Here is a 72089-nt window from a genome sequence, read left to right as displayed (position 1 = left end):
TAATTGAATAAATCAGCTCATAACACAATTTTTCTTAAAAAATTGAATTAAAGAATATCATAACATGAAGACATATGCTGGGAAAGGTACTTAGAGACAGGTATTCTAAGATCTTTGCATTGTATGTTACATTAAAGGATTAGGAAATACAAGAAAAGCCTCTTGGGGATAAAGATAAATTTTAAGCAAAAGAACATTAATAGAAATCAGAGTGACAAAAATATTTTAAGTGCTTATTATGTGAGACACTATACAAGGCACCACACAAGCATTGTAATGGTTTGTCTTTATGACCAGTATATTAGTCTTTGAGACAGGGTGCCTAAAGGAATATGGCTAGTAAGTCATTCAGCTGTTCTAAAACTCTTTTTTTAAAACCTTAAAATTAATGTCACAAAAACCTTCCAGGCAGTGTGCAAAGATTAAATAAGATTACATGTATTTATGTATTATGCCTAGCATGGTGCAAAATAGAGAGAATGTTATTTGAACATTTTTTATTTTTGATATTGATTCCTTCATCCACAACACACCAGCAACTACTCAATTTGGACTGTCTCCATGCATGCCCGTGTGTGTCAAAAATAGTTGAATTTTGATTAGTTAGTTCATGGTAGAAGGAGAGTTTAAGTACATTACATGATGGCATCTCAGATCCCCATTATATAACCATTGACATTCCTAATGACTACTTATATATGTTACATCATTTCCTTATGAAGCAGACATTTCACTTGGTGAGAGAGAAGTACTCTCTAGCATATCTAGTTCCTTCTCTGGGTTCCTGTCTGGGTTTTTTTGTTTGTTTGTTTGTTTTGTTTTCTTTTGTTTTATCACCACCCTGTGACTCCTTGAATCCATGCTATCTGGCTTCTGCCACTCTGTAGATAGTCATCAGTAGATTTACAGTGGCTCTTTGGTCACCAAATCAAATGGACACTTCTCAGCTCTCATCTTGCTTACATTATCAGCAGCATTGGATTGCCAATCTTTTCTTTTATCACCTACTTTCTTTCTTTGGGCTCTGTGAGGCCACACTCTCATCTAACTCCTCAGTCATTGCAGTTCTGTTTGTTATTCATCCTTTTCTGAGAGTCTGATAAATCTAGTCTTATTCAGGACTTATCCTAGGCCCACTTCTTTTGAAAAACCCTCCTTATACAATCTCACCTTTTAAAAATGGCTTGAGGGGCGCCTGGGTGACTTAGTAAAGTATACAACTCTTGACTTCAGCTCAGGTCATGATCTCACTATCCTGAGATTGAGACCCACATCAGGCTCCATGTTTAGTGTGGCGTCTTCTTGGGATTCTCTCTCTCCCTCTCCCTCTGACCCTCCCTTACTTATAAATAGATATAGATACATAGATAGATAGATGATAGATAGATAGATAGATAGATAGATAGATAGATAGATAGATAAAATCTTTTTAAAAAATGACTTGAAATAAGTATGTCTGGAATATATACCACGAGAAGAGTAGCTTGGCAGTCATAAGCCAGGGTAATTCTTGGCCTTAAAATTCCTGGTTTATGGTTTCACTCATTTCCATTTCAAGAGCTATACCTTCCAGAGTCATGTAACAAGAGAATGTGAATCAGTTATCATCTCTAATGCATGTAGGCACTCATCAGAAAATCATGCATTTTGCATTAAGATGCACAATTGAACCACTCAACTTGTGATTCTTAGTTTAAAAATACTAGAAAATGAATACAATGGTATGCTGCATAGCAGAGTGGCAAACATGTGTTGTTTAATTAAAGTCCAAATTTTTATTCCCGTTTTCTGGAATTCAAATGATTATAAATAATTTTCTACTGAACATTTGTTCCTTAATATTTTTTTTTTTTATTTATTTATGATAGTCACAGAGAGAGAGAGAGAGAGAGGCAGAGACATAGGCAGAGGGAGAAGCGGGCTCCATGCACCGGGAGCCCGATGTGGGTTTCGATCCCGGGTCTCCAGGATCGCGCCCTGGGCCAAAGGCAGGCGCCAAACCGCTGCGCCACCCAGGGATCCCTGTTCCTTAATATTTAGGGACAGACATGTTGATATCAGCATCTTCAGGAAGAACTTGTTCTATTTGCTTCCAAACATGGTCTTCCTTCTGTATTCTCCATGTTATTCATCTGTCCATAACCAGAACCCAGACCTTAGCATTTGTCTTTTCTCTCCAGTCATCATTCCCTTTTCCACTCAATGGCTGATCCAGTTGATTTTTACTCTATGTAACTATTCATCGATTTGCTTATATCTACCTTAAAGTGCCATTTCTGTAACATGAAACTCCATACTATTTGCCAGACTTATAGCAATAGTCTCTGAACTCCTTCTCTGCTCCTCCTCCCTTGCCCTTTCCTGTCTCCATCACTGTCAGAGAACTTTCTAAAGCCCAAAGCCAAGCATGTTGGGATTCTGCTCACATGTTTCCACAGATTCTCATTTGCCTTTAGGATTAAGGCTAAGATCCTTAAAATGTCTTGCATAGGTGTCCATGATCTCTGTGATCCTCTCCCTTCTGATCATTTGCATTTATCACAATATTTGCACTTAGTGCTCTTGTTTATGTGAGCTTCAGATCTGCTAACATCATGCTCTCTTGCCTCTGAGTGCAATCATGGTTTTCCTTGGCCAGAAACATCTTTCCATTACTCACTCTCCTCTCTTCTGCTCACCTAATATCTATTAATGATTTAGATTCTGTATTAGAATTCTCCAGAGAAACAAAATATTTTGTTTTTGTTTTGTTTTTTAAATAAAGAAAGTTATTATAAAGAATCTGCCCATATGAGTACGGAGCCTAAGAAGTCTCAAGATCTGCAATCAGCAAGCTGAAAACCAGGAGACCAGACAGTATAGTGTAGCTGTAGTCAAGTCCAAAGACCTGAAAACCATGAAAGCCAGTGGTATGTTTGATTGCCAGCAGGCTCAAGACCCAAAAAGAGGCCATTATTTCAGTTTGAATCCAAAGACAGGAAAAAAACAATGTCCTAATTGAAGGCAGTCAGGCAAGAAGAGTCCTGTGTTACTCCAGGAAAGGTCAGTCTTTTCACTGATTCAGGCCTTCTTCAATGGATTGGATGGGGCCCACCCACATCAAGGAGGGCAATCTACTTTTCTCAGTCTGTTGATTTGAATGGTAATCTCATTCAGAAACACCTTCAAAGATGCTTTTAGAATAATGTTTGATCAAATATCTTGGCACCCCGTAGACCAGTCAAATTAACACATAAAATGAACATGACAGGTCCTAAATTATAAATTCTTTCTTCCATTCTTTCTTCTTGACCTCTTGAAACCAACTTAGCTATCTCTCTGTATGTTTCTAAAGCATCCTTTTAATCTCTTTTATTAAATCACTTGAATTGTCTTTTTTTTTTTTTTTTTTTTTCAGTAAATTCTGAGTATCATGAGTGTGCTCATTCTTGTATCCTGGACGCTCACCACAGTGTCTGGTACACAGAGTCACTAATAAATGCTTGTTGAATATATGAATGAATTAATGAGTATTTTATAATACCTATAATTAAACTGAACTACTGAAATGGAGAGGACTGCTTTCTGTCAATGATTAGATTAATAGGTAATGTCATCTGTCTTCTTCCTATGTAAAGTTGAAAAATAAAATATTTATCATTCAAGCTGTAATAATTTAAGGACAGCATTGACCTTAAATTTTTGCTTAATTGACAATGTGTCTTATATCAATTAACAGTAGTACAGGGATAATATTAGGCTAAATTTATAAATGAACATTATATTGTCAATAAGATAAATTTTAATTCAAATAATGCTTAGATTTTACTCTAAAAAAAATGGCAATGAAGCAGTCACCTAGGACTGCACTAATGAAGAAAATATAATTGTTAAATAGGCAATTTAAAATAGCCATAAAATTCATAGCACATGCAATTGGATTAATTTTCTATGGCTGCCATAACAAATTACCATAAAGTAGGTGTCTTAGAATCACATAAAATTATTATCCAGTAGTTCATGAGGTCAGATGTCAGAAATTGAGTTGCTGATAAGGCTGGTTCTTTCTGGAGTTTCTGAGGAAAAAGCTACCCCATGACTCTGTCTTGGCTTCTTGTGGTACGAGTCAATCCTTGGCATCCTTTGGCTTATAGATAACTTCACTCTTATCTCTGCCTTCATCTTCACATCTCTTTTTCTATATTCTTTTGTTCTCACCTCTTATAAGGGCACTACTCATTAGGCTAAGGGCCTGCTCTAAATCCAGAATGATTTAATTTCAAGATTCATAACTAATTACATCTGCAAAGACTCTTTTTGCACATAAGGTCACAATCCAATGACCTAGGTCAGCATGAATTTTGGGGGCACAACTTTCAACAAACTATAGCAATAATTTTTGATGGTTCATAATTTTGAATTTTCTTTTTTTTTATTTTTTTTATTTTTTATTTATTTATGATAGTCACAGAGAGAGAGAAAGAGAGGCAGAGACACAAGCAGAGGGAGAAGCAGGCTCCATGCACCGGGAGCCCGACGTGGGATTCGATCCCGGGTCTCCAGGATCGCGCCCTGGGCCAAAGGCAGGCGCCAAACCGCTGCGCCACCCAGGGATCCCTAATTTTGAATTTTCTATGTATAAGATTTATGAATGTCCTGAAATACCATTAGAAATAGTTATATGGGGAACCCGGTGGCTCAGCGGTTTAGTGCTGCCTTCAGCCCAGGGCTAGTGATCCTGAAACCCGGGATGGAGTCCCACATCAGGTTCCCTACATGAAGTCTGCTTCTCCCTCTGCCTATGTCTCTGCCTCTCTCTCTCTCTGTGTCTCTCATGAATAAATAAATAAAATTTAAAAAATAATAATAATCTTAAAAAAAGAGATATATTTTCTAATAAAGTTCAAATAGTGTAAATTCCTCAATGGATGTAATAGTAAACAGACTTTTTTTTTCTAAAATAATGTAATTTTGTGGAATAATTATGAATATTTTTATAACATGAATAAACTATTGACCACATACAAAGTCCACATTTAGAAATATGCAATTAAATAGAAATTATCAATTATAGAAATAGTTTTACATTCAAGAAGAGTACGAGTCCTTTAATTCTAATATTATCAGGATTATTACTGACATAAAAATTAGTGAACATTTATATTTACTAATAACAATCTTATCTATTGAATTGGCTATATAGGCATATGTGAACTTCACCTCTACTTCCAAAGGAATAAATAGCCAATCATCAGTTTTTAAAACTATCATATGTGTGTATAAAATAATACATTTCCCAATATATGTGTATCTGTGCTGTTCTGGGTACAGTAGTGAACATAGATATTGCTTCTCACCATGAGTAGAAGATACGGAAATGCTAAGTGATTTCTTCTAGAAATTATAGAGCTGGGAGACTTCATTTATTTCAGTCTTTGAATAAGCCCCACTGCTTCTGTTATGAATTTTACATCTCATGTGTAGGCATTTGCAAAAATCATTCAATATGTTTTCTTATTTATGTTCACTGGAATGAAGTGTTGGAAAATATCTACGGTATTTTCAACATAGACTTCTTCACATTTCAAGCCTTTACATCACCTGAGAAAACTGATTTTTAGTTCTAATAAACAATAATTGGAAAAGACAAAAAAAAAGAAAAGGAAACAATTTCTTTTGATTTATAAATGACATAGCTAAGCCTAATGAAATATTATAAAATGTGGTACTAATGCTATATATATTACTTGATATTCTTCAAGGTATTTAAATTAAAATAATTCAAATCTAATTAACACATTAAGTATTTAAAATTTTCCTTTTTCACTGTTAATCAAAGATGATTCTCAGAAGTAGACTGAAAGCAGTTTGCTTATTTTGCAAAATAAGCAAAAATAAATCCACACATATACACATAATAGAACTCTAAGCTGCCGGGAAGAAGGGAAAAGTCTAAAAAATATTAGAAGGAAGAGAGATGAATTACAAAGAATCAAGAATCATTTGATATCTGATTTCTCATTGGCAATAAAAGATTTATGGATAATGAAACAAAACATTCAAATGGTTGCCAGAAAATAAACCTTCAAGGTCAACTCTGATGCTTCTCAAAGAGAGGTAGGGTGACATTAAGACATTGCTCAAAAGCAAAGACTTGGGGAATTTACCATTACACATTCTTGCTTGGAAAATTATTATCATAGTTTGTAAAAAGAAGAAAATTGATCTAGATGCAAAGATAAAATGTCAAAGGAACAGAAATCAACAGTATCATTAAACCATATTGGTTGATCTAAACACATTTTAAGTCACATCAGGAATTTCAGCTGGGACAGTGCCAATCCTCTTGGAAGCATTTGCAAATGTGTGAGAGCTTTGTTAGCTGTCAGAATAATAATATTTAATGCCTGTGATGCATGGGACACTTGAACTCTATTGTCCTATCCTAAATGGATGTAATGACCTCCTTGAGAAATACTGCTGTAATAATAATTATAATACACACAAGTACAACAATTTACCTTAGAAGTATGAATTGAAAGTGAAATCTCAAAAAGCAATAATACAAGAGTCAGTAAGATGTAGAGTTATAGGTCATTTCTGCTCATGCTAAGCATGAGGAATATAAAAGACCACATATCCATATGTTTCACAGAAAATTCTGAATTTTATATCCTAAGCTAATGTGGAGGGATCCAGGAGGGAAGTCGAAAATGGGGTAAAAAAGAAAACCAGGACAAAGATAAACCAGATCGTAGCCTGCTTGGTTCTCCATGTTCAGGAGAATTAGAGAAGCAGATATATAATAAACTTTGATAGTAAGTAAACAAGTTTAAGTGAGGATGGATTCTGGGGGCTGATAACATAATATTTGTTATTTTCTTCTTTTATTTCTTTATATCTTAATGTGTGCACAGGTAAGCTGTACAAAGAGACTTAAATAATATTAAAATGTAATGTGGAATCACATAATGGTACCAAAATAATACACTTAAAATTTCCAATATTGGTTATGAAAGGAAATGAACAAAAGTATTCGATAATATTTAATAATCTAGAGATAAAATGTATGTCACAGAAATTATAACATTTTGTTTAGGGACATAAACGCACAACCTCATGAATAGAGATAAATTCTACATTTCTGAATTAACACTTGGAAGTTGTCCAGCCTTCCCAAATACAGTATGAGTTTTGTTCAGAATCCCAAAAGACTTGATGGGATGAGCACTGGGTGTTATTCTGTATGTTGGCAAATTGAAGACCAATAAAAAATAAATTTATTATTACAAAAAATAAATAAATAAAATAAATAAATAAATAAATAATACATGTATGCTAACAACAACAAAAAAAAGAATCCCAAAAGAATTTCAAGGAAGAGTTATACAATGTGATTTTAAAGTTCTATCTGTTTAATCTTTCTTTCTTTGGATATTGTGTTGGACATAGGACTTCCCTCACAAATTACCACAAACTTAGTGGCCTATAGCAACAGAAATGTATTCTCTCACAGTTCCACAAATACAGAAGTACAAAATTGAGGTGTCCGCAGGGCTGTGGTCCCCTTGACGTCTTCCTTGCCTCTTCCAGCCTCTAGAGGTTACAGGTACTCCCTGGCTCATGGTGGTATCACTCTGGGCTCTGCTTGGTTTCTAGATGGCCTTCTTTGTCCATGCATGCCTTCTTCTGCTATGACATTGAATTTAGGGTCCACTCGCCTAATACAGATGATATCATCTCGTGATCTTTAAATATATCTGCAAAGACACCCTTGTCCAAGTAAGGTCACAGTCACAGATTCTGAGGTGTGGATATTTCTTTTTGGGGGCCACCATTCTACCTACTACAGATATGAAGCCCCTTATCTCACAATAGTCACAACTCCTCTGCTTATTTAAGTTCAACTGACCAGGCCTTCCAAAACTAGCAGGGATTATATAACCCAGGGCTGACCAGTCACATGATTCCACCCTTCTAGTCACAATGATTGGTTTATGTGGCTTAAACCAACCCATATTTAAAGCTGCATTCCTATGTCACAAATGCAAAAGGAGCTAATGCCTGAAAGGATTTAAAAAATAGCTTTAAAAATCAGTCAATTATTTTTAGTGTACAAGCCGAGTTCCAAAACTAATTGCTAGTTAAAATGAATAGCAAGTTTTGCCAGTTTTATAATATAGTCATGGTCCATCATTACTAATAATATGCTAAAAATCCATAGCTAACTTTTTAAAAAATATTTTTATTTATTTATGAGAGAGAGAGAGAGAGAGAGAGAGAGAGAGAGGCAGAGACACAGGCAGAGGGAGAAGCAGGCTCCATGCTGGGAGCCTGATTTGGGACTTAATCCCAGGTCTCCAGGATCAGGCCCTGGGCTGAAGGCGGTGCTAAACCGCTGAGCCACCCGGGCTGCCCTATAGCTAACTTTTATATAGAAATGAGTATCATAAAGGTTGTAAAATTTGCAAATTGTTCTCTGCTTCAGGCAATAGTCTTCAATATTTAATTTTTAAATAAATGCATTATTTATTTAAGTACAGAAACAATCTTAGAAAAATAAGAGTTTGAACAAAAGGGAAAAATTAAACTAAATCAATATCACTACAGTAAAATGATCCATAGTATATGATTCGCTGAAAGCCATGGCATTTAACTTCACATTAGAATTCGTATAAGTACAATTAAAGATAGAGCAGAGCAAATAGATTATATAAAAGGCAATAACACAAAATAAGTCATTTGCCTTTAAGGTTTTTAGGTGACTTATAGACTTGAATCACATTGAATTCACAAGGAAAAAAATCTGTCTAGGTAAATGAAAAACGAGTCTATCTGAATAGTTAGTAGAATTAAAATATATCTGAAGCCTAAGGAAATGTCATTGAGTAAAATAACAGTAATCGCCTGTGGAATACAGCCCATCTGACTCTGAAATGGATTTTTAGTAAGCTTTGTCTCATCATTTCAAGAGGAGTTAGTAAGCAATGGAAGAAACGGGGAAGCTGGACAGCATACATGCTTGCCTCACTGCTCCTTTGAGTCACCCATCAAGGAAAGTTACCTGTCATTGCAGTGGGAGCATGGATTAATGTGTAACTTACTGTAGCCTGACATTCCCATCCATCTTCAACTGTCCTGCAAGCATGAGGCATGCTGAATGGAAGATCACTTAGAAATAATGCAACTCACTCATGCCACGAAGAACTTCTTATCCACATCACATTTGACCAACACCACAGGGCTCTTTTGGATTCCAGATGGGGGAAAAATTAAATAAGCCAGAGGGTGACAGAATGGGAGGCAAGAAAATTACAGACCATATTTGATTTTGTGAGCTTTTCCTGATGTTTCCATTTGGACATTAAGTAATACTTACTAGAATCATGTTGACATTTGCCACTTCACCCATTGGTGTGGTTAAGAAAAAATAATTTATAAGAATAAAACTTCAAATTGAAGAGGAATTCATTTTTAAAAAATATTTTTTCCTCCTTATTTGTTTCTTTTCTTTACTGGTGAGTCTAGGTAGCAGGGAATGATAGGCTAGAACTGTTTATATTTGATGCTGTTTATCATCATTTTAAAAAAGATACTCAAGTTTTTGTTTGGTTTTATTTTTTTTAAGTTTTTATTTATTTATTCATGAGAGACATAGAAAGAGAGGCAGAGACATAGGTAGAGGGAGAAGCAGTCTCCCTTGCAGGGAGCCTAATGCCAGACTCGATCCTAGGGCCGTGGTATCATGACCTGAGCCAAAGGCACTCAACCACTGAGTCACTCAGGTGCCCTATTTGGTTTTATTTTTAGATAGCAAGAATTGATTTGCTGCATCAGGTTCTTGAGGCAGACACTACACTGGAGGTGGAAACAGAGTTCTAGGCTCACTTTCCATCTCCGAGCTTTAGAGCTGTGTATGAGACTTGGGCTCCTGATGTTCCTGGAATGTTTCAAAATCCAAAGAGGCCACAGCATTTCTGGAACTATGGGAAAGTAAGTACACAAACGTGCTCAACATGGTTTTGCTGGATTGTGTCATCCCCAGGATGATTCTCACTGCAATCAGCTTATTCCAAAAGGATTCATTTCATTAAGACTGTGTCGATTACCTGTATTAGGCACAGTGGGGATAACAACAACAAAAGCAAAAAACAGAACATAGTGGTCCTGCTTTTGAAGAAGCATGAGACTGTTTGGCATTATGGAATTTGGGGCCTCCAGCCAGAGCCTTCTAGGGGATCCTCTTCAACATACTAACTTTCTAGATGAGACATTAGAATTTGAGAGTAGAATTTGAGAGATACTGAAGTCCATACCCAGCATCGCATGATAAATGTGCTAACACTAGAGAGTAAGTTCCTAAATCTCATCAATTCTCTTCAACGTACTCTGCAGATAACAGAGTAATAACAAGAGTGGGGCGGGTGAAGAACAGGGAAGCATGCAGAAGCATAAATTACACCTCCACAGCCTGCGGAAGAATTCTTGGAGCTGAGAGTTATGTATCAAAGGGAGACATGACATGAATTGTCCAAGAGAAGATGGAAAATAATTCATAGCATGAGATAGTTATAGACTTTAGTACAGGCATGGAAACAAAAGCCATCTATTTAGGAAATAGTAGAGAGATCTGTAACTATGGCAAGGTTTTAACCTAAGGACAAGAGATAGGTTGATAATGGAGAGGAGGCAAGCTAAGCTGTATTTGAAAAGACTTGGAGCTTAACAGGATAGGTCTTAATACAATTTAATCAATTGAAATAAAAATAAATAGCATTAAGAGCTCTTAAGCTCATAAAATTGATTCTACTTTTGGGAAACCAGTTAAACACAAGAACGCTTTGGGGCTAACTTTATTGAATGTAAGTTATGGACAAATGGATGATGACATTTTAGTAAATATGCTGCCCGTCACACACTGAGTGTGTTTGCTTTGTACTTTAAAACTCAATGGCAAATTTTAAGTCAAGCGTTTTCTGGTGCTTATGCACAGTGTATCTGCCAATTTACCACGAACTGGTCTGTAGTTTGGAGTGTTTCCGTGTGTCACATAGCACTCGCATAATTAAAATAACATTTAAAAGGATACATATAAAATGTTTTGACATTTAAAAATGTTCTGGACAATTCATATACAAAAATGATATTTATTCCTATTGACAATTTTTGACAGATCCAATATGGTCATAGGGTAACAGGCAAAATACAAAACTATTATTTGTGGCTTTTGGAATCACATTGAACAAGGAAAGTTTATAAAATAAATATAAATTATAGTGACAGAATACTAGTGGGTACTCATTAATTGCATGTTAAAAATAAACATAAAAAAGCATAGGGTTCGAATATCCTAAATGCAGAGGATGTGGATTTTACAACAAAGAACGTGTATAAATGGAGAAGAAATTTTCATATTTGAATTTCTAAACATGCTAAATTACAACATAATTCATTTTTTCTTAGGGTACATGTTATAATAGCTAAAGAGTTTTTTCAGAAATTATTGATAAATATTCCATTTTGTTTGCCTTTTTTCATTCATATTATCCAATAGTACATGGTGCCTCTAAAAAGAAGAAGTAGGGCTAAAATTATTCTGCATAAATCGAATCTTACAACATAAAGCTATGGGGTTCCTACTCATGGCAATTCAGGTAAAATAGAGAAATTCTTTTTTTTTCTTTACTTCATATTATATTGAAATCTCAAAATTAATCTTGTTTAATTTATTTATGATTTATTTATTTGAGAGTGAGAGACAGAGAATGGGGGGAGGGGCAGAGGGAGAGAATTTTTCAAGCAGAAAGATTCTGGGGCCCCACCTGGGGCCCAGGATCCTGAGATCATGACTTGAGCTGCAACCCGGAGTTGGATGCTCAACCGACTGAGAAACCCAGGCGCCCCAGTCTCTCCTGTTTTAAAAATAATTGCAGTAAGTAGCTAAAACTGGCTAGATGTTTTCTTCCCCCATATTTTGCTTTACGAAGATAATTTTCAAAGTACAGCTTGTATACTGCCTAACATAATAATAAAAACCAATAATGTACACAACTATACAAGAAGATACTGTATGGCTAGAGAAAGGCAGATCTATACTTGAGATTGCCAAAAAGGAGAACAAAGAATAGTGATTTCCTTACATGGTTTACACAAAGTATCACCTAGAGAAAGAGAAGGGACAAAGGCAATTTGAAAGACAGTTTAATCCATTTCAATGTACGATTGCATATCTGTCTTTTAAAATGTTTTAGTAAGTGAAGGCATAAGAATAACATGGACAATGGACAAAAAACCAATTTCTTTGGAATAAAAGAGTAATTTCTTTGTATTTATTAGAGACTCAGATTTGAAAGAGTATAGGGCAAACAGGATATAGCATTTGAAATTAAAAACGCTTTATATGATCCTTGCTGCTGCCCTTTGTAAGTTATACTATATACTAATATTTGGCACTAAAAAGCAAAGTTAACATATACATTTGGTACTTTCATTATAGGGATGTTTTTATTGGTTATTACTTTAGCTGTTATCTGTAAACAAGGGAGCATGGTGGAGTCAGTGATTTTTATCTGAAACAATAAATACCTCCTCAGAATGGTATCTTTTCCTTCTTAACCACATAAATTTCTTTCTGCTCTAGAACTCTGACTTGATTGATGTCCAGTATAGAATACTTCACCACCTTCTCTCTTACCCTGTCTTAAGACTGTGTATTTCTGAGAAATGAGAGCCTTCTTGATTCTTTTACAAACAAAAAACAGAAAACCAATCCAGACACTTGTAACCTCATCTGGAAACATATTCACACTAAAATTTCTTCACAGAACTTATGATTGATGCAAACAGCTAGGACTGTGTGTTGTTTACAATGCTGGAGTACCATTCTTCTATTGTGACTTCACTCTTACTTACATGATCATTGGAAGAGTGGAAGTTTTATAATTTTTCTCTATAGTTCCCCAGACATTTATAAAACTTTATCTGATATCACATGTAAAATATCTAATGTATTTTTTGAGATTTATTTATTTGAGAGAGAGAGAGAAAGAGAGGGAGATGGAGAGAGAATCTTAAGCAGATCCCATGTGGGGCATGGAGCCTGACTCATGTTTTGATCTTACCACCCTGACTTCATGACCTGAGCCAAAATCAAGAGTCAGATGCTCAACTGACTAAACCACCCCAGGTGCCCCTCTAATGTATTTTTTTGCTTACATATCTCACTACAACCACTTTCCTTGCTTATAACTTCTAAAAACAGGTAATGTGAGGAAAAGGGCAGTGCTTTTAATATGTGCATTTATATTTTACATACACACATACAAATATTCATGTACATGTACACACAACAGAGAGAAAGATACAGAGAGAAAGACAATCTGCTAGATCATATCTCTATATAAAGCCCAAAGCAAAAGTGAATTTTCTTAGATAATTGAAAAAAAAAAGACATTCAGCAAGAGGTTAGTTGTTCCTGTTGCAGCCTTCCAAATGAGAAACTTATGAAAGCATGAATACTAAGGCAGCAAGGACATTGGAGCTTCAACCCTGATGTACTGGATGAGCATGATGACAGAGCCAGTTTATTTTTTCCCAACTAGTTGAAAAAACAGGCCCTTCAGATGCAAATTGTCGGTCGAGCCATCTCCTGGTTGTCTAATGTGCTCTGAGATAAAGTCTGAGGTTTTATCATAATTCTTAGGAGGTGCTCTGGGATGAGCAAGTGGAATGATGTACCTATTAAGACAGATGTGGCTGACAAACATGCTCTCCACTTCAATCCAAATATTTCCGTTAGATACATATATCTGCTAAAGAAACTTAGTGCTATATGCATGCAATGAAGGATAAAAGCACCAAGTGGTAGGCCTCAGTGATGTTCTTAGAGAGACAAAACATTTCACGTGGCATTTAAATCTTCATTAGATGTGCCATTTTTTGTACAACCCAGTGTTACATTAACAGAATCAACAGTTTGCTAAACAGAGACACTGTGCCCCATGCAGGATTCACGCATCCAAACTTACTTATTAATGTCTTTGAAAATGAAATTCAGAGAGTATTTGTGCTCAGATAATTGTTGGACCAGAAGAATTTCTCACACATTCACTAAGATATAATATATCCCTCTAATGCACCTAATACTAAATCATGCAATTGTTTTTGCAACAGTCAAATATTTTCCCACTCTATTTTTGCCTATCGTAAAATTTCAATTTTGAAATTATCATGAGACATTATTTCCAATTGCTTTGTTCTGTAGTTGTTCAACTGTTTTATCTTGTGAGAACCTTAATTTTCAGAATTCACTGATCCTTTTCAGTATTTTATCAAAAAATGAATTGTGACAGAAGAGCAGAGGTATAATTATATTCATGCTGACAGAGTAATAGTGCCAGTTATTTTCAGTGAGGGGGCATGAAGAGTCCCTCCTGTTGACTGTAGCTACTGTTATTGCTGAGAAGGCCTATTCTACTATAGAAGCAGAAGTATAAAACAAATATATGAACTCTTACTGGGACACTCAAAAATCCCCCATTCTACCATTGGCACCTCATGCAGTGTTTACTGGCTGGGTGTCAGAGTAGCTTAATCCCAACACACCAGACATCCAATTTAGGGTCCTGAAGTCATGGTGACATCGAACAGTAGAAGTACTTTCCCAATGGTGGAATCAATGCATTACATAAAAATCAACATTGAATAACATTATGGAGGAAAGAAATCATTGCCCCCTTTGCTAATCTTCACTGTCAGCATTCATATTTTTCTAGAGATCAAGGTAAAGACCCAAATTCTACTCCTTCTCTAGGAATTTATTTTTTTTTATTTTTTAAAAGATTTTATTTATTTATCATGAGAGACATAGAGAGAGAAGCAGAGACACAGGCAGAGGGAAAGCAGGCTCCATGCAGGGAGCCCGATGTGGGACATGATCCTGGGTTTCCAGGATCCCACCCCGGGCTTAAGGCAGCGCTAAACCGCTGAGCCACCAGGGCTGCCCCTTCTCTAGGTGTTTAAAGCCAGCAATTTATAAAAGTTGCCTTTTGTATAAATGGTCAAATTTTAATATTCCTTCTCTGGAGTATGCCTTTGAAATTTCTATTTGTATTAAATGTGTTAAGAAAATATCTCTCCCTTAAGAGGTTCACATTTTTATTTACAAAGTAAATTATATAACAAAATAAATACCTAGTTTTTCAGATATTTGAAAATCTAACAATGAGGAATATTTAAGTCAACCCAAGTTACTGTTTCTAAAAATCAAAACCTTTGTAGTTTACAAACTATTTTCAACCACTACCAGTCTCTTCAGACAATTACCTTTCTGCCCTAAGTAACTGTTTTGGTTGTTTATTTTTATAATTAAAATAATTGAGTGTGTAAAATTTGCCCAATTTATAATTTAAATTATGAAAATGTATTAAGTAAATATTATTTTCCTTTGCTAAAGAAATATGAAGCCGACACCCTCAGTTCTTCAGAGAAATGTGGGTTAAATTTCCTATATTTTTTCTTTCTAATAAACAGGAAAATTCTATAATATTAAATATTATCAACTTCATAGCTCAATATTTCTCTGTCATCCACTATTATATAAGTGATTCCATGTGAATTTGGTAATCTTTTAACATTAATATGAATAATTTTGTTGTTTATGCTTTAAAGTAAAATTAGGAAATAATTTTTCTTTTCTGAGTGTTTCAATTATGTTATGAAATTTTTCCATCCCTGGATGATTTCACTATGTTCTTAAAAAAATTCTGCAGAAGTGGCTTATCTCATCAAATATAACTGTTTCAATATTGTTTCCACCTAAATAAATGTTCACCATAATATATTTCAGATTGCAGAGCTGCTGTGTTCACTATTTCAAATTATACTACTGTTATCATAAAACATACTAATTAAATATATATTTTATTAGATCTTCAAAATTCGAATTGATTCAGGGTATTTGTAGTGAATGGTAGAGCTGTTAGTGTAGTAATTAAGAAATATGTCATTTTATCTATGTCAGTATCTACTATGGAGCAAATTCATTATGTATAATTTTTTGGTAAAACAAATAAATGTGGAAAGCAGAAATATGGAAGACATAGTCAGATGCACATGTAGAATTAGAGTAGTATTTAATATTCAGAGATTTTTTGCTTAGTGTTAAAATTCTATTTGTCTCACAATTTGATAAAGAATAAAAAGGAGTAAATTATTTTATAAAGGACAAAAAATTATTTTCCATGACATACTCTACCACAATCAGCCTCTAATAATCTCTCATTAATTTGTGTTGCTGTTTGGATATATAGGATAATGTATTATTTAGAGAAAAATGGGCATAAAATACAAGGTAGTCACCCTCTTTCTAGACATTTTGAGCAACTGTCTCCCTCTTTTTGACTTTGGCCATTTGAATAAATTACTAATGACAGGACATATAGTATGATACAAAGTTTTTGTAACACGGTGTAGAAAATCACCTTGATGTGGTGATACCTTTAGCTACTGTACCAATCAAATTATCCTGGATATTGGGACTGAAATCTCATGTACCAGATTAAATGCTTATATCATGATTTATTTAGTCCATTTTAAATGGAGTCAAACATGAAGTAAAAGAGATAGGTAAGTTAAGACTCAAGGCACAGGCAGAGGTCATGGGATTCTCAGTCTACATGGGCCATCTCTCACATGGTGGTCATGTTAGGCAGACTAGAGCTGACATCTAAGCAAGGGTGCTCGAGAAGATGAAATGTGCCTTGGGCTGATGATACACACTTGGTCTGTAGGAGAAAGAAAGGGCCCACCTGGCCAGAGTTCTGCGTTTCTAATTAGCTACTGTAAAGTTATGGCTTTTATCTGAATATCTTGGGGAAGTGTATGTAAGACCTGATTAAACCATACGTGATGTTTCTAAAGAGCAATAGACTAAAGATGACAGAGCTGGCAGCCCAGAGGTGGCATGACAATGGTTTTATCTTCCCATTTTTTTCCATCTTTAAATAAAAGTCTTATCTATTGGATCTTATTTTCTATTGATTCTATCTTTAGTGTGTCTTACAGATTATTTTATTATTAATATATTATTATGAATTATGTCAAGGATAATGCCAACTCATTATACAAGCTTAATAGTTCCTATGAGCCCCACCCGTATGTCAAAAACTTATAACTTAATGTCATCCTTAGACTTAATGTTGCTTATGAATTTCATAAGTAATTCATATCTTTCTTATCTTTTATGGCAAAATAGACTACTTTCAAATAAATCAGTAAACTTTTGTCATTGCTTATTAAATATATCTTTCAGATTGAAAGAATGTATATCTATATCTATCTATATATCTATACCTATATTGATATCTATATCATCTATATCTATATCTATCTATATCTATCTATCTGTCTATCTACTTATCTAAACTATTGAGTTTTGGGACATCTGGGTGGCTCAGCAGTTGAGCATCTGCCTTCGGCTTGGAGCATGATCCTGGGGTCCTGGGATCAAGTCCTGCATGCGACTCCTTGCCGGGAGCCTGCTTATCCCTCTGCCTGTGTCTCTGCCTCGCTCTCTGTGTCTCTCATGGATAAAAAAAAAAAAAAAAAAGAAAAAAAATCTTAAAAAAAAACTTGAGTTTTATCTTAATTGGGAGAATACAAAAACTATTTATTGAAAAGGAACAAGAGTAGGCCTGCAGGTTGTTAACAGATGACAGAGAGAATGAGATAAACCCTCATGCGTCATTTACTTTTTTCTTCTAGTTCAATATCTGGCACTTAATATGCACTGAATAAATACTGGTTGAATAAATAAATAAGATTGAATTTGTGAAGCAAAAGATGATCAGATTGGAAAGATTTTCCTAATATATCTAAGTAAGTTTATTTCATGGCTATGGCATACTATCCCAGTTCTTATAGAAAAGGTACAGATGCCTTTATTGATGGCATTATACATTAATATGTTATAATATTCACAAAACAAAGATAAAATCACACATACCATAGTGAGTGTGTTTGTTAATAATTTAACCAAAAAAAATCTAGAATGGATTAAAGTAATTGTTTGAGGGCTTAGAGATGTAGAGTGATATTCTTGAGCCAGCACTGTTTAATGGAAATCAATTTATGCCCCCTTTCAGAGCATCTCCTAACTGCTAGAATGGTAATGACAGGAGGTGAGCAGCAACAGTAGGCATAAGTTGCTCCAGTTTCAGTAAGTTATTTGATTTAAGGTTCTCTGATATTCATGTGGGCAAGAAGGAAAAATATGGACTAAGTTATAATCCATATTGAATATAAAATTCTTTTTTTAAAAGATTTCATTTATTTATTCATGAGAGACACACAGAGACAGGCAGAGACACAGGCAGAGGCAGAAGCAAGCTCCCTACGGGGAGCCCCATGCAAGACTCAATCCCAGGACCCTGGGATCATGACCTGAGCCGAAGGCAGATGCTCAATCACTGAGCCACTCAGGTGTCCCTGAATATAAAATTCTATAGTGAACTAGAATACAGTACACTTTGGTTGATTTGTAATATAGTGTAATATAGGCTAGATATTCACAAAAAATGTTGAGAAGAAACAATATTTGGAGATATCGAAATCCAACAATTTTATTACGTTACTTGAATAGGACAGAGAATATGTATCACAATTACAGATGGCATCAGCTCAGTGAGTTAGGGGATAACTTGCCTTGGCCAAATGACAACCACAATGTTCACAGCCTGTCATTCTGTTAGAGGAAGGACTTTGAAATGTGTTAAAGATTTTGGGGAAGAACACCAGGAAGGTTAGAGCACGTGTACTCTAAATTGCTAAAGTGAGCAAGAGGGAAGAGCAGATATTGTGACACTGTCTTTAACACTGGTCTTGGTTTCCCTTTTTTTTTTTTTTTTTTAGGTCTTGGATTTTATCCTCCCTGCCAATATCTATCTTTTCATTTGTTTATTTAGACCTTTTACATTTATAGTGATTATAGTGATCAATAAATACCATTCTTGTAACTGTTTTGAATTCATTGTATTTGCTGGTTGTTCCCACCCACCTTTCTGGTTTTAATGAACTATTCCATATGATTTCATTCAATCTCTTCATTTAGCATATAATTTATGCTTCTTTGAAAACATATTTAGTTGTGTCCCTAGAATTTACAAAATACATTGTAAAATAATCCAAATCCACTTTGAAATAACATCACACTGCTTCATTTATAGTTCCTGAATGCTAAAATAGCATATTCCCATTTCTCCCTCTGACATTATTCATTTCATTTTCCCATCAAGTGTACACATCAAGATATGTTGTCACTATTTTTTTTACAAAGGAATTATCTTTTTAATTAATTAAAATATTTTTAAAAGGGATTTCATTTTGTCTTCATTTATTCCTTCTCTAATGTTCTTCTTTATGCAGATTCAAGTTTCTAACCTTAACTTTTTCTCCTACCTGAAGAATCTTCATTTTTTGCTAACAATAATCCCTCCAATTTTTGTTTGTTTGGAAGTCTTTATTCTCCTTTATTTTGGAAGGATACTTCCTTTTGATATAGGATTCTAGATTGGTACTTTTTTTCTTTCAACACTTAAAAAATTTCACTCTACTCTTTGGTTACTTGGTTTCTGAAGAAAAATCCAATGTGATTGCTATTTTTGTTTCCCTATAGGGTTTTTCCCCCTTCTCTCTAATTTCTTCTAATAGTCTTTCTTCATCTTTGGTTTTCTGCGGCTTGAATATAATATATGTAAGTATCATTTTTTTATATATATTTATACTGCTTGGTGTGCTCTGAACTTCCTGGACCTAAGATTTGGTGTATGTCATTAATTTTGGCAAGTTCTCAGCAATTATTACTTTAATAATTTCTTTTACTTTATCCTCTCTTTCTTCCCTGTGGGTATTTCAGTTATGCATATTTTATAAATTCATTTCAGCTTGGGAAATTTTTATTGACTTATTTTCAAGTTAACTGGTTCTTTCCTCAGCCATGCTAATCATCATCTTCTGATGATCTGGTTCAAGGCATTCTTTATTTCTGTTACATTGTTTTGTTTTGTTTTTTAATTTTTAGCATTTCCTTTTGCTTTTTTCTTGGAGTTTCCATTTCTCTGCTTAATTATGCATACGGTTTTGCAGGTTGTCATTAGAGCCCTGGACATGCTTATTATTGTTATTTTAAATTCTCTCGCTGATATTGTCAACATCTGAGTCATACCTGACTTTCATTCTGATGGTTGCCTTGCTTTTTCACACTGTTATGTATGTATGTATCCACAAATGGAGATCTGTGTATTTATTTATGTATCTGGTCATTTGGCATGTCTTGAAATTTTTTTGAAAGCCAGCCATATTTTTTTTGGATAATAGTTATTGAAGTAAACATTTATTTTGTGTGAGGATTTATGTTAATACAGGTAGAAGTTGGATTGTGTACTAAGTACACTTGGTGTAGCTTAGTACCAGGAGACTTCAAACTCCTCTTGTGCTCTGGTTTTGGTGACCCTCAATGCTTTCATTCTTTTTCCATAATACTGCTTTCCAGACATAGAGTGGTTCTTGCAGCTCTTTCAACTATGACTTTTATTAATCTGAGCCTTGCTGGTGTGGCGGTAGGATGTGAACTGAGAAGCATTCTATATCTTTTAATTAAGTCTCAGTTTTTTGTGGGCTTGTGTCTTAAGGCTCCGGTTTTTATATACGTTTCTATTTTTCTTCCCAAAAGCCTCCACCCCAAGATTGCTAGAACTCATACAGCAATTTGGTAGCGTGGCAGGATACAAAATCAATGCCCAGAAATCAATGGCATTTCTATACACTAACAATGAGACTGAAGAAAGAGAAATTAAGGAGTCAGTCCCATTTACAATTGCACCCAAAAGCATAAGATACCTAGGAATAAACCTAACCAAAGAGGTAAAAGATCTATACCCTAAAAACTATAGAACACTTCTGAAAGAAATTGAGGAAGACACAAAGAGATGGAAAAATATTCCATGCTCATGGATTGGCAGAATTAATATTGTAAAAATGTCAATGTTACCCAGGGCAATTTACACGTTTAATGCAATCCCTATCAAAATACCATGGACTTTCTTCAGAGAGTTAGAACAAATTATTTTAAGATTTGTGTGGAATCAGAAAAGACCCCGAATAGCCAGGGGAATTTTAAAAAAGAAAACCATAGCTGGGGGCATCACAATGCCAGATTTCAGGTTGTACTACAAAGCTGTGGTCATCAAGACAGTGTGGTACTGGCACAAAAACAGACACATAGATCAATGGAACAGAATAGAGAACCCAGAAGTGGACCCTGAAATGTATGGTCATCTAATATTCGATAAAGGAGGAAAGACTATCCATTGGAAGAAAGACAGTCTCTTCAATAAATGGTGCTGGGAAAATTGGACATCCACATGCAGAAGAATGAAACTGGACCACTCTCTTTTACCATACACAAAGATAAACTCAAAATGGATGAGAGATCTAAATGTGAGACAAGATTCCATCAAAATCCTAGAGAACACAGGCAACACCCTCTTTGAACTCGGCCACAGTAACTTCTTGCAAGATACATCCACAAAGGCAAAAGAAACAAAAGCAAAAATGAACTATTGGGACTTCATCAAGATAAGAAGCTTTTGCACAGCAAAGGATACAGTCAACAAAACTAAAAGACAACCTATTTTTCTTCCATTGGTACAGCTTTCCCTACTATCCTTTCCCTCTGTGTAGCATTCTTAATTTATTTCTGTGATGCCTTGTTCCCTCTTGACTGTGTTTTTTATTTCTTAAAATGGTCCCTCTTACTTTGTACAGGAAGGCTGGAGGGGTCTGGAGGGATGAGAAATTCCCTTTCTCTGGCTTAGATAAGATTTCATAAGTGTATTTTGGTGATGTCCTTTACCCTGGAGAATAGGTTTTTGTTATGGCAAAGTCTCTGGTGTGCTATATTGACTCTTTTCTTTCTCTGGCAGTGTCAGAAAAGAACCTTTCTTTGATATTTACCATGAGAAACTGATGGAGTTCTTCAGGAAAAGGAAGTATGGTGGCCCCCTAAGACTGCATCCCCAAGATTTTCTCTCTCAGGCTAGTTCACACTCAGAATCCTGTAATTTGTCAAAATTACCATTTAAGTGTTTCTTGTAGTTCTGGGACATATCTACTACCTAGTGAGAAATATATTATCATTAATAATGATAATACTTAATAATGGTTATCATATAATTATCCATATATGGCCCATAGTTTATTGTCTATGGCTTCCACTCCAGGTAAACAGATCTTGATTGCTCTACCTCTCAAAAAGAAGTATTGATTATTTTGGAATGAAATCTTGAGAAATAAGTGACCTCTGAATTGTTCATTGCAGCTAAAGTGCCTTCGACCAAATTAAACACACCTTAAGTGTTGGAATACCCATTATTTATCCTTATATCACCCAAAGCACTTCATACTGAGCCTCAAGCTTAATAAGCATTTAATATATATTTGATGGAGTTGCTTATTGAGATCAGTCATTGAAATTAACAGGATTCCTGTTTAAAGGGGGCCTGTTTAAAGTGGTCACACAGGCAACTTTAATAATATTAATATAATCTTCCTGAGATATCTTATTGCTTGTATAACTCTTTCACAACCCTTAGATTTGTTTGCTCCTGTAGTATGGGCAAGGACTATCAAGTTCAGTCAATCCATAAACTGGGTTGAACTTTTCGTTTGCATTTTACTAAGGTAAAAATTGAATATTATTAAATTTTGTTAAGACTGAATTACTCATTTTAACACACCTATTACTTAGAAGAACTTGAGATAAAGAGATCAAAACTATTTCCATTTAACTCAACCCTTGACACTCATACACAATTATGTGTGATTAATCACAAGTGATTTATGTCATCTTCATTTATTTCTATCATTTTACTTCTATGATTAACTATGCATATTTGGAAGTGAGAACACATCTAACAAAATAATATTGTCTATTTATAATTTAATGAGTGCAGAGGCAATCCATATTTAAAGCATAATTTTATGAAAGAAGCTTACATGAATACTTACAGAAGATAAACTGAAACATATAATAGACATATAAGAAACATATAAGAGATCCAAAGGCTTTCAACACTTTAAAGACCAGATTTAGAATGGATTAGCAGGTGTGATTACAGAAAATATTACATAATTCAGGGTATATTCATGTGAACTTTAAGGCATTTTACCGAAATTCTAAGATGACTTCCTATTTTCTTTTACATTCTCGATGATCTTTTTAAAGTAATCTCCAATATCTGCTACACTAAATAGCCAAAATTTTTTAAAAGACCCAAAACAAAAACCCATGCTGTTTTGTTTTTTCAATTCTGTGCAATTTACAAGCAGTATTTTTGTAAGCATTACTTCATGCTCTTTACATTTTGTAGTTTAGTGAAGGCAAGGGCATTATAAGGGCAAGCAGAAGTATCAAGTGCTCATTGGTGTTCAGTATATAACTTCCTTCAAATCAGAGAAATCCACATATTTCTTGTACTCTGGGTATATATTTACATCTAAATCATAAGATGGAGTATGCCATATTTTGATATTTCTTCCTCAATTTCTCTGGTTAAAATGGCAATTAAATAATAATAATAAATCTGTAATGAGGTCCAAATTCAACTTATGCATTAAAAAATAAATCAGAAATCTCATGGTATTTGCATTTTGAAAAGCAAAATGAAAAGACAAAAGAACACAGCCACTCCCAAATTGTTTCCTGTTATAAAATTTGATTTTACACTGATGACCTCAAGCAGTACATTCTATAAACTGGTTTATGAGGATTTAGGTCTTATATTGAACTTGAAGTACACTCGATCATAAACTCAAGGGCAAAGGTGATACTAACAATCTACACCACCAGGGCATTCTAGTTGCACAAATGCTTTGTTTTTTTGGTTTTTTGTTTTTTTTTTTTTTTTTTATGTGATGGAATGATGTGTCTAAACTAACTAAATTTTACTTTGGTCAAACAAGTTTCCTTATGTTCCTTTTTAATGTAATGTTCATTGATAAATGGAGGTCATTCACAGATTATTTTTCTTCCTCACTATTATGATTTTACAAGAACACAGCACTCTCAGTATGTATAGGTTTGGGCATATACTTAATTATTCCATTACAAGAACAGATTCATCTTTATTTTTTTAAAGATGTATTTGTTTATTTATTCATGACAGAGAGAGACAGAGACAGAGAGACAGAGACACAGGCAGAGAGACAAAGAAGCAGGTTTCCTGCAAGGAGCCCAATGTGGGACTCGATCCTGGGATCATAGCCTGAGCTAAAGGCAGATGCTCAACCACTGAGTCACCCAGGCATCCCCAGATTTATCTTTAAAGTGAAAATTTAACTTTGACAAATATCAGTAAGTCTCTACAGGTGATTTAAGAGGAGAGCACACATTATGAAATCAGTTTTCAGGGATACATAGGTTCAGTTCACTTTGCTTTTTTAGAATTTTAAAATTTTTTAAATAAGGGAAAGGGTAACACTCCTATTTATTAATTCAATTTATTGATGACAGTGTATTTTGGCCAACTTACATTTAAGTCCTTCAACATAAAGGATTAAATGTAGATGAAAGAAGATGATGATGGTGATGAGGATGTGTTTGTGTTCACATAATACATTCCCTATAAAATATGGAGCAGCAGGCATTAGGAACTGACCGTGCTATTATTTTTGTGAATACTTTTTACTTTAAACCTCTTTAAAAGAGATTTGACATTGACTTTCAGATGAATTGCTGTCATACTCAGTCTCTTGAGAGAGGTTTAGGAGAAAAAGAGAATACATTTCCCCTAAACATGACTTGAAATTATTTCAGAACCCTTCAAAACAACTGTTCGGAATCCCAAAGTTCTGTTGTATTATATTTAACCTTGAAAATGGAAAGAAAATAATATTCCCAAGATGACCTCAAAGCCTTTCCCATGCTGGGGCCCAAGCACACACCCTACAAGTGTGTGTTTCCCCAGCTGCAGATGGTGGCATCACTCACACTTCATCAGCATCAGGTCTGTTCAACACACGTTTTCTCATGGAGCACTGACACCAGCCTAAGAGAGGAAATAGAAAATCCAAATATTTTTACAGTAAATATTATATATTTTTGGAATATAAGTTGTCTAATATGTTATTTCAATAAATGGAATTTTAAAATAATGATTCCTTATATACAGGATAAAAATAGCTTATATTATCTCTGAGGAGAAATTTGGGGTGTAAGTTAGAAATAAAATTGAAGACTATGAATAATTCCAAAGCCAGAGCAGATTTATCCTGCATGTTTAACTATTTAAAAAATAGCTCACAAAAAAAAAAAAAAATAGCTCACAGAATCGCTAGAATATGCACATTCCATTACAGTTATATGATATCTAAGATTCCCATTTAATAATCTCAGTATGAAATTCTCTTTACAAAATATTTAACAAAAACATTTTTTGTTTTTATTTATAGATACTAATAAAGTAATAATAAATATACAGATGTATATATAGGTAGGTACAATACATTTATGTACTTTATGTATTTATAAATATGTCACTTATTTTTAATGTGTCATATTAAATATTTGTATTTTATATATTATATTTGTATATAATGTGAATATAAAAATGTTTTATTATTGCTATTTCCTAATATCATCTTGAAACATGCAGGGAGTAACTGTAATAAGCCTATAAGACTGAAAACATTTTAGTCAAATTATGGATTTTCATATTTGATCCCAGAGCTACTGTTATAAATATATCAGGAATAATTAAGATTCAGAGAAATGGCAAAATATTGGATATGGAGAAGTATCCTGATTTCTAAAAAGGGAGAAAACAATATTTTAAGAAATAAAATACAGCAGAAGCCATTAAGCATAAATCAAGATAAACTAAAATCTTTTTGATGTAGTTTGAGAGTAGAGCAATCATGTACCACCTTCGACAAGAGATACATGAAGAATTTCACAATTTCCTTATGGACAAGAGGGACAAATGTGGACCTGGCAGTAATGTAGTCAGATAAAGTTACTACTTGTTGAAAAACTTCATAAATACGATCAGTCATTTGGATAATGAAAAAATAGGAACTCACAATTTTAAATTAGCAAGAGATATAAATACAAGGGGATTTTAATTTATATTTTGTGATAAATATCTGAGAAAGAAATAAGCTATCATTAATGAGATATAATTTCAGGAAGCTTACTGTAAATTTTTGCAGTGAGATTACCATGGTAGGCTGAATAATGGCTCCTCTTCAAAAGATGTACAAGTCAAAATCCCTGGAAGCTGGGTTCACAATTCTTCACATGGAAAAGGGACTTTGTAGCTGTAATGAATTCTTTTGAAATGGGGAGATTATCCTGCATTTCCTGGGTGGGTCCAATGTAATCTCAAGAGGGAACTGAGAGAGTCAGAGTCATAAAGAGAAGGTTTGAGGATAGAAACAGAATTCAAGGGGTGCCTGGGGGGCTCAGTTGGTTAGGTGTCTGCCTTCAGCTCAGGTCATTATCCCAGAATCCTGGGGTCATGTCCCGGGTGGGGATCCCTGCTCAGGGAGAAGACTGCTTCTCCCACTCCTTTTCCCCCTGCTTGTGCTCTCCCCCACTATCTCACTCTCTCAAATAAGTAAAATCTTGAGAGAGAGAGAGAGAGAGAGAGAGAGAGATTGAAAAAGAGACAGAATTCAGAGAGAAGAGAAGAAGCCAGGCTCTTAAGATGGAGGAAGGGGCTACAGGCCAAGAAATGTGAGTGACCTCAGAAGCTGAAAAATGGAAGGAAGCAGATTATTCCCAAAAGCCTCCAAAAGAACACAGCACGGTGGACCTTAGATTTCTGAACTCTAGAGCTGTAAAAGCATAAATCTGTTGCTAAGACACTAAATTCGTATTAGGTTGTTCATCAGCAGCTGAAAATGCAATTATAAATCAAATGAGTGTGTTTTAAATGGGGTGCATACTTAAGTTATTTATATGGAAAAGTTCTGATCTTAGTAAAAATTTATTAAATATTATTCTAAGTATTTGACATCAAGGATACAAAGATAAAATAAGAAGAGCACCTGCCTTAAAAGTTCTGACAAAAAAAACCATCACTTCCAGTAGTATGGTAAGTATGGGGGTGGTTACAGGGTCAGGGGAGGGTGGGTGGATGGGAAGTGATCAGCTTTGAAGGAGATGCTAGGTCCTGGGAAATACATAGGTAACAGTATCTAGGGAAGGGATTTTCAGGCTAAGAGAATAGACAGGATAAAGTTACCAAGACATGAAACATCTCTGAGTGTGTAAAGGGAAATACACAGCCTGTCATTCCTTGAACATAAACTACTTTGTGAGTCATGGCTTGCAATGTTGCCAGAGAAGATGGCAGAGATGCTTACATTTATCAGAGTTCTGATACAGATAATACAGTGACCAAGTAGTTTTTAAGAGGGAGGAACAAAAATATGATTTATATATTAGAGAAGGGACCCCAACAAGAGGGAATGGCTGCAGCTGAAGAAGCAAATTTTAAAGCTAGATCCAGTGTGCAAATCAGGAGTGACCCTAAAGCAAGGGTAGTGAAAACAAGACAAAGGGACAGCTTTGAGAATAATCAGGCAAAACTGTGGAAACCATGATTGTTTGGATACAAATGAATACATTCTAGGATGAGAAGTCTCAGTTTTATGCTTCATGTAACTGGTAAGCAGATCAGAATTGAACTTTGAAACAGTTTGGAAGAGGAGTAATATAACGAATTCGTATTGAGGGAAAGATTAATCCAGTTTTTGCCATGATAAATTGTCGATGTCCACTGGATTTCCAAGTGAAAAGGTTTGATGAGCAGATTTATACATGCATCTGAATCTTTGTGAACAGAGCATAGAAGTCATGGCTGTGGATTTGACATAATAAAAACAAGAGAGTGGGTACAATTGCCTAAATCAAGAGATGTTGGGAGAAGGAGAACAGAGGGAAAAGGCAATGCAACCAAAGAATCCCAATATTCATTGTGATGAGATTAAAGGAAACAAGAGAGGTAGAAAATTTCAGAAAAGAGAAATGTCATGATAGTGAAAGATTTTGGAAAACAAAAGAAATGAAAGGTTTGGAGACTTTCATTATGTAAAGAATAGTAAAAAGCACCGAATGTTCTCTGTAAGATAAAATTTATAGCTACTGATGATTTTGTGTGTGATGGTTTCAGTGGCTTAGTGTGAGTAGAAATCCCAAAGCAAAAGTCTGGACAGTGGCTCAGAACTCAGGGAATTCTAAGTGAGTATAGCTGATTCTGTCAAAAGCTGTGGCTGAGTAGGAAAGAGACACTGATGGTAAGAAGCAAGATCAAGGGAGGTTCCTTCTTTTTTTCTACCATGGGGAAGACAAATAGACTAATGTTAAATAATTTAAATAATTGGTAGGGAAAGAAATTTAAAAATAGGAAGAGTAGAAGCAAATTCTGCAGAGGAGAAGTAAACGTAGACGTGGAAGGATTAACATTGAGGGGAACGGGGTGACTTTATTATCAGAAAATGAAAAGAAGGAGATAGGGCAGTTATTTCCCAGGGGAGTGGTGAGAGGTGAAGACAGTTGCTCCCTGAGTTCTTCAGTTCTCTCTATTAAAGGGGAAGGGATATCATCTATGTAGGTAAAAAGCTATTAGGAAGATGTGGGAGTAGTCACTCAGGATAGTGGAAATTTAACTGGAAAAACAAAGAAGACAAAAGGATTTTCAGGTGACAAGTGTGTCTTGTGAGGTTGGAGTTGAAAATGTAGCGATGAAAAGAAAATATAGTGATGGAGTTGTGGGAAGCATCTGATAATTTGACTATGAAAAAGAGAGAAAGCAAATTATCGGATTGGTTCAGGGGAGCAGTTTTTTAGAATAGGTCTATCAGAATTGGATTTAACAGCACACAACAGTTAAACATCAAGTAACAGTGCCCAAATCATTAGGTTTGAGAGGACTGGTGATCTGAAGAGCTTCCTTCTCACTGGAACTGTCATGCTAACAACAGTCCCAGGAGACTCAGCTTCACACCCTCTGGAAGAGGCTCCTCCCCAGTGACTTGGAAATGTGGTCTGTGAAAAAAAATCTACATTTTCAAATTGACAAGAAGTGAAAACACATGAGGTGGCTGCCAGAAAGATGAATGCTATTTTAGCCTGCATCAGTAGGGATTGAATCTATGAAAAGGAAAATATCAGCATTCTCTGACTTAGCAAGGCCATGTCAGAATGTTGTAGACCCTGCATTTTGAAATGGGATGCTGGCTGCTTGGGACATATCCAAATAAGAGTGGTAGTGATGAGGGGGAGGTCTGGAAAGAAAATGCTGGAACTATTGAGTATAGAAAAGAAAAACATGATTGGTTGCTTTTAGATATTGAACTGATGACACATAAGCTTGATTAGATATTTTCCCAATCATTCCAAAGGAAAGATTCAGAACCAATAGATGGAAATTATGTTGATTCAGGTTTAAGTTTTAAGATAAAACTTGTAGCAATAGTATAGCTCCCATGTTGAATAGGGTCATTTATGAGGTTGTGAGCTTATTAGCACAAGAATATTTTAAGCAGAGGCCTATGAATGTCAATCGGTACTGTAGGTACACTCCTGAAATGTATAGGAAGTTATACTAGATAGAATTCCTATGAAAGCATTTTCTATCTCTCTCCGAGATCCTAAGACATACCATTATTCTATACAAAAAGCCTTTTAGAATTAGTTGAATTACTAATGTCTCCATATGAGTGCTATTGAAATCTTACAGAACAGTGATTTGAAGAGGTGAGTTCTAGTGCTGAATTTTACTTACGAAACGAAATCTCTGAGTAAATTACTTAGATTTTTGCATCTCTGTTCTACTATTCACTCTTTTAGAACATGATGCTCTTGCTGAAGAATACTAATATCCTAGAAGATCTCTGCCATTCCTATGAATCCATAGTACTTTAGCAAAGACAAACATTTAACAAGTTGCTTCTTCAAACAGTGTTGGAATAATTTAATACCAAAACAAAACTACACACGCGTGTGCATGTATACACTTACATGTGCATACATACAACTGATTTGTATTCTTGTTCCTCTCTTTGGACAATTAAGATCTCAAGGATAAAAAAGGCGTCATTCGTATTTTCTTTTCTAATGGCGCTTATCACACTATCTCACAGATCGAAGATCCTAAATGAATTGTTTTTCACTTAATGAGACTGGTGCTATATCCCATAGCCACCATGTGCAGGAGAGGTATTTAATAAAATAAATTCAGCTAAAGAACACTTCAGATTCTATTGGGTTGATGCAGAAAGAAGACAAATCCTAGTGGCATTCAAACTTATGTAAGAATAAAACAGTTTCTATGAAGAAAATTTTAGTGTGCTAGTTGGCCACGTGAGCTCACGTGCTTCTGTGGGGAAATACATTCACTAGCTACTCTCAGGTCAAACAGTATCCAGTGTTCACAGTGGGCTCCTGTCTTGTGTTTCACTCGGCTATGTTTTTCTTTTTCACAGTTACTAGAGGACAGAGTTGAATATTGGAAAGAGCACTTAGAATGAGATAATCATAGATTCCATCCTGGATTTCTTATTACAAAATATGCAATTTTAAACAAAGCAATGCAACCCAATAAAACTTGGCTTCCTTTTTTAGTCAATGACCACTATGATATACCCTTCCTAGAACTGCCGTAGAAAAATGAGACAATGCATGTGAAACCATTCACTCCAGGGTCTGGCTCATGGTATGTACTCCATCAATGTCACTTGTGAACAATGGTAGAAATGATGAACTTTAACTCACACATTGTAAGGTTCAGGGTGCGACCCTCAGTCCCTTGCCTTTCCCAGCACTTGTAGAAATGGCTTGAGGTATGGGTGTATTTTAGAATATAAACCAGTACTTAAAAATTTATGATGTCTTTCCTTTCTTCCTGTAATAATTTTGAATGTTTTTCTAGTCTTATTGAACAATTTGTTCTGATTTTGCAATATAGATTCCATTTTCTCTTGAGGCCACTAACTGAGAGAAATATTATGAATTCTTTATAGTCAATTTGTCCTTTTCTTTTTAGTGCCTTAATGTATTTTTTCCTACCAACAGTGGGTTTATCTATTCTAGCAGTTATTTAAACATTTATTTATGATTTTTTTCCAAATTCACTTGAATTATCAATGGTAATTTTCCTTAGATTATTTGTAGTTTTCATTTCCTGATATATATCTAAAATAAAGTCTTTGAGAAATCTGGTCATTTCTGATCTCTCAAAACAACATTTTTCTATTTGGATTATGGATGTTAAATGTCATTGTCATTTACTTGCCTGATATATCATGCTTTGCACAATTCATTCTCAAAACGTTCACAGTGTGATCTTCCTTAAGGCTGCTGTTGTAGCTTTCACAGATCTATTTTACACTTCAGGATGCTACATAACCTCTCCTTATCCTTAATTGGTGAAGATGCTTTGGGAACCTTGCTGGTTTTCACTTTATTAGGCAACAAAGTGAATAGAAGGGAAATCTGACCTCTCTCTCCTTTAGGAAAAATTACATTTCTAGTACTTGGAAAAATGGATTATTTTCCTTTAAGCACTAAATGTTCCAAGTAGTTCTTCCATCAGGAATAAAACCACATTTCTGTCAAAATTTTCACATACACCAATTCTGTATGTACAAAAAAAGATAGGGTGGCAAAATTAAACAATTCATCTAACGATTTAACAATATGCAAATGAGAGTTGTTCAAATGATCACCTGCTCATGCATGAAGCCACTGATTATATATTAAACCACAGCTTTTTATCTCCATATTTCTAAAAAACTCTACTTTTTTACATAGTACAGGATTTATGGAATAGCTTTTTTTCTCAGTGGTTGATACTTTTGATTCAGATTAGGTTTCATGCATATGAAATAATCTCAACTATCCAATAAACTAACATTTGAAAGTCTACAGTTTTTGAACTCCTATCTTTATTGAATTTAATGCCTAATCGTTCCTGTTCCATAGAATAAATACCTTTCCTATGTAGCTGTATAAAATAAGGATGGAATTTACAATTCAAATTTGAATACATTTCTCTATTTTAAAGGTAAGTGCTAATCAATCCTGAAACAAATCTCTTTAGAGTTTTCCAAATATCATGCATTAATCTGCTCAAATTATCTTCTTCCTGTCTACCTACGGTAGCTGAGAGCCCACCTGATTATATTAAATTAATTTAAAACTCTGTTCATTTTCTACATAATTATTTCTATAAACATTTCTTAATCTACATTCAGAAGATGAGGGAGGAATATGATTTTCATATGCTTGATTTCCTGCATTTGATTTGGAAAGAAACAATGAAATTCATTCTTCACTGATTTCTCAAACATGTTGCTCCAGCTGGGATTATTTCAGAAAAGGACTGTGTTTTCAGGGAAGTATCAGGAGGACTGCAGTTCTACACTACTATTCAAACAGATTTAGTAGCTGTGGTCAGCTGATGTTGAACAGCCATATGAAAGTAAAATGAGGAAGTAACACATACTTCACTGGATTGTTCTGATAGTTAAATAAGAAAATGAGTATGGAACGCCTATGTACTCAGAAATACAATATTGGATAGTTACATTACTACTCTGCAAACTGCTTGTATATATTAGAAGAGATTAGAAGAAATTAATACTTAAATTTTTAGCGAACTTGTGGAATCTGAAGTGGCTGAGGAAAGCCGGTGAAGCCCATTCAGTATAAAGTAACCAGCACATTGCATAAAACGCAGAAGGGTGTCATGTTGGGCTGAACCATGGCACCTGAACACACTGAATTCTCATCCCCCGAAACTGTGAACATAGGACCTTGCAGGGTAAAAGAGATTTTTAAATTTAGTATCTAAAAATTATCTTATCCTGCATTCTCCAGACTGGCCTGATATAATCACAAAGGTCCTTATATGGGGCAGACAGAATGATCAGTTAGTGATAGGAGAAGGGATGATGTAGGCAGTAAGTCGGAGTGGTGTGAGGAAGGGGTAACACATCAAGGAACTCAGTGACCTCTGGAAGCTGAGAAAGCAAATGAGTCTCTCCCCTCAGAGCCTCCAGCAGAAGCAAGCTCTGCCGACACCCTGACTTTAGCCCAATCAAGACTGACTTTGGATTTCCACCTGTCAAAACTGTAAAATAATAAATCTGTGTTCTTGTAAGCCACTAAATCTGTGGTCATTTGTTACAGTAATAACAGAAAATGAATTCAGCTCTTTAAAAATATCTTCTCACTACAGTGGATGAGAATTGGGACTAGTTCTTTAAAAAGAGTGTAATATACCAAATTTACTTTCCTCACTTAGTGATTTCATGTCACCTACCAGCTTCACATACACACAAATATGCACACACACTCACAGTGAGGAATCCAGGTGCTTCTGGCTCTCCTCTGGTTAATAGATCTGCAAACTGTGGCCTGCAGGCCAAAGCTGCGCCACCAGTGGCTTTGTAAACAGTGAGCTAAGATTTTTTTTTTTAAATGAATGTTTGTGATCAATTTGATTATAGGGAACTCCAGTTCTGAATCCCTGCTAAATGAAATGTCATCCTCCTTAAAAACAAGTCTATTCTTCTTATTAGTGGACTTGTTTTACAAAAAAATAAAAAATAAAAAAAAATCTTAATTTAAATTTCCTCCAAAAAAATGTGAAACTTTGTTTTGTCTCCTGTTCTGTAAGTACCTACGTAATAGCCTTGATTTTGCTCTTTGGCTTGTGAAGCCTCACGACTCATAGAGAAATATGAGAAAGTTTGCTGACTCCCAATTTGGCTAACAGTGGACCCACACTAGGGCATCTATTCCAGGAGATACATGGCACACATTTTCTCTCTTTCCTTGTCTTAGCATATGGTTGTACCATGTGCAAATCCTGTAGAAAAGCTTGCCTTCAGAAGAGTTTTAGAAAATGAAGTTCCAGGATGCCTGGGTGGCTCAGCGGTTGAGCATCTGCTTTCCACTCAGGTCATGATCCCGCAGTCCTGGATCAAGTCCCTCATCGAGCTCCCTTCATGGAGCCTGCCTCTTTCTTTACCTGTGTCTCTGCCTGCCACTCTCTCTGTGTCTCTTGTGAATAAATGAATAAAATCTTTAAAAAAGGAATCTCTTAAAAAAATAAAATGAAGGGATAAATAATGAGTTTAGACTCAGCAGTATGCCATGAGGGAAGCAATTTTGAACACAAATGAATTTGAACATAAGTCCTTTCCTCATAGCATACAGCTGAAGCTGCATATTTCAGGGATTACTTTCAATTAGACAGTTCTTCATTTTCAGACTTCAGGTGATAGAGGAACAGTGCTACAGAGCTTGCACCAGTCTAAATTCCTTTTCAATGCTTTCTCATAGGGTGGTCTTCAAATTTATGTACTGGATCATGCTGGCTGAGGATGGAGTTCCAGAGGTAGAAAGAAGTGCCTTTGAAATTGATCTCTTTTAAAAATATATTCAATGAGCACCTAGGAAAGTTCTAGGAGTTACTGATAGGAAATTAAATATTGAGCGACCTCTGTCTGCACGTCATCAGCCATCTTGTCGGAGCCAAGATCATTGAACTAGTGATATTTTACAGAAATAGACCATGCTCTTAGAGGCTTAGCAATATTTCCTATATACATGAATTCACAAAATAATATTTTAAGAAGTATTTATCAAAAATTCATTAAAAAAAAAAAAAAGGGATCCCTGGGTGGCGCAGCGGTTTGGCGCCTGCCTTTGGCCTAGGGCGTGATCCTGGAGACCCGGGATCGAATCCCACATCAGGCTCCCAGTGCGTGGAGCCTGCTTCTCCCTCTGCCTATGTCTCTGCCTCTCTCTCTCTCTCTCTCTCTGTGACTATCATAAATAAATAAAAATTAAAAAAAAAATTCAACACAGTCATTGGAGTGTTGGGGCCAATTGGTTGCATTAAAAACTGAAAACCTCTATCACTTGATAACTTTTTAAGGAGATTTTATTTATTTTAGAGAGAGATAAAAAGAAGTGAGAGAGAGAGAGAAAAAAAAACACTAGTGGGGGAGGAGAAGAGGGAGAGAGAATCTGAAGAGACTCCATGCTCAGTGTGGAGATCATGAACTGAGGCAAAAACAATAGTGAGAAGAAATGTAGCTATTCTAAATGGAGAGGAGCTGAAAATGAAAAATATGCACTAGAGTTCAAATTCAGCATAAAAAAGGAATGAAAGCACACCATCTATTTTATATTGACCAATATCTTTGTGCCTAATACACACCAGTCACAATGCAAAGTGTTAGGGATAGAGAATGATGAAGAAGACAGATGATCTCAGTCCTTGCAGAGCCTATGGTCCAGTAAGCAGGTAAATGTGCCAATGGCAATTTCTAGGGAAATTCTAAGTAGCTTTGAGATATGTACTGTGGAGCATAGGGTGTCAGAGTAGCTTTCAGACCAGAAACCAGAAGGCATGGTGTTAGGCAGGTGTAGGTTATCAGGCCTCGGAGGGTCTTGCAAAGTGTGCCATGACAGTAGACTTATTCATCAGCAGTGTAGACTAAATATTAAATAACTGAAGACATGCTTATGTTTGTCATTTAGTATTATACCTTTAGTGAAAACATGAAGAAGAGATTGTAAAGAACCACACTGGAAAGAGGGAAATTAAGGCATTTTGTAGCCTTTCAGACCAGAGGTGCAAATGCCCGGATTCAGGAAGTGGTGAGGGCATTGATGTCAATCATCTCTATCCACAAGCAGCTTCATTTCCCACTAATCTGTTCTAAATTTCTTGCTGTTCCAACCAAACTCAACTAATCTCTGAACTCACATTGTTCATCTGTTTTTCCTGGCTAATTGGCTTTGCTCATCTTGTGTCTCCTTCCTGTAAAATACTTCCCACTTATTCTATTTGTTAGGATTCTACAAATGGGTTAAAACACAATTCAGATGACATCCCAGCCATGATACACTCTCTGATCCCTCAAAGGAGGGGATTGCTTCCTTTTGGGAACCATCATTTCCATCTCTACTTCCCTCACTCACATAGCACATTCTGGTGTATTGATCACTACCTGAGGCACCTGTCCTACTTATTTCTCCTCAAGCTAATGAATGAGCAGCATAGATTTCATCATGTGTTGATATCTACCCCAGCACAAATAGTACAGTGATAACATGTATAGGGGCTTTGCTCACACCTTTAAATTAATTAATTAACAAGTAGTTTGAAAGTATGTTTGAATAGATAAAAATAATAGATCATAAAATTCAGCAAATTATTCACTACCTATTAAATTCTCAAAGACCTTTCAAATAATGACTATATGTGTGTAGTATCCAGAAATTTAAACAACATTATGCCCATGTTTTAATAGATGTCTATAAGGAGAACTTTCTAACATTAAAAATAATATAACTTTCTAAATTTTCTTTTCTGAACTCTGGAAGTTCAGCATAAAAGCCACATGGGGAATGACAGAGAACAAGCTCCTGCAAAGAGAGCCTCTTGGAAGGATTTGGACTTTGCTCTCTAACGTACTAGCTAAACTCATGAGTCCAAGGCAGATGGTTCTTCACTGTCTTACATAAAATCACAAATTAACAAATAAACAAAAAAGATGTTTGGACAGTAGCTACCTCTTCCTTGATCAATTTTCCAAATAAAGCTAAAATGAACATTATGAATCAAACAGTTACAGGGCTCACATTTAATTCTTGATGTAGGGTAAAGCTGAATTTCCCAGGAGCTCTGTTATTTCTTAGTTGTGGAGAAAGCATGAGCTTTTCTTGATCTGTGTCTACTTTTCTTTTCCTGAGACCAAATTAATATTTAATATATGTACACTATTAAAAATATGCACACTATTATCTGTCAATACTGTTATTTGAAGTTAAACTATTATTTTATAAACTACTATTTTTGGACAACTAAAACTGGATAAAATAAATTAAGATAATAAAAATTTCATATTTTTGAAAATAAGTTTATATTATAAAAACTAGCTGACCAATGATGAAAAAGCTTAATCTAGATGATAACTGAATTTTTACTATCTTACTATACAGTAAAACATTAAAAAAAAAAAAGATTTTGTGTTTTATCATCACACTCTATTATTTCACTCTATATTGTAACTGAAAAATACCTCTACAGATATTGTATCTATTGTCATGTAAAGGCTTTTATTAATCAGTAAAATTATTTTTTTACATCTAGAATTTGTTCTATTCTTTTGGAATTTCCTCAAATAATAATTTTTAAAAATACCTGTTTTCAGGAGTTTTTAAAAAAGGTTTATTTATTTATTTGAGAGAGAGAGAGCAGAAGCAGGGGGAGCAGCAGAGGGAGAGGGAGAGAGAATCTCAAGCAGACTCCCCACTGAGCGCAGAGCCTGACACAAGCTTGACCCCAGGACCCTGAGATCATGACTTAGCCAAAACCAAAAGTCAGACACTCAATCAACTGGGCCACCCAAGTGTCCCAGGAATTTTTGAAAAGACCATAAGCCTTTATGAAATACTGGTTCTGGTATTTCTTTCTTAATAACAGTGAGTAGATAATTGCATTAATCTCAAAATCAAATTGATATAAATTTTTAAATGTGGAAAATAATGAGATTTTCATGAAGTCAGCAAATGATATAACTTAGTAATATATTGTTGAACTTTAAAATGTAGCTTTTCCTATGAACTGTTAGATTCTAAGGAAGAGAAGTTCATATCCTTGATACTGAGGATAAAGAGTAATATTAACTGTACAATTCTGATGACAAATTCCTGTCCTTGGTGGTTCAGTATTTCCCCACACCACCAAGCGACTCTGGGGCACCAGCTGGGTGTCCTACAATTCCACTCACTTTTGACCCTCTCTCTCTAGAGATGGCATCAGATTCCAAGGTTAAGGGCTCAGTCCCACAAGATTCCCACCCTTTCCACTACAGATAACAATTGCCTATTCATGTTGTTACCTGTGCTTCTGACCAAGCAGCTATAGACTGGAGGTTCCAACTACCTCCTCTTTGGGTTCAATTAATTTGCTGCAGTAAGTCACAGAACCCAGGAGACCCAGTTGCTCACTAGATAACTGGTCTATTACAAAGGACATTAAAGGATCAATGAAAAGATATGTACAACAAAGTCTAGAACAAGGACCTCCTCACGGAGTTAGGGTCTTGATGGGGTGGCATATGTATGAGTTCTAACTCACCAACATAGAAACTCTCCAAACCTCACCCTTTGGGGTTTTATGGAGATCATATTACATAGGCATAACTGATTGAATCATTGGCCATTTATGATTGATTCCATTTCTAGCCCCAATCCCCCCTCAGAAATTTGGAGGCAGGAAAATCAAAAGTTCCAACCCTTTAATCACATACTTGGATCTACCAACCAGATCTCAACCACAGGTGCTTTCCAAGAATCACCTCATTAACATAGTCAGATGTGTTGAAAGAGTTTTGTTATGAGTATCAAGACACCTTAACTGATCTCATCATTTAGTAAATCTCGAGGGTTTTAGGAGCTCTTTGCCAAAAATGAGAGATCAAATATATGTTTCTTACTATAAATTACAATAGCATAGACTATTATTGGCTTTATTATTATTATTATTATTATTATTATTATTAAATACAATCTTGTTAACAGCTATTTTGGACAAATGGAGAAGTTTGGGGATCATAAGGGGACTTTGTTAAATTACACTGTTGAATTAGTGTCCACTTTCTGATGCTTGTGTAGAAACATCTATTTAACTTTCCTCCCTCCTCTGATACTAAAACCTTGGTGTCTGATAGCCAACTATGATAAAATTTTTATGTCATAGACATCCTTCCATACTTGTGCTTGTATTTAGAAAAGCAGAATGTGTTTTGAGGGCCACCAGAATCTTTAATGGAGAAAAATATATTCATAACATTTGTGTATTAGTCACATGAATAGTGACGGCACTGGAGTGTGCCTAGGTCAAGGCAGATGGATAAAGTGTGTTAGTGAAGAAATTAAAAGTAAATGTCTTATCAGTAGTAATATACACTTACAATGTTCTTGTAATACATATGTGAATATAAAACTATTTCTTTTTGTCTATTTCCAGATTCCTAAGAGTCTGTTTGTAGGGATGCCTGGGTGGCTCAACAGTTGGGTGCCTGCCTTCGGTTCAGGTCGTAGTCTTGGGATTCAGGATTGAGTCCCACATTAGGCTCCCTGTGAGGAGCCTGCTTCTCCCTCTGCCTGTGTCTCTGCCTCTCTCTCAGTCTGTGTCTCTCATGAATAAATAACTAAAATCTTAAAAAAATAATCTATTTGTAGGGCAAGTTGACATATCAATGTTTATTAAAAAAATGGTTATCTTCTTACCTTCTAGACAAAATGTGGGGGGTGTGATGGACTTAACTAGAGGACACTAACCTTGTTTTATAAAAAAAAAATACCGAAATTTCATAATCTAAAATAAATTTTGTGGCCAAATAGGGTTGAAATCAGATTTGCAAGATTAATTTGCAAAATAATTGCCTGATATAAAACAACTGTTATCTACTGATACAATTCATGTGTTACATGTTTGTTTCACATTAACTGTTTCACATTAACTTACTTTTAAAATGTATACTGGAGGAAGGCATTAGGATATTTTGTAACTGACACCTAAAATAAATAAAAATGCAATTATGGAATATATTAAAGTAGAGTCTAGGATTTGTGGTTTTCGTACTTGGGATATAGAAAGTTGAAAGGAGCAGAATCTCTGCTTACAATGGAAAAGACATTCCATTCTAACAGAAAATTTATTATTTTTTTTCAAACCTATAAGAGAGCTGAGACTGCAGAGAAAAGAGCAGGTAGAAAATCTAAGAGAGGGAAGCCTGGGTGGCTCAGAGGTTTAGCTCCTGCCTTCAGCCCAGGGCATGATCCCAGACTCCTGGGATCGAGTCCCACGTCGGGCTCCCTGCATGGAGTCTGCTTCTCCCTCTGCCTGTGTCTCTGCCTCTCTCTCTCTCTCTCTCTCTCTGTGTGTGTGTCTCTCATGAATAAATAAACTAAAATCTTAAAAAAAAAAAGAAAATGTAAGAGACATGATGCCTACAGGGACAGAGGGGAGTCGAATGTGTATTCATCTGTTATAGATGCAACAGGATGACCTTGACAAAATTTCAGCTACACTAGGTTCCAGACTGATGAAGGCTGAGTAAGGGCTGGTGGACCAGGGCAAAATCCCTAGGGTAGGAGAAATAGCAGGAGTTCACATCCTCATGCAGATCCTCTCCACAAACTCTGCTAGACTTTCACAGAAAGGATCAAACAGCCATAGGACTGACTCCTGGGTGCCCCCAGCAATAACCTCATCATGTACCTTCAGCCTTAAAGAGATTCCTGTATTCTCTGTTTCACTTACCCCTGCTTCCTGGGATCATCTCTCAAAAACAGTGGTTGCACCAAAATTCTTGTCTCAGTGTCAATTTTGGGGGAGGGACGGCACTCAAAGGAAGGCAATCATCTGTTTTACAAGTCTGTGCATATATATTGATACATATCATTCATATATATTTGATTACTGGAATAGAAGAAAAAGATCATATTTATATTTATAAATTCTAAGCCTGTTGTAAAAACTACTGTAAAAACTAATGGCTTAAAAGAAGAAAAATTTATTCTCTCACAGTTCTGGAGGCTAGAAGTCTAAGATCAAGGTGTCAGCAGAGCCAGGATTCTTGGAAATCTCTGGAGGAGGAAACTTTCTTGCCTCTTCAAGGTTCCAAGGGTTATTGTCAATCCTTGGCATTCCTTGGCTTATAGACACAGCATTGCCTCCATATATTACATGGCATTCTTCCTGTGTCTGTGTTTCTGTATTTCTACATGGCCTTTTAATAAATTCCCTAGTCATTGGAGTTAGATCTCTAATCCAACCTGAATTTATCTTAACTAATTACTTATGGAAGAAAACTATACCCAAAATAAGGTCATATTCACAGGTACTAGGGATTAGGATTTTATGCCTTTTTGGAGGACAAAATTCAACCAACAACAGTACATTAGGTATGTTTTATTACCAAAACATGCAATACTTTCCACATGAAATTAAATAATGATAAGTAATCACTGCCATTACACTGACTAGGTCTACTTGCCTCAAAATACAGTCCATGCTCTAATTTCAGAATCAAAAAGTCAGAAGTGTCTTCCTGTTGCAACTAATCAAATATGCTTCCATATTAACAAATAAATTACCAAAATATTGCCAATTTTCTACTGTTACTTTTTTCTTCAAGAATCTAAATAATTAAAAAAAGAATCTAAGTAATTAAATGCATATATTATCTCTACTCATTGACCCATTTTTTGTGTTGCCATGAGATACATTTGAATGAGGCAGTCTGCCTAGGACCCTGTCACCCTACACATTTTTACTGGGGATGCCAAGAATATAAAGAATATATAGTTTCCTGATCTTTACCAGGCTATTTCTTTTTTCTTATCTGTGTTCCTTTTTTTTTTTTAAGACCTTTTTCATCTTAGCAGAAAATCTGTACACTTTTACCAATGTCTCCCTATTTCCTCATGCCCCAGCCCATGGCAACCACTTTTTTACTCTGTTTCTATCAATCTGACATTTTTCCCTTTAAATTCCAGGTAGAAGTGATGCCACGCAGTTATTTGTCTTTCTTTGCCTGGTTTGTTTCACTTGGCATAATGTCCTCGAGGTCTACCCTGTTGTCACAAACGGCCATTGGTTAAGGCTATGTTTGCAGTGAGAGATCCTGAGATACTCAGTGTTCAAATGTGTGATTTCTTACTGAACAAAGAATAAACTTCTGCTTGTTACGAAAGTGGCATATCTCCCAAGCTCAGTGTTCTCCTATAACACAACCACTGCATTTATAGGCTTCTGTTAAGGCCCGACTGCATTATCCCCATGAGATTTTGGGCTTGGGGAACTGACACTGTCATCATGCTCACATTACTTGCTATGTGAGGAGTAGCAAGTCCTTTATCTCTGATCCAGGAAATTCATATTTTATTGAAACAATAACAGGTTAACTTATGGGTTTATACATAGAGAAAAAAACCCACACTCTTAATAGTTTAATCCAATCAAGAAATATGTTAAAGAAAGTATATTTATTGTTAAAATCTGACCACTGCAAAGAGTTGCAATGTGGGGTGATTTATAATTTCTTCTTTATCCTCTAGTATATTGGTGGAGAAGTTAAAACAATGAATGGCTATTATTTTTCAATAAAGCATGTTTATAAATTCCACTAGAAAGCATTTTCACTTGTTTTGAATTATTAATTATGTAGCTCAACATTGTGTCACTCTTGCTTTAGCCAAATTGGGTTTTAGTCATCCTTTAGATGTGTGCTCAATTTTCCTTTCATCTTGAAAGATTTTCCTAATCTCTTTGCTATTCATTTCTTTACTTTCTAGTGCATGTGTCATTTGTAATTATATGTTCAATAGGGTAATAGTTTGTTAAAGCAATGGTGGCATTTGCCAGCTAACTGCAAAGTCTATGATATCAGAGCTTGTTTTTTTTTTTTTTCCTTTATTCTTCTTTTTCAGGTCCTTCTCCTCCTGCTCCTCCTTGTCTTTACCCTTCTTCCCTTTAAAATTGCTTTCACTGGATCCTAGCATAGTGTCTTGCATGCCGTAGACACTCCGTAAATTTTTAATGGGTTAAGTAAATCCGTAACTTGGAAGTGACAGAATCTGGACTCAAGCTTAGTGATACCTTATCTCAAGGCTTTTGTTCTTTGCTCACTGTGGTTTTCTAATGGCTTTGGTGTTATGATCTCACCTCTTTATATTTTGTAGATTACAGAACTCTCACTTCCTCAGACTGAAATCCCATAACCTAATTCTTTAAATGATATGCTTAATTGTAGGATTTGCAAGACTCTTCACAATTTGAACACCCATTTAAATTCTCATCACCATTTTCCTCTATTCCCCACCTTGCATGGTCGCTCTTGTCACTCAGGTATGCCGTGGTCTTCCTCACTCTGTGACTTTGCTTTAGGGGTTGAGTCCAGTAAGTCAACAGGCTCACTTCTGATCACCTTCTGGTTTTCAAATGAGGACCATTTCTTCAAGGAGCTTTCACAGACACTCCCTGCCCCAGTGTCTATCCCACTACTGGAGCTTCAATCTACAAACTCATAGGCTTCTTCAACACCCCTCTGCTTACACCTATTATTGCAAAAAAATTACATTGCTAAAAAACTCCACATTCACATGTCAATTTAATCTTCAAAATTGTAAGTTAAAGCTAATTAATGAGAATAATTCTGACTTATTCATTGTTATTATGGTTCCTAGAATAATGCAAGATATCAGATAAGTAACAAATGCTAAGCTGAAGTGAGAATGAATGGACATCTATTAAAATATCTCAAACTGCAAAACATCCAAGTGGTACATATTTGGTCCATAATATTCTTTGAATCCTATTCTAAATTGAGAAGTCAAATACATACTGAATTGTTCCTAAAGTGAATTGTAAAAATTTTTCTTTATCAGATTTATTAAGATGATGGGCTAGTATTTTTCTCAAGCTTTTAACAGATATTGCTTGAATGTAATTGGCTGATTACTATATGGCAAGCAATATTCTGAGTGCAATACAAATATAAAATACTTCCCCCCGTAAAAACCTTATGAGGTGGGTAGTAACCATATTCCCATTTTAATTACAGGGAAACCAAGGTTCAGAGAAATCACATAAATTGTCTACGTAACTATTAAGTGGCCAAACTGTCCTTTAAATTCAGTGACTCTGGCTCCAGAGCTCATGGTTCTGAAATGAAAGCTGTACTTTTGTACATGCATCTCAAGGAGCACATTCCATATTGCTCCATTTAGTTTGCTCCCATGGACATGCCTCAATTCCAGAAATACACACAGGGCCATAGTCGTGTTAGGTTGGTCAGAAAATGTTTGTGGAGTATGTTGAAGGAATTATCAATATCCTTCATAAATATGGCACCAAAAGTGTGAACCTAATATTCCAGGTGTGACTGAGCAGAATAAAGTAGGAAATTACATTCTCTGATTTAGATTGTTATTTTCCTATTTACAGCTACTGTATGAAGCTTTCATTAATTTATAAGGTCCCCATTTCCCAGACTGTAACTTGGAAACTCTGTTATCCATTTTTCCCCCAAAAAATATCCCGTTCCAGTTGCTAGAAAAAATATTCTGGAAGACTAGATGGCAGGTTTGAGAACATCACTTCTATTTATCAGTGTTTCTTCAAAGATGATCCTTGGAAGCCCTGCACCAGAGTCTCGTGGTGCTTGTTGAACACAAGGGACCCATCTCTCTCTTCTCTGCATACTTAGAATCTGCAAGTGCTGCCAAACATTGTCTTTAAGACTCCACTCAGCTCATTTTGGAGCATACAGAGATTTAAGGTTTATCAGGCTGGATTTTAAACTTCTGTCTAAATGACAATCAATTAATTGTTTATTGGGGCTTTAACTCTTTTCCTGCCCCAGAGCTGCCCTCAGTGAGCTGACCTGAGCTGAGCGAGTAAGTATGCCTTCACCTTCTTCCAAGGATGTGGCAAAGAATCACTTCCTGATGCTGTTACTGGCTTGTGCTGTGATGTTGAGAATGTCACCAATTTTATCAATTAACGTCCCATTTAAAATAGGCCCAAAAGATTAATGTATCCCAGAACTGAGAGCTGAGAAAGCCTCACTACCCCGAGCCAACAGTATGTGTGTGTGTTGCATGCCCCTGTGTGCAGGTGCACATATATATCGTTATACATACACCAATCTTTTATCACTGACATGCATGTAAGTTTGCCATTTCTACTTCTTTAATTTTCCTCTTTGACTGTGATTCTTTTTATCTGTCTGTCTGTTGGATTTGTGCTATTTGTCTTATTATAATATATATGTCTCTATAGTCCACCTTAAAGCCTTTCTGAAATGAGGTGGAGTTTAGGTTAAATGGACAAGTAAATAAAAAAATACCAATAACAAGTCTGAAAGTGCTTAAGCATTAGATGCAACTATTGATATTTTGTACTTCAAAAAAAAGAATTTGTTTGTATTTACAGGTGACTCAACTTCAGGAGAAAAATCTCACCTATTGTCAGGAAGAAAAAGGCTAGTATTAGGGCTGAAGAGTTTTAAATTTTCTGTATGTGAAAAATTGACAGGTTCTTGAACATATTAACAGTCATCCACTCACATTGTTTTAGTTGAGAAAGGCAACCTTCATTTCAATCAAGGATAGAAAAGTGGCCTCTTTGTGAGATCAGCTCTTCCAGTCATCTAAAAGGTCAATGGCATATGACCTTTTGCAAACCACTTATAAAGCATGGGGGGCATAGCATCTGTGGGCTTATCTTCCTGGTCTTACTACAAATAAATCATCTTATTAAGAGGCTAGGAAAGCAAAGAGTTTTTATGTCAGCAAAGCAAAGATGATTTAGAACACCATAAAAAAGTAAAGTGAGTCATTTCTAATGTCATTTGAGAAGTAATCAAAACAAGGTAGAGCCAGAAATATTACTGAACTTAAATTTTCAAACATGGCATATTTTAATGATTTTTTCTTTTTTTTTTTCACCACTATAATACAGAAAATGTTTCACCAAGTCATATAATCAGGCTTCAGGGGAACTCCTTAGATTCCTTGAATAATTTCAAATACATGATACATCATAATTTTGATCATAGATATAAATATGGATAATTTTAGAATGGGTAGTTTCTAATTTTGGATTCTTCTTTTAAAGAAACAGGTTTATGCGAAAGGTGTAGAGGCCATGTAAAAATAGCTTGCTTATAAACTTAGAGTCCCAAGCATAATCTGAAAATGGTATAAGGTTGTTAACAATCTGTACTGTGAAATAATTTTAGGTCTGCTCAGGGCAAAAGTTACAAGGTAAAAGTTTCTAACTTTCTTGTGATATATAACGTCATTTCATATTCTAACAGTTTGAAAATACTCTCCAGTTGCAGTAATTTCCTGATTTATATATGTAAAATGTTGACTTGAATTTCCTCCAAATCATATCTTAAAAAATAATCATGTATTTTTCAGTTTTCTTATCATGAATATGTTTACATCGATTAAAAATTAAGGTTGTACTAGGAATTTGCAAACACTCTGTAAATGTCCTGACTTTCAAAGAGGAGTGATACCTAATTACCTTCCCAAGTTATTATTAAAAATTTGATCTCATAACACCCTTTCAACACATGGATATACGCAGCTTCCAAAGAATACTGGGAAGTATTCATTCTATATAACAATGCTCAAACATTGTGATCACCTATGAATACAACGCTGTAAGGATAACACCACTGAGATATTTCTTAAGAGATCCAAAGTGAGACTCTCACCTGTGAGGGAAGCCTTTATTATGACATCAATAGGAAAATGTAGTAACAGTGAAAGTATTCATTAAATTACAAAGCCAGCATTCATTTACTTTTAATCTGTGAAGGATCTTCTTTTCATCATTTCATGGTGAACATCACTGGTGTGTGTGCAAGTGTGTGTGTGTGTGTGTGCACGCAAAGAAAACTTATTTTTGTACATCAACGTAAGTTCTATGCAAATACTACATTCTCTCTATTATAGGAGTTACGTTTAAAATGAAATTCATATAAACCCAGAGGCACACAGACATTTTTCAGCATATACACAATTTAATTTTCTCAGTTGCTATGTTGTCGTGCTGTCTGCTGATGCTGTCACAGGGGGGAGCGGTCTCTTGTACGTGTGAAATGGAAAGGATATATTGCTCCATCAACATCCAGTAAGTCCTGCAGAGGCTTCCTCTGCTGATCAAAAGTTGCTAGATTTCCACACCAATTTAATCTTTGACCTTTTTACTTGGCCATTGTTTTTGGGATTCTGTGATTTGGCACCTGTTAACTTGGAATTCTACAGAGACTATAGGTCCCCTTCTATTGGCTGTCAATCAGACATCAGATTGCAGCAATTTTTAGCTACTATTAACTGAGTCTGGATTCAAATCGTTGACCTGTAGGTCAGAGGCCCATTCCTAATCCCTGGAGCAATTCAGTCTCCTAGTTATTATGTGTCGTTTAGTGGGCTTGATTCATGAGCACTTCTCTTAGCAACATCAATAGAAATTCTGTGTGGGTACCAAGAGTGATGGAGGGCCCGGATTTTATTGAAAAAATACAATAGAAGGGCTGTATTAGTTTTGTGATCTCTAGATGTGACATCTTATTGATTATGAAGAGCGATCTGCATATGCATAAAAATTAATGTGGTCACAGCACTGATTACACATGAGACAAACACATAGGAATACAGAGTATAGGATTATAAAATGTGAGTAATTTTTCTAGCTCCCTAATGCAGTCAATTTATATATGTAAAAATATTTATATTTATCCCCCTTTAATTTTTATTTTCTAGGGAAAATCTGTTTTAATAAGCTTTTTATTAAACATTATTTTTACAGGAATTACTTTTGCAGCAAAGGTATCATTTATTCAGGTAAAATGGAGCACTATGTTACGAAGCTTTGAGGCAATATTTTTGAGCAATAAGCATTAGTAGTTATATGGATGGTTTTAGGGAAATGTATTCTATTAGATTAGTTTTGTGTACAAGGAAAAAAGTCACAGAGTTTATTAAAAAGTAGAAATATCACAGTTAGGAGGCATAGAAAATAATTTATATTCAGGACTGTACTGGAGAACAATATGAACAACCATTTTCCATTTCACAGAGGATGCATAGAATAGGTTTGGTAAGAGAAAAGTAAGCTAGATTGAAGAATATGTTAAAGGAAAAGGTAGTTAAACTCCAGCTAAGAAGTAATGGCAATATTAATAGCTGGCATTTATTAAGGGCTTGCTATGAGATGGGTATTATTTGAAACACTTAGCATGCATTAATCCATTTAAGACTCAAAAAGCACAATGAAAGGAACATGAGACACATATACTATTGCCCTTAATCTTAAAGAAGAGGCAGGTGAGGTCAGTCATTTGCCAGGGGTTATATTGTGCATGAGCCCAGGTCTGAATACAGGCAGTCAGCTTCCAGAGCTAAACTCTTTTACCCTATAAGCCATTTAGGAGGTTTCTTTGACATTCTTTAGCCTACAACAGAGTTACCTATAATCTGTCTCATCATTTCTCCCAAACCGATTTCCTAATCCTTGTTTCCCTATCACCGGATACTAATGTAATTTACCTGATAAATTTGATTCTTGGTCATGTCCGAGTTTTGCCCACCTTCCAGTCTTGCATTTTCTCATTCATAAAGTTCATGACACCCCTACGTCTGTTCCTTCCTTTATCTTTCTGCCGTCCCTCGAAGCTTGATCTTCATTATTACATTTTCCCAGGAAGATTGCAAAATAGTCTTAGGTTATCTCCTCTCTTGACCCAAGATGAATCATTTTAAGGCCTAATTATGTTTGTGTCACCTCCCCAAACTTTCTATTATCAAAGGAATAAAGGATAAACCAACAACCTCGCCTGAAATTCAGTGTTCTCTCTGACCTTCTCTCTGGTCTTCTACATTTTGATGTACATTTTTTAATCAAACTGGATTATTTATACTTTTAGAGCCACTCATGCCTTTCCTTCATGGAGAATGCAGTTGACCTCCTTTGTGACATGCTTCTATGCTCCCCAATGATGTCTTTCCAATCTCAGTGATCGTATGTGACCTTTTTTGTTCTTTGACCTTCCCATGTTCAGTGTTTATAATCCTCTTAGACTATTAACTACTTTTTCTCATTGTCTGTTGTCTTAATTGAATCATGAATGGTAGAGAAGAATTTATGGACTATTAAGCACTTTTCTCAGAATAACCTGTGCCCTTAGCTAAAATTTGAGATTGTGGGTACTACTCATGTATTAAATGAGAATGTCCGACATCTTAAAGTCTATCTATCTATCCTCTCTGGGCTGCATCCTACCAAATGGGGTGCCCACCTCTAATTCACACAAAGGACAGCAACAACCATGGTGACTTCTCACCATTTTATCTGACAGTTGTTCCGTATTCCTTCCTACCCTTTGATTCTAAATGTGGTTCACTGATTTAATCACACTTGTGACAGGATGAGTAATAAAACCAGACGGACCATGTTTCCACTATGTTCTTTAATTTACTGCATGACATATCACAGACCATTTAATGGATTTCCTATTTGAGGAGTGTAGTTAATGAGTCACATTTTATTTCCCTACAATCATCACCCCCAATGTCTTTATTACTAAAATCACACTTAGAAGCCAGACAATAAAGTGGACGCAGAAAAAGCATCCTCTTTTCAATTCAGCCCAAGGAAACCATTCAATCAATGATTCAGATTTCACACTTAATTTTTCATTCACAAACCCAGAGTCATGTTGTTTCCTTCTGTGCACAAAGATGTCCCTGAGACATAGTGTTCTTAGAGCTCCTACTTTGGCATTCTTCAAGATATAAGTTCTAATTTATGAAAGCAAACATATGTATGTAGCATGACTTGTGGGGGCCTCTTAGTAGACCATTAGCTGCACTAGGGAATAAGAGAGTTTGACAACTTACAACTTCATTTGCATCTCACACAGTAGCATCTCACACAATCAAAAGAAGACTAAAAGGCACTTGAATTTGAGCACTGTAACCAAAAATAAATATTCATTTTCTTTTATCAGACTTGGATTTGGGATGGACTCATTCACTATAGTTCTTTATCTCGTGGATTATCACTTTTGTTCAACTGAACTTATTTGCACTTCAGTTTACATTTATACTTTATTTCTAAAATACTATGAGTTTAATAACATACCACAATTTTAATGCCTTCTTCTGAGCTTAATAGCAGACATAGTGTATTTTGTCATGAGCTGTACTGTTGTCCATGCTAAGAAGACCTAAATAAGCATATTTTTCTGCATAGAGATGGCTCATGCATATGTTATAGTTTTAGTTTATGTTAATCTGCCAAAGCAGGAAGCATGCTATTTTTCTTTAAACAGTTTTTGTCCTCTACTTAATGTAGCAATTTCAGCTTTTTTAATCCACTGTTTCTTTTGTCTTAACGTTGTTAAAAAAAAAAATCATCCAGCAACTAGGTTTTTATCTCACCCACATCCTTGTTATTTAATAAGGAATGCACAGAATTTTCTCCACATAGCCTTAGGGTGTAAATAAGTACACAAAAATATAATGACTATTACTAGAACAGACTAGCAGCATCAGCAAGTAGTGATAACCAAAGAGTAACACAAATGACAGCCATCACTTTCTAAGAACAAATGAAAAGTCAGTTTCAACCAGTGTCACATGGCAAACATTCATAATACAGATCATTTCTTTACTTAAGGAATAATATTTGTTAAAGTTATCTATTGCATCACCATTCCCTACATATTCAGTGATCCTGGCTGTTAGTAAACTATTCAGTTAACAAAATATAAAGATTAGGTAGAGAATAACATACAATACAGTGATGCATCATAATTTCATAGTAAAAGATTTTATCACATTGCAAGAACTGATTTAGATTTATTTTTAATTTTTTTCTGAGTTGTCAGTTTTATATTCCATATACCTGTCACTTATTCACTTTAAAACAGCTTTCTCCAGTGTCCATTAACAGATGAATAAAGAAGAGGTAGTATATATACAATGGAGTATTACTCAGTCATCAGAGAGGATGAGATCTTGCCATTTGTGGCATCACAGATGGACCTAGAGGGCATTGTGTTAAGTGAAATCAGTCAGAGAAAGACAAGTACCATATGATTTCACCTACATATGAAATCTACAAAACAAAGCGAATGAATGAGCAAACAAACAAAAAGCAGAATCTACCCTATTAATACAGAAAATACACTGATAGTCATGAGCAAAATAGGTGAAGGGAAGTGGGAGATGTAACCTTCCAGGTTTGGGAGGAATAAGTCACTGGGATAAAAGGTATACCACAGCAAATCAGAAGAAAAAAGAAAAGATGGTTGTCAACTCTATGCAGTGAAATCACAAAAGATTGCTAATACTTTGATTATAGTCTAAAGGCTCACAAATGTTAAAATGGGCTCTAATAATGACTTACAATATTACAAATTGAGCAATGTAAGATGTCAGTTCTGCATTTGAAGTAAAAAGTCACCTGCAAAATTCAAGTCAGTATGATTGCATATGACCTGATTTAATAGCAGTACATATTTTAAATAAAAATTGAAAGGAGTCAAGAGAATTTTTTTTGCTCTAGTTACACTATACACTAGTGGTATGTCAATACCACCAAAATAATAATAGTAGTTGAGTCCATATAGGAGTAGAACTTGTAGATCAAGGAGAAAACCAACCCTGTGTTCTCCACTATGAATACAACACTGTGCTTAGGTCTTCCTGACTCATTTAAAAGATGGCTGAAAGCCATGGGAACAGAAAATGATTTCAAGAATCACAGGATTTTTTTGAGGATTAAAAAAAAGTTTTATTGAAGTGCAATTGATATATACTAAACTGTATCTAGGGATCCCTGGTGGCCCAGCGGTTTGGCGCCTGCCTTTGGCCCAGGGCGTGATCCTAGAGACCCAGGATCAAGTCCCACGTCGGGCTCCCGGTGCATGGAGTCTGCTTCTCCCTCTGCCTCTCTCTCTCTCTCTTTCTCTCTCTCTGTGATATCATAAATTAAAAAAATTTTTTTTAAATAAACTGTATCTATTTAACGTGTAAAATCTGATAGATTTCAATGCATGTCTGTAACTGTGAAACTATCATCAGGATCAGGCATAAATGCTTCCTTGTTTCCATTTGTAATGGTCTCTCCCTTCCCTCCCTTCCCTCCCACTCCCCCACATCCTTCCCAGGCAGCTCTTACTCTGCTTCACTTGGAATTTGTTTCCTGTTTCTAAAATTTTATATAAGTGGAAATACACACACACACACACACACACACACACACACACACACACCACACGCTTATTTTTGTTTGCTCTGACTCCTTCCACACAACAGAATTATTCCAAATACATCCATGTGTGGTCCTGACAATTCATTCTGTCCCACTGCTGAGCAGCAGTCCATCCTATGGCTGTACCATCTTCTGCTCATCATACTTACCTCCTGGTGGACAACTGGGTTGCCTTTATTTTTTTTAACTACAAATAAAGTTGTTTTGAACAGTCATGTACAGTTTCTGTGTAGACATATTCCTTCATTTCATGAGTGGAATATCTGGTTCCTATGGTAGGCAAATGTTTTACTTTTTATTCTCTTTTCCTAGCATTTTATTTTGAAATATTTTAAACACATTGTGGAGAACATTTTTACAGTGGCCACTTGTATACCTACTATAAAGTTGTATCATTAACATTTGATGTACTTGCTTACTAGATACCTATCAATGCAACCAACCTTCTGTCCACCCATCAATTTTTTTATGCATTACAAAGTAAACTGAAGATATTAGTATAGTCCCCCCAAATATTTCAGTAAGGGTATCTTTAGCTAGTGTTCAGTATTTGTTTACAGTTTTTTTATTGATATAAATTTTACAAATGATGAAATGTGCACAAAAGCCTACATTTGCTGAGTTTTGACTAATAACTTGCATGCATGGAGCCAAGACCCACATAAAGCTATAGGCAATTTTCACCTCCCCAGAACACTGTTCATGGTTGTGCTCATCAGTCCCTACCTCTGCTTCACCCCAGACTGGAAGTTTCATACATAAGAAAATGTAAAATAGTACAACCACTTTGGGAAAATTCTGGCAATACTTTATGAAAGGACACATGCACTTATCTTAAGATACCAGTATTTAATCCCTAGGTATTTACGTAAGATAAATGAGTATGTGGTTCACAGAAAGACTTGCACAAGAACATTTACAGCTTCATTTCTATTGACCCCAAGCTGAACCAGCTCAAGAGTCCATCCATGAGATCTGACAGACTGGCCACAGAGGATTTAGAAACAATAGTATATGAGGTGCGTCTGAGGGAATCAAGGTATGGAAAGCTAAAGGGAAGATAAGATTAGGATGCTGTTTTGAAATGTTTGTGTTTATTAGATAAAGGAGGTTATGTTTACTCAGAATAGATGTGAGAACAAAACTCAATGCAGAAATAGAAATTATACAAAGACAGAACTCTGCTGATGTATCTAAGAACTTTATGACAATTCTGGAAGTACAGTCATGGAATGTGCCAATTTGAGGGTGCTGAGTTCCCTACTTCTCTATGGACCAATAGTCTTCAATATTTCGAATGAGGTTTTGCACCCCTCTCTCCCCCTTTTTTTTAACTGGGGGAAGAATCTAGGGTTGACTACCAAGAAAACTTCAATTCTAAACACTTCTGTTCTACCTTTTGCTTTCCTTTATCTTTCTGTTTATTCCCTGTCATTGTCATCAGGGAGGCAACTGGGAGGGTATTACCTTCCTTTTGTTCAGAAGCGAGTTAGGGATAGGGAAGTGAGGTCATTTCATCAACATCGCTCAGTGTTGCCTGTTAGAAACAATTTTTGAAAGCAAAATTTTCTTACTTGAAATCCATTACTCTTTATACTCTTATTTTTTCCATTATGACCAAAACTGGTGGGAGAGGAATAACTCACATTTGAGTGATGCCTTCACCTTGGCTTGCTGTATGTGGTCTATAGTTGTCTCTTTATTCTTAATCTGCTCTACCAACAGCCTTCAGTAGATTGGAAAACTGAAAATCAACTTAACCTCTTTCTCTCATACTGTGTATCTAATTACTCAGCAAATCCTCCAAGCTTTGCTTTCAAATTATATTCAGAATATGACCACTTTCATCCCCACCTGCTAACAATAGATTTCCATTCTTTCCATTCTTTTCCATGTCCCCCCAACTGTGATTCCTTTCAACCCAAGGCTAAGTTCTTAGAATGACCTCCAAGGCACTGCAGATCTGGACTCCACTGACCTCTGATTTCTCTTCCTCTTTGGCTCCACCTGGATCACTCCATACCACTCTCACCGATCTCCCTGCTGTTCCTCATGCATTCCCTGTACATTCCCGCCCGATACTTTTGTACTGGCAGTTCTTTCTCTTTGGAATGCCATTTACCCAGATATTCACATGGGAAACAACTTCATCCAATAAGGTCTTCGTTGATATGCAGTTCATTTTCTCAATGAGACTTGTCCTGGACCCTGTATTTAAAATTCAGTCCACTCCTCTGCTCCCCTGCACAGCACTCACAATTCACTTTATTTTACTGTGTGTTTTTACTTTTCTACAGCTTTTATCACCTTCTCCCTTTAGACTAAGTTATTTTTAATTTTTTTTCTATTTTGCTATTTTTCTCTCAATTACTGAAATGTAGGCACTGATCATTGTCTAATTGGTTCACTGATGTATCATAAGTGCTCCAAGCAATTTCTGTCACTTAAAAGGCATCCAGTAAATATTTGCTGAATGAATTGTTACTTTTTAATATTTTGTGAAAATGCTTTGCCCCTGGGGTTAAAATTTTTTTCAGCTATATTGCAACGTTTTTCCATACATAATTTAATAAAGATATGCCTTATAGTGAGTGAAAGACACAGATCTAATCTATATTCCACAAATTTTGACAAATGAATATACCATATAACTCACTCCTCTATTGTGTTATAAAACGGCACAAATATTGATTTGACTTCCTCCACTATTGATTAGTTTAGCATATTTCTGAACTTCATATAATCACATAGTAAAACTATGTAGTGTGTACATCGCCCTTTACTCAGTCTGATATCTTTGGGTTTCCTTCATGTTGTGGAATATATCAGTAGTTTATTCTTTTAAAAAAGAAAAGATTTATTTATTTATTCCAGAAAGACAGTGAGGGAGGGAAGGAGAAATAGAGAGAGAGACAGAAAGAGAGACAGCATGGTAAGCAGACTCTACACTGAGCGTGGAGCCAGACACAGGGCTTGATTTCATGACCCTGAGATCACAGCCTGAGTCAATGCCAAGAGTAGGTCACTTAATCGACTGTGCCTCCCAGGTGCCCTTCAGTAGTTTATACTTTGTGAAATTTATTCTTCTTTAATTTTCATGCTACTATACAATGGTAGCTTGTAAACTGGAATTCTCCCCTTTAGATTTTTCAAAAGGATTCATTTATCCATCTACTACTGGCCTTATAGATGTATGTCACTTAGCATTTTTGATACAAGCAATGTGCTGATTGAGAGACACACAAACAGTATTTGAGATGAGTAGGGCAGAGTGATTGAAAAGTTTGCTTCTGTTATCACCAATTTTTCCTCTTGCTTACATGTAGTTCATTTCCCAAAGGAATGATGGATGGAAATGCGTATGGACTTATCTAATCTGTCCCAGTACTTTGATATCCTTTGATTGTCTTAAAAAGGTCCTGGTGCAATTTGCCTTCAGAGAGTCACCTCTTCCACTTCTGCTTCTAAGGTTCCTGCTATTCTTCATTTTGTCTAACAAATATCATTGCTGACACTCATGTTTCTCATAGCTCTGGCAATTTTATCCTAAAGAAGCCCGCATGACTTAGAGTAATCCTTAAAATTAATTTACCATACAACTTTTTGTCATTTGTGCTGAAGTGATTTTAGGGTGAACTGGTTTTTATTAAAATGCTGAACCCAATGCTGGCCTCACTCATGGTCTCCTTAATTGCAGTCAGATACCAGTGGGCAGACTCAAGAGGTAGAACTTTTCAATGTTAGAAGATTATTTGGTCATGACATGTATAGACTTTCATAAATATGTCCTTTTCTATCTACACAGGAACACTCTCTCACATTCAACTAGTTCATGCAAATCTCATTTTAAATAGGCACTATATCAAAATAACAAATGTAATGATGAAAATAAGTATATTATTTAAAAATAAATAAACCAGCATTATTTTAAATAGTTAAATACAGTGTCAGGAATTGAACTTTGGCACCGTAGTATCAATAAACACTCTTTCTTGAAATTAAAAAAAAAATCAATTCATAGAGATAGGAGATTTGGGAACAATTTATATTTCCCCCAAGTCAAATTTCAAGAAATTGTTCATAAGGTTGTCCTTTTTACCCTTCAAAGTTGACTGCACAAACACAACACACTGTCTGGGGCTAATTTTTTGAGTCATAAATGTAAAGACTTTACAAGTGACAAGAAAAGTAATTGAATAGAGGAAAACATTTATATTGCTAAGCAGCATTGGCAGCATTATTCATTTTGGTTGACCTGAACCAGAATAGAGAAAGTGTCGGACCACAAGATGCTCTAGCCTTCAAAACAAAGCTGCCAAATCAGAAGGTTCCCAGAGTGTGTCTTGAAGCTGCATCATCCAAGTTCATTCCCAGAAGTACTGTTTGAAAATAATTGTTTGCTGCAATGAAAAGGAGGAGACTGGTAATAAACTTGAGATTGTTGTAAGAGATGAGAAATCTTGGGAAACTGGATCATTGTAGACCTGAGACTGGAAAACTTGGAGCTGTGGAAGTTTAGAGAAACAATGCCAGGAGGAATAAGGGGAAGATGTTGAGTAGAGAGCAGGTCAAGGGTCACTTCCTAAATTGTGAGGACTGGCCATATGGCCCTTCTTAAAGTTCCTAAATCACTCCAATACACACTTAAGTTTTGAACCTCCCACACACAGTTGGTTGGATTTTGTGGGTAAATAAATACAGTAAGTGGTACATCTCTTTGCTGGTTAGAAAATTGATCCACTATTTACTCCATATCCAAAACTATTTTGAGATGCATTTCGTATCCCTTCAGATCTCATCTGGGTCTTGGTTGTTCTTTACAATATCAGTTCATGCACGCAACAGTGATTTCTGGGTAGTGAAGCTCATGTTTAACAAATTTAGAGGAAAGATGCTGCTGTTGCCAGTTATGCAAACAAATTTCTATTGTGAGGCTAACTTCAGTTTTCCTTTTGCTTAAATGCACATGCATTACTCAAATGCAAAAGAGACAATATGCATAAGCCTCAGTTGTAGAGTATTTCTCAAACTCCAATATTCAGGTCTACATGAAGCACCATAAAGATGTGGGCAGGGTGGGAGACTTTTATATACTATGAGTGACTGAGAAATCAGAACTTAGTCTGGAGGGACCTTGTATTTTTTTTCTTCTTGATAACATACTCTTTAGAATTTTAAGCTCATAGCTCTCAGCATGTTTGAACAAAGCTGCTCTTTTTAATAACAAAAAATGTATAGACTGAAGCTACTCTGACACAAGCATACATATGAATCCAATGTCAGTGAACAGGTATTCTGATCCTTCTTCTGTTCCACAAAAAAAATGGAGAGAAAAGCAAAAGGATTTTACCATGCTTATAGCTGCATTGAATGTATTCATCTTTTTTCTTAGTATTTTTTTTTTTTTAATATTTAGTTTAGTGAGAGAGAGAGAGCAGGGAGAAGGGTAGAAGGAGAGAGAGTATCTCAAGCAGACTCCCTGCTGAGCTCGGGGCTCCATCTCATGACCCATGAGACCCATGACCTGACCTAAAACTTCTCAACCGACAGACCCACCTAAGAACTCCTCTTTATTTGTTTTATTAATTGAATACCTTTATGAAAAATGATGGAGAGCATGTCTTTTTGGTTACTTTTATGTATTTGTGTATGTGAGCACATGCATACATGTGTTCGCATGCCATGAAGGGCAATTACATATAAAACAGCTCTCTCTTATTTAAGATAAATTCACTTAAAAAGTGTGTTATTGAGACGCCTGGGTGGCTCAGTGGTTGACCGTCTCCCTTTGACTCAGGTCATTGATACCAGGGTCCTGGAATCTAGTCCCACATCTCACTTCCACACAGGGAGCCTGCTTCTCCCTCTGCCTATGTCTCTGTCTCTATCTGTATCTCTCATGAATAAATAAATAAATTCTTTTCTTTTAAAGTGTGTTATGAAAACCATAAATATCAGTTATACTTCTATTTGTAAATAAGGAAGAATATATTAGTTCAGAAAAGGACATGAGCTTTATCTGGAATTTGTAAATATACTATTCTTTTAAACAAAATATATCCCTTTTAAGTCAAATTTACATTCTGTTTTCTATGTCTGTCTTTATAGCATTGTGCTGGCAAGGCACTTGTACGAAGGGTAGACCCAGCAATTTTGACTTGGTAACAGATTTCATTAAGAATGAAACATTCTTTAAGAGGGGAAAATGGGGCCAGTGAAGTAAATAGCCTCTCTTGAAATTCAGACAACTTTCTAATAACTCAGTTTTCCTGATGAGCCACAGGTCGTTTGTTTGCTTTGTAAGGACCCAGTGTTTCAAATGAGGTAGCCTCATGGAATTACTCTGCTTCTAGGTATCCATGGCAATGAATAGCAATATACATGTGTATGAAAAAGTAAATGGTGTGCACAAAATGGCCTTTTAAATCACTGCCTAGAGTTATTGTGAAATATTGACTTTCTTGCAACAATAAATTCACTTTTCTGGTTCTCAGCCACCATCTGAATTCCAATATGATGTGAATGAAGAGAAGAACTTGGAGACTGGCATTCCTCTCTTGCTGCCAGCCACTCGATGGGCACCCACACATGGAATGCCACTGATTGCTATGCAGTGCTAAATCATGCTACCCATCAGCTAGCTCGGTGGCAGATGTATTTTACCACATTCTGAGAACATTCTGTAAGTCATTTCTGGTTGAACTGTTTACTCAAGTGTTTGACTTTCAGACCCCGTTTACTAATGGTCCCACAAACATAGGCTATTAAAACTACCCAAAGTCATTCTTCCTTCTCAATTCTCTAGGCTAGTTATGGGCAATTGGTTTTCTTTCTATGACAGGCTTGGGTTTGATGTTTTTTTTGTTTTGTTTTTTGTTTTGTTTTGTTTTTTTAATTAGGAACATGAAGATGGATTCCATCTTTTTTCCAAAACTACCATCTTCAGTATGGTTTAGTTTGTATAGTTTGTGAAGATCATTTTGATTTTATCTAAACATTGACAGTAAGCACAGGGAAAGATAATACCATTTTTAGAAAATGTTCATAGGCAAGTTTTCAGCACATGATCATGAGAAAGAAGATAATATGGGAATAATAAAGATACCTAGATATTATGCTGAGTGAAGTAAGTCAATCGGAGAAGGACAAACAGTGTATGTTCTCATTCATTTATATTTGGGGAATATAAATAATAGTGAAAGGGAATATAAGGGAAGGGAGAAGAAATGTGTGGGAAATATCAGAAAGGGAAACAGAACATAAAGACTCCTAACTCTGGGAAATGAACTAGGGGTGGTGGAAGGGGAGGAGGGCAGGGGGGGGTGAATGGGTGACGGGCACTGAGGGGGACACTTGACCGGATGAGCACTGGGTGTTATTCTGTATGTTGGTAAATTGAACACCAATAAAAAATTAATTTATTAAAAAAATAAATAAAGATACCTAGATACATAGAATTGTGTTATTTTAAACACCAAAGAAGCTGCAAAGAAGTCATACAGAAGTGAAAGCAGTAACCAAGTGCTGGAGTTGGTCCTTCTTTCTCTAGGATACATTGGAGCAATTTGTTGATTATTTTTAATTATCCTTTTGAAAAGTGTACAGAATTCCAGACTTGCTCAGTTGAACCAGTATGGAGGTATTTGTGTTTTCTCTTCATCAATCAGATTTGTCAGAATTAGTTTGGGATAGGAATTATAAACTCAGAGAAATAAAACATTTGCTATTTCATTTATTTATGAGGTTCTACAAATGTCAGAGATAAAGTAGAATAAGGCAAATATGTTTAAAATTTCCTTTTCAATGTACTAAGGGAAACATCTCCAGCAATTTGGATCCTATGTGGCCCCAGCTTATTTCCTGGTTGAAAACCTCACAAGAAGCTTTTAACAGTAAGATTAACTCCTTTAATTTACCATCAGAATATTTATACCAACTCTTCTACTGAAATCACTTTCACGGAAGAACTTAAGGATGCATTTCCAAGAATTTGTGAAAGAACTGGGACTCCTTGAAAGGAAAATCCAACTCTGATAGTATCTGAAAGATAAGTTTTCACAGAATGCAGACACTGTAGCAGCATCATTTTTAACAGATAGCAATATGCAGGTTAATGACTAAGGAAATGACCCATAGGAGGCACCTGGGTGGCTCAGTCCATTAACCCTCTGACTCTTGATATCAGCTCAGATCTTGATCACAGGGTCATGAGTTCAAGCCCTGCGTTGGGCCAAGCTGGGTGTGACCCTTAGTTGCCTGTGATGTTTTAAGTCATTCTTATAAATGCAGTTGTATTCTCAATTTTGAATATATAAAAGAGCAATATATGGCCTCACCCATTATTGTATATTAGTACTGCAGTACATGAGGTATGCATGTCTTACAATAAGATTCATGTTTGTTGTAAACTGCACAACTAGCTTCTGTAATGCACTAGGATACTTTTAAATGAGGGAAGCTTTTATTTCCCCAGACATAACTGAATACTTCCTGTAAATGAGTTATTATATTTGAGGTTCTTAGAAGCCCATCTGTCCCGCAGTAACACTAAGTCTTGGCTGCTATTACTTCGGCTGTTTTAGATTCAGTATCTTACATCCAATGGTGAAGTAGATGAATTTTCTCAGGCTCTGCCATGCTCACAGCCTAAACAGAGATAACTCAATTCTCTCTGTTACTAGTTTAACTCTTCCTCTCTGTCCTAAATTCTGTCTGCCCATTGGGTGATTTGCAATAGCTTGGAGATGGACAAAGTAGCATCCTTACTTCACAGGCACCCAATTCCTCCAAATTTAATGATATCTACATCCACTCCTCCTCAAGCACATACTGTTACATAATACAATGGCCTTTTTTTTTCAATGAAAATAAATTTTAAGTCTTGTGAATTTTGACAGGTATGTACAATCAATGAAGAATCACCCTGATAAAGATGTACAATGACATGTACATGTATTCCTTTCATTCAGTCTTCATAACTCACTGATAACTACTGCTCTGATTGCTTAGTTTACCTTTCTTTGAATAAGTGAAATAATAAAATATGTACTTCCCCTAAGTGGAATTACAAAGTATGTATTCTTTAGTTTGGCTTCTTTTGTTTGGCATAGCAATTTTGAGATTTATCTACAATACCCTTTTATTTTTTATTGCCAAATACAAATACTTTGAAAGAATATACCAATATAAATACTTTTGAGCAAGTATTTTGTGAAGGTATGTGTTCATGTCTCTTGGATAAGTAAATACCTGGCAGTTGAATAATTGGGTAATAGGGTTAACATATGTTTAGCTGAATAAGAGTTTCCAAAGTCCTTTCTAAAGTGATAGTGCCACTTTATACTTTACCAGAAATGTATAAAAGTTCCACTTGTCATATATCTTGACCAATGCTTGGTATTATAATTGTTTTTAATTTTAGAGGTTTTAATAAAAGTAAAAAAGTTTAGCATTTTTCATAACTAATGATGATTAGCTTTTTTAATGTTTATTCACATCTTCTTTTAAGTGTCCATTAAAATCTTTTGCTTATTTTTTATTGGTTATATATCTTTTAATAATGAGTTCTAAGAGCTCTTTACATATGGTGGATACATTTATTTCATGTTCACTTGTGGAGATAATTTTTGCCCATGTTGCAGTTTGCCTACTTACTTTCTTTGCCTTGCCTTTTCAAGAACATTTTGATGAAGTCCAGCTTATTGATACTTTCTTTCTTTTTTTTTTTTTTTTTAAGATTTTATTTATTCATAGAGACAGAGAGAGAGAGAGGCAGAGACACAGGTAGAGGGAGAAGCAGGCACCACACAGAGAGCCCAATGTGGGACTCGATCCCGGGTCTCCAGGATCACGCCCTGGGCTGCAGTCGGCGCTAAACCACTGCGCCACCGGGGCTGCCCTTATTGATACTTTCTTTTACAAGTTATGCATTTTGTATTCTAAGAAATACTCCAAGTTTGCAAAGTAAATCTTCTTTGTTTTCTCCTAGAAGCTTCACCAATTTAACTTTTCCCATTTTGGTCTGAACCCACTTTGAGTAATATTTTTGTGTAGGGAGTTAAGTCAATCATTATTTTTTCCCCATATAGATATCCAATTCTTCCAGAACAATTTGTTGAAATAACTTATCTTTACCTTTTGAAGTGCCACCTTTGGCAAAATCAGTTGACTATATATGTATGGGTAAACTTCTGCACTCTCTACTCTGTTTCTTATACATATTTGTCCCTCTTGACTTTAATACCACTGTTTTAATTACTTTGACTCTACTCATGTTGAAATCAAGATAGTGTAAACCCTCCAACTTTGTGGTTCTTTTAAAAAAATTGCTATAGTGATTCTAGATTTTTCTAACTTTGACATACATTTTAGAATTAACTTGTAGCATCTACAGAACGTTCTGCAAGAATTTTGGTTAAGATTGAAGTGAATTTGTAGATCATTTTTGGAGAAAACTGACCTTAGAAAAATAGTGAAGGGATCCCTGGGTGGCGCAGCGGTTTGGCGCCTGCCTTTGGCCCAGGGCGCGATCCTGGAGACCCGGGATCGAATCCCACATCAGGCTCCCGGTGCATGGAGCCTGCTTCTCCCTCTGCCTGTGTCTCTGCCTCTCTCTCTCTCTCTCTCTCTCTCCCTCTGTGACTATCATAAATAAATAAAAATTAAAAAAAAAAAAGAAAAAAGAAAAATAGTGAAACTCTTAGTCTACAGACAAAGTAAATTCTACATTATTTTAAGTGTTTTTTTTTATCTCAGTGACTTCTTGTATTTTCAGTGAAGAGATATTTTTGATATATTTTTGTTAAATTTATTACTAAGTATTTTATGTTTGGCACCTTCATAAATGAATATTTAATTTATTTTCCTACTGCAACTGTTAGTATATAAAAATACAATTCCTTTAAATTTATTAACTTTTTATCTTCCAACAATTGAACACTCACTCACATACTAGTTTAGAGTAATTTTGTGAATTTCTTAGAATTTCTCATGTAAACAATCATGACATCTGCAAATACAGAAAGTTTTACTTTTGCAATCTGAATACATTTTTCCCTTTGGCTTATTGTGACAAGTTGGTTCTCTGGTCCAATGCTGAATAGAAATGGTGTGAGTGTGCACATTTGTCTTGTTAATGAATTAGGGTGAAGCATTCAATGTTCAAACACTAATTATTCCCTTTATCAGCATAAAGACATTTCCTCCTATTCCTGGTTTGCTAAAGATGAAATAGATTAAAAAGAGCTTATTTATTATAATTACCTGTTACATTTATGAATTTTCAAATGTTAACTCAACATTTTCTTCTAAGCACTGCTTTAGCTCCATCCCATAAATTTTAATATGTGATACTTTACAGTATATAGTTCAAAATATTTTTGATTTCTGATTTCTAATTTCTTCTTTGACCCAAATATTATTTAGAAGACTGTTCAATTTACATGTATTTTCTTTTTTTAAAGATTTTATTTATTTATTTGAGATAAAAAGAATGAGAGAGTGCAGGGGGCAGAGAGAGAGAGGGAGAAGTAGGCACCCTGCTGATGCAGCCAATGCAGCCTCCATCCCAGGACCTAGGATCATGACCTGAGCAGATGTTTAACCTATTGAGCCACCCAGGTGCCCCAATTTATACATATTTTCTCTTTTTAAAAAAGATTTTATTTATTTATTTGAGAGAGAGAGAGCAAGCAGGGGTAACAGCAGAAGAAAAGGGACAAGCAGGCTCCCAACCAAGCAGGGAACCCCAAATGGGGCTCAATCCCAGGACCCCAGGATCATAACCTGAGCTGAAGCTGGATGCGTAACAGACTAAGCCACCCAAGCACCCCTACATATTTTCAAATATTCTAAGTCTTTGTAAAATCTTACAGTTATTGATTTCTAATTCAATTCTACATGGTAAAACAATGCACTCTGTAAGGTTTCAATTGTTTTAAATGTATTGAGACTTGTTTAATGGCCCAATACATTGGTCTCTCTTGGTGAATATAACAAAATACACTTGAGAAGGATATTTTTTTCAATTGTTGAGCACAATGCTCTCTAAATATCAATTAAGCCATCCATCTTTTCATTGATGTTTTTTCTAGACATTTTATTACCTACTTAAGGAGTGAGATGTTAACATCTCCTAGTATGGTTGTCAAATCACCTATGTCTCACTTTGCCGATTTTTATTTCACAAATTTTGAGGCTTTGTTAATAGACAAATCTACATTTATGATTGTTCTGTCTTCGTGATGAACTGATCTTTACTTAGGTGATTATGAACCGGTCTGTGACGCTCTTTGTCTTGATGTCTACATTTCTGATATTCTTCTAGCCACTACAGACTTCACTGATTGATGTAAATATGTTTAAAGTACATTTCTTATGAATAGCATATAATTTTATATCGATATATTCTAATAATTTTTGCTTTTTAATGGGAATATTTTCTGTCTTAAATAATATGATTGTTTATATCATTGCATTTAAGTCTATTAATTGATAATTTATTTTCTGTTCATTCCTTTTATTTTATATTGTCCTATTCCTTCTTTACCATCTTCTTTTGAAGTATTTGAGTAACTTTTAGAAATTTGTTTTATCTCTTAACTCTTTATTTGTTCTATTAATTTTTATTTACTTTATTAGAAATCACAATATACATTCTTATTTTTTCACAATCTATTAGTAAGTAGCATTTCATGTGATATTTAAAAATTGTAAACATAAGCATGAATTGACTAACCCATCATTTTTTAGAACTTAGTTATTTTATGTATCTTACCAATACATAAAATTGTATGTATTGTATGTGCATTGAAAATCCCACAAAAATGTTAAAATTTTTGCTTCAAATGGTTGTACATATTTTAAATAAAGAAGAAACATGGTCTTTTATATTACCTCATACATTCACCATTCCTAGTACTTTCTATTCCTCTCTGAAATGCAAGCTCTCCTCTGATATCAGTTTTTTTTTTTACTTTAAGAACTATCTTTAGCGTGACAGTATAGGTATGTAAAATTATCTTAATTTTCCTTTATTTGCAAATGTCAATATTTTGCTTCATTATTGAAAGATACTTTTACTGGACAGAATTCTGGCTGAAAGTTTATTTTCTTTTGTATTTAACAGAAGGCCTTTACATAATGGTGCCAGAATCAATTCATTCAGAAAACAAAGCTATTATGAATGTAGATTTGTCTACTAATGAGCCTCTGAAACAGTGATTCAAAAATCGACAAAATGAAGGGTGAAATTGTAAGACCATGATCATAATAGGTGTTAATATCCTCTCTAAGTAGTTGATAAAATACCTAGAAAAAAGCAAAAAAAAAAAAAAAAATAGAAGACTTAACTGATATTTATAGAATTCTGTGTACAACTACAAAATAAATGATCTTTTCTCTCTTTTTTTAAGATTTTATTTATTTATTCATGAGAGACACAGAGAAAGGCAGAGACATAAGTAGAGGGAGAAGCAGGATCCCTGCAGGGACCCAGATATGGGACTTGATCCCAGGACCCTGTGATCACCACCTGAGCCAAAGGTAGACACTCAACCGCTGAGCCACCCAGGCATCCCTAAACATCCTTTTCAAATACACATTGTTTCATGTAGCAAGATGGACTCTGTATTGGGTCACTATGCAAGTTTCATTTTTTTTCTGACTTAGGTAAACTCTAATGAGGAGAATTCTAGAGGCATTCCAATGACTAGTCTCTTATAGATAATGTATTGTGTTTGGCTACTTTCAAAATATTTTATTTTTGCTTTTCAGAAGTTTGACTATGATGTGTCTAGGTGTGGTTTTCTTCACATTTATGTTCAGTGAGCTTTTTATATGTATAAATGTATGTCTGATACTCCCTGTTGAAAGTTTTTAGCCATTCTATTTCCAAGGAATTTTTGCTGACCTATACTCTTTCCTCTCCTTTGGAGTTGATAATTACCCATAATTTAGATCTGTCAACATTGCCCTTGGTATCCTTGAGGCGCTGCTTATTTAGTCAATTACTTTTCTCTTTTTCAATTTAGATCATTTATATTGATCTAACTTCAAGTTCATTTACCCTTTCCTCCATCATCTCAATCAGGTTATTAATCAATTCAGTGAATTTTATATTTTATGTTTTTGTTTTGTTTTGTTTAGTTTTTGTTTTTTTTTTCTGTATTTCAGGTAATGTTATCTCCAGCACCAGGTAAAGAATGGGGGAGGGGGACACATGACCCAGGCTGAGCCAATCAGTGCAGTCACCTTCCAATCCCTTCACTGGACCCAACAAATAGTTTAGAAAAGGGTGGATGATATAAATAAGGTGGTTTAGTAACCATGAACCTTACTTTCTGAAATTTACACTGAGCTCTCTGAGATAAGGACACTCTTCTTTTTTGACCTCGGAGTTGTGATTATTTGATATGGATCCTTAAAAGTAGTGTTCTTTTTAACATGTGTATCAGTTATGCCAGTCTCTGCTCAAAACCCTCTGGTAGCTTTCAGTCTTACTGAGAGTAAAACCAAATATTCTTATTATGACCTAAATGGCTCTAGATTACTTCACAACTGGAACTACCTTTCAGGTTTCATAGCCTACTCTGTCCCCTTGTCACTCCACTCTAGCTATCCAGGCTTCTCTAGCCTCCTTCAATCACATTAGGCACACTCCAGTTTCAGAAACTCTTCCTTAGTTTCCTTCTCAGAAGGCTCTTTCTAGAGATAGCCCCAAAGCTCCTTTCTTAAATACATTCTAGTCCCAGAGCAAATGCCTTCTTAGGTGTTTTCCTTGACAACCTATCCTGGTAACCCTACCAAGAACAGCTTTCCTCATCACCATGTGATCCTTACCCTGAATTATTTTTCATCTTTTCACTGAATATACACACACACACACACACACACATATACACACTCTATCTGTATACAATGGACACTCAAAAGATACTTACTGAATTAAACCAACAGAGATTTCTGTTTAGGGTCTGAGGTTAAAGTCAACTGAAGAAATCAGAGCAAAAGATAATAACTGGTAATGTTATCTGAGGCCTGACTCAAGCTATGTCTGAAGTAGACTCATGCATTTTTTCCATATTTGAGCCAATACATTGTTGTTTTTTGTTTGTTTGTTTGCTTTTTTGTTTGTTTGTTCGCTTAAATGAGTTTGGACTGGGTTTTCATTTTCTTCCAGAAGAATTCTAAACAATTTTTTTATTATTATTGTCATTAATATTACTTCACTTTTTATGTTATTCATGGGATTACAATTTGCATTCTACATATATGAATATGCTAAATAAGACAATATTAGGAGGATCTTTTTTTATCATCACCATCTACAAATTGGTATTTGAAGTTGTCAGAAAATTGTCATGTCTACTAAGTAATTAAAGTGAAAGAGAGTTATTTGGTAAATATAGAGATTTTTTAAAAAGTCTCTAATAAACTGCTTATGGGAGAAACAATGATATCACCTGTGTGTATGAGGTTTGTATTCTTTTGGTGCAAAGATTTTTGCACTTCATTTGAGAGGGTAGACAGAAGCATACAGAAGGACAAAAGGAACATTTTATCAAATTTCAGATTTGAGCGCTGTAACTTAGTTCTCAAAAAATGCCATATACAATTAAAACTGAAAAACATTTTATAGATTATAAAAGATGATACCTGAAAAGAGTAATAAGCCATATACCAAAATTAAATATACCAGAAGATCCAAGAAGTGCCATTTAATCTGAACCACAGAAATAAGTAGATTTTTCAAAAGGTAAAGATAAAAGATGAACTCATTGGGCAAGAAACAGGAAAGGAAACATAAGGCTGAACTAAAGAACCAGAGTATACCTTTTGGTATAGTATATAGTATAGTGTAGTACATATATATGTATATTTGCCCATGTATTCCTTTTCTAGGGAGCCCAGAAGTGTATCTAATCATGTAGTGGGGAGACAATTCCTTCCTCAAGAGAACAGCTCTGCTGTGTTAAATAATAAACAAAAACATCCAAAGTGTAGGGAATAAGAGGGACAGCCTGCTGCTTTGAAAAGCATGTATATTGGTATATTTAACTTTGGTGTATGGCTTATTACTCTTTTAAGTTATCATCTTTTATAATCTATAAAACGTTTCATATAGTTTGAAATTCATTTCCAGAGGAAACCAATATGATTCAGATACAAGATCACATTGTAATTCACATAGGCAACTCATTTAAGAAGAATACATTACTGAAATTAATTAGAAACATCCATAGAATATAGCTATTTGAAAATAGCATTGAAGTATTCATTACACAAAAGAAACAGAAAGATGAACTGTTTGTGTCTACAATTACCAAATTGTTTGAGCTTTTGTACTTTAGATATTTGTTTTTTTTTTTTTTTTAACTGCTTAATAGTGTCTCAGGATTGTTCACCTCATTCTCTCATACCTTCTTCAAGATATATTTTGGTTTTTTTCATGTCTTCCTTTCTCATGGCCATTCCCTCGGCCCTCATGCTTATCACTTTATTTTTAAATCATTACTACAGTTTCATTTTGCTAGACTCTCTTTTTTTCTCCAACCAGTTGCATACCTCTGATTGATCTTCCTGAAGTAATGGTTCCAACATGTCTCAATAAGGTTAATAATCATTGTTTTCCTCTCTGATATTGTTAAACCTTAACTGAACTGTATAATTTATAAGTTCATCAATAATCGTATTACTCAATTAACTGAATTCTCCATTCTTTTATCCCAAATTCCTCTTCTCCCTATCCTAATATTTACTAATATTTTCCTAATATATTGAATCATGTCTAGTTGTCACCAGCCTTTTATAAATTTCTACATTGATTCATACTATTAATCCCGCATGAAGTGCCCCTGGTTTTTTTAGTTTCATTTAAAGCTAAGTCTAAACTTTCATAAGAGACCAAAACCAGAGTGGCTTGAGAAAGATTATTAATTCACTGACCTGTACCTCCCCTGGGTGACTGGCGAGTAAGGTCTGTTCCACTTGATCATTCAGCGATTCAGTTTTTTCCAATGATCTAGCTTCACCAGTGTGTAGGTTCTTATGTTCATCTGTATGATCAAAACATTCCTGCTGCAGTGGTCATGAAGATGAAATCAGGGATTGATATGTAAGCAATTTTCTTTTAAGCACGTGAGGTAGAAGCTGTACATAGCAATTCTTTCTAGATCCATTTATTGAAAACTTAATTATGTAGCTATATAAGTACTTGCAAAAGGAGAACTGGAAATGTATGCTCTAGAGATAAAGCCATATTTCTTGCTTAAATTCCATTATTAAGGCAAATAGATGAATTTTGCTGGCTACCAGTCTCTGATACACTCCTCTTTACTTATTAAATTTATAAACAACATTTTCTAAACTTATTTCTTTTCACAGTTTCAAATGTTTCTCTGTCATCTGATAAGAAACTTTGGAAAATGGATCCATATTTTACTTTTTAAAAATGAACTTTACTGAGACCTAATTTAACAAAATAAGCAATTATGTTTTAAGATGTGTGTTGATCAACTTTGATGAAAGTAAGTATGCATGTAATTCCAGCTACAATCAAATTATAAAACATTTCTATCACCTCAAATTTCCCTAGTTAATCACAGTCTCAATTGACCCCTGCTCTGCTTTCTATCACTATATACTGATGATACATTGAGTCATTATGTGTACATTATTTTCAACTGGCTCTGTTTTGATCAGCAAAATGATCAATATTTATTTATACCATATATACATATGTTGTATAAATAAACTTGTGGTGGTCATAATTTGTTAATTCTTTAACAAACACTTATTAGACATCTCCTTTTTATAAGATACTGAATACAAAGTTATCTAACCTAGTAAATTAAATGAATCACCATAAAGACATAGATAATAGATTCCTGAGAGGATCAAGCCTCTCTTGTAGGTATTTAAATTCATTTCTTCTGAAATATAAAATTATTTATATTAAAAATCAGTACATCATGCAGAAGAATCCAAAAATAATTGTGTAAATATTTTACTACCAAGGAGATGAGCTACAAAATTGATTCACTACCTTAGCCAGATATCAAAGCTAACATCAAAAGTGTTTAAGTCGTGTGGATAACTTGTATCCTCGATATAATCTGATGAGCTCTTCCTCCGAAAACAATGTAATAACCATAGCCTAATTACAAGAAAACTTGAGCAAAATCCCAATTGAGTCACGTTCTACCAAAAGCCTGAACACTGCTCCATAGGACTGCCAAGGATATCAAATACAAGGGAAGTCTGAGAAACTGCTCTAGTCAAGAGAAGCCTCAGGAGATCTCAAGCAACAAAGGACAGAGTCACAGTGAACTGAGTGCTGGGACTTAACCCTCATACAAATGAGAGTTGCTACCAGAGAAGGCATGCCCAGCTTGCCAGAACTTCAGACTTTTTAAAAGAAGTCAGAAACACATTTTTATGTATCTCCCAATTTTTAAATGTTGGCAACTGTTTCAAAAGATTTACAACTGTGGACAGGCCAAAATTATGTGGGCCAAACAAAACATATCTGAGGGCAAAATCTGGCCTGTAGCCTGCCAGTTTTTGACCTGTGCTTTACAATAATAAGATTGATTTTTAAAGATTGCTTATTAAATCACTCATTTATGTGTAGTCATACCTCAGGCTGATGTTCAGAGAAACTCAGACTTTTTTCAAACTAACTGAGTGACCTGAAAAATTACACTTTATACTTAAGTTGAGTTAACCTTAAGTTAATTTAAAATGTCCTAATTGTAGGTATTTTGTAAGGTTTTTGCTGTAGAAAACTGAAACTTGAAATGTGGCTATTTTTAGAAATTATGAAGAGGTTTCTGGAAATTTAATTTGATTGGTATTGCTAATAACTGTTGATGAAAATAGAATGGTAGAATTTGTCATGCAATGTAATTCAGATTTGTGAATAGATGGGCCAAGAGGAAGAGAAATAATAATCTTAACTTAGAGCTAGACATTTTTCTTTGTTTCAAAGCATTACTCCATAACAGAGCTTTGGCACATGCTTCCTAACATCTGCATTGAGGTACATTGTATATTGTTAACAGTGTTTATGTGTTCAAATATGCATATGTATGCACACACGTGTGCATACACGGATAGACACATGTTAGAATGCTTATTGCTATAACCAGGAATAAGGGATTTCAATAAGATTCATTGGATTTACCACCTAGTCCAGATTTGGAACAGCGTCTTTCAACTCTCTACTCATCATCTTACTCATCTATTAAATGCGGCTAGCAATATTACCCACCTTTTATGGCTTAACACAATATAACACATATAAAGCCACAAAACCAGTGTTCAGGCAGTAAGAACCCTCAATAAACATTAGGTAATAGAATTGTGTAAAAACATATGTAATCATGAAGATATGTATGCTAATTTATGGAAATATATTTGTTCTTATAAAGTATCATTTAATATAATTCGTAGTGCCAAGGAAAATAATTTGTCTTCAGTATCTTATTTATACCACTTTTGCTATTTTTCAGATTTACAGATATTATGTTAGTTCATTTGATTAATGACCAGAGCTAGAAAAAGAGTGTTTGAAGGAGAAAGGGTATTTTCAAGGTCATTGTGAGTGATATTTATTGGAAAGCCAGTGCTGAGGGCATCACTCAATTATGTAGAGTACACAACAGGAAATTGCAAGCAGCATATGTGAACGGGATCCCTGAAGACAATGACATCAGCGAACAAAATGCAGCTGTGGAGAAAGGTCTTGGTGTATCAAAAGCACAAATTAAGAACTTCCATTACTGAATATCACACCCACTGAGTCATTAGAAAAGATGTAATTCTGAAGTGTCAATAACTAGGAATTCAGGATATTTGCTTTACCAGCCAGAGTCGATAAGGCATCGTATTTGCCCTTGACTCTCAAGAGAGTGAGTTGTTTGGCACAAAAGTGAAGAATATCTAAAATAGATGATCTGGGTCTCTTACACAGTTCTCAGGCTCTTTGAGGTCAGGCTTTTGCAGTGGTAAAAATGTCAAGTTCAGAAAATTTTTCCTATCATGTTTTCCATTCCTGCTGTGTGTGATTCTTTTCAATGAATCAGTTCACTTGTATTATCCTAAGATGTTCTTTTCCTGCTTCTGGCATCCATCATCATTTTTACCCATTTTCTTCTG

The sequence above is a fragment of the Vulpes lagopus genome, chromosome 16, assembly GCF_018345385.1.
Source record: "Vulpes lagopus strain Blue_001 chromosome 16, ASM1834538v1, whole genome shotgun sequence".
Lineage (NCBI taxonomy): Eukaryota > Metazoa > Chordata > Mammalia > Carnivora > Canidae > Vulpes > Vulpes lagopus.
Note: the sequence above shows the minus strand (reverse complement) of the source record.